Source organism: Muntiacus reevesi, chromosome 17, assembly GCF_963930625.1.
Source record: "Muntiacus reevesi chromosome 17, mMunRee1.1, whole genome shotgun sequence".
Taxonomy (NCBI): Eukaryota; Metazoa; Chordata; class Mammalia; order Artiodactyla; family Cervidae; genus Muntiacus; species Muntiacus reevesi.
In genome coordinates, this window is record NC_089265.1 from 23,723,001 (window position 1) to 23,795,089 (window position 72,089).

At 38.8% G+C, this 72,089-nt stretch overlaps 2 protein-coding genes and 1 non-coding gene across 3 annotated transcripts; 2 read left to right on the forward strand and 1 right to left on the reverse strand.

The window, feature by feature from the left end:
- Positions 1-1,902: 1,902 nt before the first annotated feature.
- On the forward strand, positions 1,903-44,067 carry HAUS6 (HAUS augmin like complex subunit 6). Its single transcript, XM_065908446.1, has 17 exons — positions 1,903-2,315; positions 5,860-5,955; positions 8,848-8,926; positions 9,610-9,742; positions 12,468-12,615; positions 13,603-13,668; positions 13,972-14,020; positions 16,722-16,892; positions 19,384-19,577; positions 20,303-20,429; positions 20,912-21,014; positions 27,799-27,880; positions 33,873-33,939; positions 34,463-34,648; positions 36,522-36,657; positions 38,221-39,261; positions 40,704-44,067. The coding sequence occupies exons 1-17, from the start codon at positions 2,188-2,190 to the stop codon at positions 40,763-40,765; spliced, it is 2,868 nt and encodes a 955-aa protein (XP_065764518.1). The 5' UTR covers positions 1,903-2,187; the 3' UTR covers positions 40,766-44,067.
- LOC136148797 (small Cajal body-specific RNA 8) lies at positions 33,661-33,794 on the forward strand. Its single transcript, XR_010659568.1, has one exon. It is a non-coding gene; the product is annotated as a small Cajal body-specific RNA 8 (non-coding RNA).
- A 2,730-nt stretch (positions 44,068-46,797) lies between the features above and the next one.
- RRAGA (Ras related GTP binding A) lies at positions 46,798-48,422 on the reverse strand. The gene has a single exon (XM_065908447.1). It carries the CDS (start codon positions 48,150-48,152, stop codon positions 47,211-47,213), a length of 942 nt encoding a protein of 313 aa, XP_065764519.1. The 5' UTR covers positions 48,153-48,422; the 3' UTR covers positions 46,798-47,210.
- Between the last annotated feature and the right edge of the window lie 23,667 nt (positions 48,423-72,089).

Genomic DNA, 72,089 nt, shown 5'->3' on the forward strand with positions numbered 1-72,089 from the left:
AAGAGACCCTAGAAAGACTCATTTTAAAAAAAAGGAAGACAAATTAAAAAAGCAAGACTGAATTATAGTGTCTAGGGAAGGATGAACAGTCAAACTACAAGAAAATGCTAGGAAGTTATTATTTTAAAAATGAGGATAGTGGTGACTTTTCAGGAAAGGAGAAGTTTCTGGAATAGATGGAAAACATTTATTTCTCACTTGATTTATGAGGATGTTCACCTATATAAACACATTAAACTATTTTTAAAAAGTAAATTGGACTTCCTGGGATATAAATCTTGATTGAAGTGACACATGGGCCTGCCATTTTCTGAGCATTATTAATATTTGATCTTTCCATTCTTCATATATGCCCTTCAATATCCCCCCAATAAAACCCCTTCAGAGTCATTTTTGCTGCCTGCAACAAAAGAACACTAATTGATTCAAGTGGCTTTTGTAAGTTACCACTAGCAGTGAGGTGTATATAGGTAACTTTTTGGAGAAGTTTCACTGTGATAAGAAATGGACTGGTAGCTTGAAAGCCACTGAGGTCAAAGGAAATTTTTTTTTTAAATGATGAAAGATATTAACAGCATGTTTATATACTGCGGGGAGAACTGATGATGAGGGAGAGAGTAGAGGACAAATACTGGAGCAAATTCCTTGAGTGTGAGAAAAGGAATACAGTATATTGAATGAGGAGAGGCTTGGTCTTAGGTAGCTACACCCTGAATCACCCAGATTAACGAGACAAGGAAGTCTATATGGGCATAGATATAGGCAGACTGGTAAATTGTTGACGGAGGTTCTTTTTGGGAAGCATCTATCAACTAAGAACAAAGTTCATCATTGAGAGTGAGGAGGAAGAAGGTTACTGGAAGATTAAGAGAGGGAAGAATATAGGTATAATTGTATGGAGAGTCAGATTTGGGAAAAATAGTAGGGTGGAGCAGGCAGGCCTAAGAGTCTACTTCAGTTGTCATGAATTTTAGATGACACCAGGCATCATGATTGCATTTAACTGCTAAACTTCAGTATGGAGTAGGCAGAAAACTGATTTAACAGCGATTTGTTTTCTGCCAGATAAACCTGGCAAAGAGAAGGGGGCGAGGGTGCTGAGAAGAGGTCAAGAAACTGAGAGGCCAGGGCATTGGAAAGGTCGCCTACATGGATACTGAAATCATCAAAAATTATACAGGAGTAACGTTGGAGAGACAGAATTAAATGCGAAATTTCAGAACAAGGTCAAGCAACCTGGAGATCTTGTACTTGGCCTTCACAAGGAAGAGTTGAAGGTGACAGCATACATTTCAAATAAGCTGGTGATTCTAGTGAGGCAATAATGCCTAAACTGGTGATGAGAAATAAGTAGGACCCATCCCATTTCCAGGTCCCGTTGTATTGATATATGGCATGTAGAGGAGAAAGCAATCAATTGACAGGGCTGCAGTGGAAAGGTATATGCGTAGGGGAGAGCCAGATTTCTTAAAGCAAGGAGCTGAAAGGAACATTCAGTCCTTTAGGGCATAGAAGATTTTGTTAATAATAGACCCGACGCTCAGAAATAAGGCGACATGCTCAGGGTTACACATATACTGAGAATAGCTGAGGAAGAAATCCAATGCTTTTTCTACTACACTGAATAACAGCCTGTGGTGTTTTTTTTTTTTTTTTTTTTTTTACGGCCTGTGGTTTTTATCTGACGTAGTAGGCATATACGAGCAAAAGGAACCACAGAGCTCAGACAAAAAGAGTCAGAAAGCGCGAAGCCAAAGAATGCCGTGCAAGCGCGAGAAAGTTCGCCAGCCCCGCAAAGCCTTGTGGGTCTTGTTGTTCTCCGTCGGTCTTGCGCGGAAAAGACCGAGGGGAGGGCGCATTGCATGGCGGGAGATACAATCCTCTCAGGAAGCCCGTCCTCCCCCGGCAGCCAGGCGGCGTCTTCCGGAAGCGCGGGACGCTCGGTTTGTGGTGTCTTCGCTCTGGCCGCTGTGCGGTACTACAGTTAGAGGTTCTATTTTCCCGAGACTTTAGGATTTCAGGCTACTTGAGGCCATTTGAGGCGAAATGGCTCCGAACGAGAGAGGATCAATGGCAATGGAGGGGCCGCCGCCACCTTAGGCTGCCCTTAGGGAAGAAGCCTGAAGGGCCCTCTCAGTCCCTGGAGCCTGTGCTTTCTTTCTTTGCCGGGCCCTGGCTACCGCGAAGATGAGCTCGGCCTGGGTCACTTCTTTCGAAAAGGCGCGTCTGTGGATGTACCTGCAGGCGCTCGGCTTCGAGCCTTGTCTGGAGACCATAGCCTGTGGAAATACTGTGTCACACGCGCACTTCGGAGTGTAAGGAGGACTGGGCTGGCGGCGGGGGAGTCTGAGACTGGTTCCGTTGGCGCAGCCCGCCCTGTTGCTACCGGCGGGTTGATAAGTAGTCGGTTACTGTGGTCCGGCACTGGCTAGAAAGCCTCTGCTTCCAGCGGCAGCTGACCTGGCGGCAGGGACTGTCCGTTATGGAGCCTTGCCGGGAGCACTTTGTAGGGAGTAGAGTCTGCTGCAGGGGCGAAACTGGAGGGGCGGCTTAGGCCTGGTTTGGTCGTGAAGCTGGTTGGTCTGTGTAGACGAGGGAGAGGTGGCGATTTGGTAACGGAGAGCCAACGCCTTCCATTGTATAGAAACGCCGTTAGGACTCAAGGCGGCCTTTTTAAATTAGTTGCTCTTTAGTTTATACATTTTACTTATTGGATTAGACTGAAGGACGCCACAGTTAGCAAAAAAACAGTGGAGGGTGGTACTAAGCTGAAAAGTAAATGCTCCTTCCTACTCTGCTACAAATGTTACAGTCTCATTATAAAAAGAAACTTTGTTTATATTTCTGTGTCTTAGCAACTTTACCCAGTATTATCTTTCCCACTGAAGGCCAACGAAAATTTGGGATACATAGACTATTTCCTATTCTCAATCTTCTTGACTTTTGTAATTACGTTATTTCCATCCTTCTTGTGTCATTATTTAAATAATGTGCATAGTCCTCTATTTCTTGATGTATAAATCTTAAAAATATCTCTTGATTTCCCGCTAAGTAATTTCACAATGGAGGTGGCTTTTTCTTTATACGAAAATTAGTTCATCTACACTTACCTACCCTCTTTTGCCTTCTCCCTTTTCTTGACTTTTTCAGCTGTATTAAAATTGTTTTACTGTCAAGGTTTAGGGACTCCTAACCTCTCTGTGCCTTAGTTTCCTCATCAGTAAAATGGGTGTAGGGCTTCCCTGGTGGCTCAGTGGTAAAGAGTCTGCCTGCCAATGTAAGAGACACTGGTTGGAACCCTGGGTGGGAAAGATCCCCTGGAGAAGGAAATGGCAACCCACTCCAACCTTCTTGCCTGGAGAGTCCCATGGATGGAGGAGCCCGACAGTGCTCCAGTTGGTGGGATACAAGTGAGCACCTGCTGTCAAGGTTTAGAGCTGTAATTATAATAGTTTTGCTGGGGAACTATTTGTTTAGAAGTTACTACTTTTTATATATAGAAATGCTTCCTCTAGCCTAAAAATTGACATCCAATGGGTAGCATTTATCAAGTTATGATTATGTATTAATAAATGTTCCATTTATCTCACATGACTTGATGCCCCAAAATATGGCAGAGGAGTTTAAATCTTCTTGAGGCCTCCACTGAGAATGATTCCCATTGTCAGTGTATCCTCTCTATTCTTTTGGCAATCTTAGTGTTTTCTCTGCCCTGGTTTATACAATTGCAGTCTGCTTTCTGCCTTTGAAAATTAACTAAAATCAGTCAAGTTTTGGTTCAGTGATGATCTTTTTTTTTTTTTTAAACATTGTCATAGATTTCCACCCCCCCCCCACCTCCCCCACCATGCCTTTAGAGTCCTCTCGGTTAGTGGGAGGAATCTACTCTTTTGAAACAGACATCCCCTTTAAAATTCTTTAAGCATGAATGTGGCATCAAATTTGCTTTAAAATTTAAAAAAATTTGATTCACTTATTTGATTCTCACACACACACACACGTCACTTCAGTTCAGTCCAGTCACTCAGTCGTGTTCAATTCTTTGTGACCCCATGGACTGTAGTGTGCCAGGCTTCCCTATCCATCACCAACTCCCGGAGCTTGCTCAAACTCATGTCCATTGAGTAGGTGATGCCATCTAGCCATCTCATCCTCTTGTCGTCCCCTTCTCCTCCTGCCTTCAGTCTTTCCTAGCATCAGGGTCAGGGGCAGATCTTCTCATCAGGTGACCAGAGTATTGGAGTTTCAGCTTTAGCATCAGTCCTTTCAATGAATATTCAGGACTGATTTCCTTTAGGATTGACTGGTTTGATCTCCATACCGTCCAAGGGACTCTCAAGAGCCTTCTCCCACACCACAGTTCAAAAACATCAATTCTTTGCCACTTAGCTTTCTTTATAGTCCAACTCTCACATTCATACATGACTACTGGAAAAAGCCATAGCTTTGACTAGATGGAACTTTGTTGGCAAAGTAATGTCTTTGCTTTTTAATATGCATGTGTGTGTGTGTGTGTGTGTGTGTGTGTGCGCGCACACACACACACACACACACACACACACAGAGGCTGTGCTGTGTGTATCATGCAGCATGCAGGGATCTTAGTTTCCTGGCCAGGAATCGAACTCACACCCTGTGCAGTGGGGTGTGGAGTCTTAATCACTGGACCATCAGGGAAGTCCCAGATTCACTTATATATGTTGGTGCAAAATTTTATGTGTTCCTAGTTTCTGTGAGCATGGAATTGCATAGTCACTTTGCTTGTAAAGTTAAATGTACACTTAACATATGATCAAGTAATTCCATTGCTAGATATTTGCCCCAGAGATTTGCATTTTGGAAAAATCACGCTGGTTGCATTACAGAGAATGGATTAGAGTGGCTTTGCAGTTAGGTAGACCTAAACTACGGAAGGCAGTGGGAATGGAAAGAAAAGGTGATTCATTCACTTGTTTACTCAACAGATATTAATTGAACACAGTATTGGACCTGGGTATACAGTGGTGAACAGAACAAACATAAACTTTTACCTTATAAAATTTTAGTCTGGTGGGTGAACAAACCTTTCTTTAAAGGTTATCTTTTTAAAAATTAGAAGTGTTGAAGAGAACAGGGTACTATGGAAAAAAAAATAACAGGTTTGAGAGAGGATAAGGAGGTAGGAACTTTATTTGTATTTTTTTGAGGAATAGAAACATTCCAAGGATAAGAGTTGTTTGACAAAATGTTAAGCGTGGGAATTTTAATGTTAATATTTTTTCAACTTAAAAAGTTTATTTCAGGAAAATAGCTTTTTGTGTTCACCGAGGTACTTAGATCTATTTGTTATGTCATCTGTATTATGAGGAAAATAAAACTACTTTCTAATGTTGTTGAGATTAAATAAAATACTTCATGTTAAAGCTGCAAGTACAGTTACTAACTTCATATGACTAGTGGAGATTAGCTGAGTTACTGCTTGTAAAAGGCTTAGTTAAAATAATACCTGACTAATAAAGTCAATAAATTTTGTCTTTTATTGTCAGAAAATGTTGGTTGGTATCACATCTTCACTTATCTTAGCCATGGTTTTCTCTTCGCCTGATTAGACTTTCCTTTTCTTTTTGTAGAATGTGTTCATTGAAATAAAGTTCTACCAGTTTTCTTCTATTTGATCATTATTTTCAGAACCAAAATATAAAAACTTGCATGTGTTTCTTAATTGGTTACAAATGTATACATGAAATAGAAAAATTAATTTGTTTTGACCTCTGAACAGAATGAAAACTAATTTGTGTCAGACTCTTACACAGCCTTTTGTGATACTTAGTTTTATTAACCTTTTCTTTTTTCCTGCCTTTATTTCCTTTTAAACAATAGGAACATGTTTGACAAGCTGAACCGTGATGCCTTTCACATAGTTTCTTATTTTTTGTTTCAAACACTTGACAAGTCTCTCACCAAAGAAGTTTTCAAGTGAGTAAAAGTTATTTCATTTTATTTTTGTAAGGGACTTAAAAAAGGGATTATCACTTGGTATGGTGAGAATTTCAACTTTGGCTTTCAACTATTTAATGTATGTTAAAAAAGTTAGGTTTGGGTCTTACAGATTTAGTACTTAACCTTTATTAATCTGAGTCCTTTTTTTCAGTACTTGAATTCATGGTAGATTTCATAAGTAACATGGATTTCATTTTATACATATATAATCCCTAACTTTTTCATAGTCTTAATTATTAGAATACTTAATTGATACTAATCTAGCCATGCACTTAATTATGTTTTAATTTTTGTTGTTTATTCCTTTTGTTTACTCCTTTACTCCTTTTTTTAATAGGCAGTATTGTTTGTTTTGTCTTGTTTTTATTTCCTAAAATCTCTGTAAATCGTTATTATTGTTATTGTATTATTGTATTATTGTAAATTGTTATTATTTGTCATGATATGAAGAAGTGTGAAGTGCTATAGACAAAGATCATTCCTATTAAGTTTAGCCTATTGTCCTATACTGTTGTATATTAAATAGTATAAGAAGAGATAAAAATGAATAATCACTAACCTTGATTCCAAGTTATTTTGTAGGTGGGTTTCATCTGTTGTAAAAAATGTTCAGATTTGTTTTAATATTTATGTTGCATCATCATTCTCTTAAATAGTAAGACCATTGTTTTTATTTATGATAATTTAATAGTCTTGCCTTCAGTTAAAGTTTTGAGTAACCAAGAGAACAAGTATATTTGAAACATATTTTGGAAATCCCTATCACTATGTTATGGGCTTCCCTGGTGGTTCAGCAGTAAAGAATCTGACTGCAATGCAGGAGATGGGGCTTCAATCCCTGGGTTGAGAAGATCCCCTGGAGGAGGGCATGACAACCCACTCTAGTATTCTTGCCTGGAGAATCCATGAACAGAGGAGCCTGGCAGGCTACAGTCCAGAGGGTTATAAAGAGTCAGACACAACTGAAGCAACTTAGCAGGCATTCAGGCATCACTAAGTTATAGGGCTTCCCCTGCTCAGATAAAAATAGATTTTTGGATTTTTTCCCCCTCATTATAAACAAAATAGAGCTTATTTAAAACAATTCAGCAAATACAGAAAAAGTTAAAGAAAAATCATTCTTAAACCCAACTAGAGAATATCACTGTTGTTATTTCAGTGTTTCACTGTTGTTATTTTAATCTTTTTTCTATGCATACTTAATTTTTTTCTGTGAATACACAAGGTATGTTATGCTATAGAAATATGAAAAATATGGGGCCCTCAGCAAATAATTATGCCTCAGAATAAAAATTTAGATAAAACTGATTATCAGTGCTAAGCAATAGGCAAATTTTAAAATCCATTATTTTCTACTAAAACTGAATTTTTAATAATTTTATATCTTGTTTGTTCACAAAACAGTAGCACCTGCTGACTGTGATATGGGTTATCCCTAGGGGTCATGCTCTCTTAGGCCATTCTTCTTGTGCTTTTCATGTGTAACCATTATGTTTCTCTCTTTTGCCCCAGGCTTAACATACTAATTTATTTACACTATTTTTATGTGTTAGCCTGCTAAATTCATTGAGCATATAGTCTTCTTTAACTAATTTTCAGTAATTTTAATAGTGATTCATTCCTGTATTCATCCCTATGTATTCATTGATTATTCACACTAAACGGAGTTTAACCCTGATGTTTATAAAGAAAAAGACCTCATTTCTTACAAGTTCGTCTCTCTTTAGTTGAAATTTATGAAATGTTAACCTTCAGTTCAGTTCAGTCACTCAGCGTGTCTGACTCTTATGACCCCATGGACTGCAGCATGCCAGGCTTCCCTGTCTATCACCAACTCCTGGAGCCTGCTCAAACTCATGTCCATCGAGTTGGTGATGCCATCCAACTGTCTCATTCTCTGTCGTCCCCTTCTCCTCCTGCCCCCAGTCCCTCCCAGCATCAGGGTTTTTTCCAGTGAGTTACTTCTTTGCCTCAGGTGGCCAAAGTATTGGAGTTTCAGCTTCAGTATCAGTCCTTCCAATGAATATTCAGTACTGATTTCCTTTAGGATTGACTGGTTGGATCTCCTTGCAGTCCAAGGGACTCTCAAGAGTCTTCTCTAACACCATAGTTCAAAAGCATCTATTCTTTGGCACTCAACTTTCTTTATTGTCCAACTCTTACATCTATACATGACTACTGGAAAAACCATAGCTGAGACTGGATGGCCCTTTGTTGGTAAAGTAATGTCTCTGCTTTTTAATATGCTGTCTAGGTTGGTCATAGCTTTTCTTCCAAGGAGCAGTGTCTTTTAATTTCATGGCTGTAGTAACTATCTGCAGTGATTTTGGAGCCCAAGAAAATAAAGTCTGTCACTGTTGCCGTTGTTTTCCTATCTATTTGCCATTAAGTTATGGGACTGGATGCCATGATCTTTTGTTTTCTGAATGTTGAGTTTTAAGCCAACAATGTTAACCTTGATTTAGCAATAATGTTTCTAGTGAGTGAGTGAGTGAGTGAAAGTCACTCCTTTGTGTCTGACTCTTTGTAACCCATAGACTGTAGTCCATGTAATTCTCTAGGCAAGAATACTGAAGTGGGTGGCCATTCCCTTCTCCAGGGGATCTTCCCAATCCAGGGATCAAACCCAGGTCTCCCACATTGCAGGTGGATTCTTTACCAGCTGAGCCACCAGGGAAGCCCAAGAATACTGGAGTCAGTAGCCTATCCCTTTTTCAGTGGATCTTCCTGACCCAGGACTTGAACCAGGATCTCCTGCATTGCAGGCAGATTCTTTATCAGCTGAGCTAGGAGATAAATTTGATATTTTAAAGTTTTGCTGAGTTTGTTTTTTTGTTCATAATTCTAATTTTTATTTTTGTTTTAAAGACATTGTTGGCCTCCATTTGATCAAAAACGTGATGTTGAATTCCGAAAACTTTTCTGTGAATGGCTAAAAAAGATTTCTGTAAGTATTTTCTTTCTAAAAGATGCAAACTTTTTTTTTTTTAAAGTTCTACCAGTTTATTGCTACCAACCCATCTCCCTCCACCCTCGTGCACACATGCTCAGTCATGTAACCCCATGGACTTCAGCCCTCCAGGCTCCTCTGTCCATGGACTTTTACAGGCAAGAATATTGGAGTGGGTTGCCATTTCCTTCTCCATAAAAGATGCAAACTTTTGAGCAGTTGAAAACTGCAGTTTTTGGTCTGGCTTTATTGAGGTACATTAATTTTTTTAAAGGTGAAATCTTAATGCTTTTATGCTAACAGTATAAATAAGAAATATCAGAATAATACTTTCTGGTGGTTTTGATTGGGACTCTGTTTCTGGGAAACCAGTTTTTTGACTAAGTGCCTTGGAAATAGGTTTTTGAGTTCTTAGGAATTTATATAACAGTTTTTATTTAAAGAAATAATTTTGACTGTAGATTATTTTAGCTTGTGTCCCCAAATAGTATCAATAATTGTGACTTTAATTACTTTTTGTGACTGAATCTACCAAGAGCTTAGAAAGATTCAAAAATTTAACTTGTGGTTCAAATGGAATAATTCTGATAAATCCTGTTGTGCTTCAAAAACAGTATGATGTAAATATAAAGGTTATCGTTGATAATGTCTTTAAATTGTCTTATTTCCTTTTATCATAGGCCGAATGTGGAAGTAGCTTTCCTCAAGTTGTTGGTTCACTATTTCTATTTCCCGTTGGTCCTAAGTTTATTCATATAATGTATCACTTTGCAAGATTTGTTGCAGTAAAATATATAAAAACCCATTCTAAAAGTAAGTTAAGCTTATGGTAAGATTTTTTTTTTCACTTTGATTCTTGGTTTTTATTATTTCTTATAATTTGTAAATCATCAAGAGAGTTTAATAAAATAAGGGAAGATAAAGATATTACTTTATCTCAAAAGGCAAATAGTTAATATTTTATTGGAACTGCAGTTTGAAATCCCGTCATAATGAACATAAGTAGCAATGTGGATTATTATGTTCTAATACAGGGTTGGGGAACATTTTCTATGTGAGATCTGACAGTGAATATTTTACACTTTGTGGACCACATAAGAGTCTCTGTCACATACACCTCTCTGAATTAAAAAAAAATTTTTTTGTAATACAACCCTTTAAAAATGTAGAAAGCAGGCCTAGTTTTCTGACCTCACAAAAATGGGCCACGTTAGGCCTACCGGTTATAGTTTGCCTATAATACATTGTATTAAATGCTGTATTGAATTTGTTAGAGATTTAGTTTGGCTACTGGCAATGTGTTGGAATATTTTGGTTTGAAATTGTGTTTTAAAGGGATTTTATCTATTTACTAAATCTTAGAAACAAAATACTGGATTTTTACGCTAAGACTTAATGCCATTTGTAGCTTATTAAATAAGGTGCTCTGTTTAATTGAGTTATGCTCTTAAAACATGGGAGGAAAAAGATGAAAACGTTGGTACAGTACAATCCCATCTTCCAGTTTCTAGAGATAACCACTGCTGACATTTTGATTTCTTTTAGGTGTTTGTTGTTGTTGTTTGTTTTTTTAGTGTCATATTGTACATTTTAATTATTTTGAGTAAGTAATACATTCTCATGATTCAAAATTCAGAAAGTGAAAAGTGTCTTGCACCTCTGACTGTCTAGTGATATCTGTAGAGGTGCTATCTATAATCTAGGTTATCTGGATACCCTTTTCAGAAGCAGCCATTGGAATCAGTAATTCTGGCAAATATGTATATATTCTTTTTAAACCCTAAATGGTGATGGTTTTCATTCTTATGTTTTTTATGTAACAGTGTATATTGGAGATCATCACATATCAGTTCATAGATCTTATTCTTTTTCTCTCTTTGGAACTGGGTATTTGTGTCATAGAGTATTTAATCACACATTTGTTTTGACAGAAATTTGGCTTTTTTTCCCCCCTAATATTTTGCTATAAAAACAACTGTACAATGACAAACTTTATACATATATCATTTGTGTGTGTTCAAAGTACATATTGTGTTTGTGCGTATATATATTTGTGTATATACATATATGTACAGTACATTTTTTCTAGTTTATCTTCCCTGCATGGTTTTTTAAAACATGTACATGTGATCTCATTTTATAAGTATTTGCATATTTTAAATTTAATGTGCATGAGCACTTTACCAGTTTTTCTATTAGATGATTCTTTTTAGTTACATGTAACCCAAACTATTTTATATGAATCATGTGTATTTGGATTTGGCAAGAGTTTATTGTACATAAAACTTTTAGGCATGGGTTATCTGATTTCTTTTTTAAAGCAGTTTCATTGATCATATTCAGTTTATGGATGACTTCTATATCCAATAAGCTCATCTCCTGTTAAATATTTAGAATTTTTGATTATTTTTTGTGGGTGATCTAGCACATGGATTTGTCATGTTAAGTATGGTGTGAGGCCATTGTTTTCCAGCATACTTATCTTTATTGTATTAACCATCTTAAAGTAGGATTTATTACATTTTATTGCATGTGAAAACCCTAACTCTAAAATGTTTGGATGAATTTTTCTCAGGGTCTGCTTTGATCATTAGTAACATAGCCAAGAATTACTTGAGAAATGGAGGTTGGTTTTATTTGGTTGTCTTGTCCTGTTGGTCTTACTAGGAAGAAAAGTAGGCTGATGGCAGCAATGAAGGTGATGTGATCTCATCTCATCCCTTCTAATTTTCTTCCTTTGTTGTTAAAAGGTGTGTTAAGAAGTTGCTTATGTGTAACAGCATATTTTTTCATGGATGTTTTGTGCTGTGATAATAAGAATTATTTTGGGCAGATGGATTCTAAAAATTTTTAGTTATGTAAAATAACTCAACTTCAGATAATCCTTTTTTGTATATGTTCAGTCATTTAGTTATGTCACACTCTTTGCGATCCCATGGATCATAGTCTGCCAGGCTCTTTCTGTCCATGGAATTTTTCAGGCAAAAATACTGGAGTGGGTTGCCATTTCCTACACCAGGTGATCTTCCTGACCCAGGGATCAAACTATTCTCTCTTATATCTTGTGCATTGGCAGGCAGATTCTTTACCCACTGTACCATCTGGGAAGTCCCCAATCCTTTTTTAGTTGCCTTCTTTAAAAAACAGGTCATCCTTGCTTTTATTGAAATGAGTTGTATCTTTGTGTGTATTGTCATACCAGCTGTTAAGGAGTTGTTAGTTAAGTGAGGTTGTTAATTTCTCAACAGTCTCACATTTTTTATATTTATTAGCTTGTAAGTCTAAGTTTGGGCTTTCCTTGTGGCTCAGATGGTAAAAAATCTGCCTGTAATGTTGGAGACTTGGGTTCGATCCCTGGGTTGGGGAGATCCCCTGGAGGAAGGCACGGCAGCCAACTTGAGTATTCTTGCATGGAGAATCGCCATGGACAGAGGAGCCTGGTGGGCTACAGTCCATGGGTTGCAGAGTCAGACATGGCTGAGCAACTAAGCACAGCACAGCACAAGTCTAAGTTTTCTGTATTTTATCTTCCATGTAGATTCTTCTATACGTTTTACAGAGACTTTTAATGTGAAACCACAAGATTTGCACGTATGCCTTGCCAGATGCCTTGTAGCACGTAATAGATTTTTACAAGTTTTGCAAAGAGAAGATTTTGTTACCCGAAAATATCAAGAAAATGCACAGTAAGTAATACTTTGATAGTTAGAAAATGAAAATTCCTTTCTTTTTGAACAAATGTCATCAGTATCCCTTCGGTGGCAGTAATTCATGAATACCTTAAAACCTCTTGGCAACTATCTTTTATCTTTCCATTTTAAAGCCTGATCACTTCTGAATAAAGTACTTTAGGCATGCTGTAAATGAAAGTTTAGAGAAAAGGACGGTATCATTTTTGTTCAAAAATTCAGTTTCTTCAGGTGTTTTTTTCTTTTAAACGTGGAAATAAAATTTTAAGCTGTAATTATAGTGCTCATTCTAATTTGTATCCTTTTTTCTCTTGATATTTTATTCTGTAAATTTTTCCATATTGCTTTAATGTATTACTTTTAATGTCTGCTTAGCATCTGTTGAGAAGGTATGCTGGTTTCTTTAGCCATTTTATATTGTCTTATATTTATTTATGTTCATTTATTCAGCACATTTTTTTTATTTGTACCTCTGTGTGCCAGATATTGGTTATACACTGGTTCTACAGCATTAAACAAAGAGGCAAGGTTCTTACTCCCAAGACACAGATTATGTCAGATTTTTAATAATTGTAAACAACTGTAGTAAGATAGCTTTTTAAATGCTGTCTTATCTATTATGAAAGCTAAAAAATCCTTTTAAATCTCCTTAAAACTGCAGTGTTGCCTGCCTTAAGTAACATTTAAATTTATCCCCTAAGAATATGATAAGAGAGCAGAGTAGTCTGACCTCCAGCATTTTTACCTGAAGTCAGAGTTTATAAACCAAGAAGTTCTGGTTTATCTCAATAGTCCTGCCTATATGTTAAATCACTCTTGTAATTCTTAAAGGGAGTCTAGAGCCCCTTTAAGACTAGTTACTAGTATATTTGGAAGAGTAGCCCTTAGAAGCCTTGAGTAAAGATATGAAATGGGGGGAAATATCAAAGTGGGCTACACTGTTGTAGTAGAATTGTAGCTGTCATTTTGATTGTTTTGTTGCAGATTGTCAGTTAAACAGGTACGAAATTTGAGATCGGAATGTATGGGACTGCAAAACCAAATAAACAAGTAAGTGACTTCTAGAACTGAAAGTTGCCTGAAGTATTAGTTTAACCTCCTGCATGTTATAGGTTAAAAAAAAAAATGAGATTAGTTAAAATAACATTTCAATACCTAGTTGATAATAAGACAAAAACATAGATTCCTAGTCCAGTTCTTCTAATAAATTATGGTAGCTTTGAGGTTGAGTTTTATTTTTGCTTTCAATAGGAATGGTGGTTAGTGGCTGGGTTTGCAGATTAATTAGCTCTTTGGATGGTAAGTTACCATTATTTTTTAATTGACTAATGAGATTATTTAATTTTTAACTAGAATGGAACCCTGTGATGACCAAAGTAATATACAAGAGAAAATTCAAAAGGTGAGACAACTTTTGAAGGGAGAAATTTAATCTTGCTTTTGTGATATGCAGTGTTTACTTACTTAATTGAACTCATGTATGTATCTTTTTGTAACATTGTTATACTTTTTTTTAACTCATAAGTTGTATGGACATAAAAGTATCAGGTGCCTTTCAGACACTTGAATATAATGGAAAAAATTAGCTTATAATCAATCAGACTAAATGTATAAACACAGTTTTAAATTTGGTTAATTTAAAATCTTCACTCTAGCAAGGAAGGTTCAGTTTGATTGTAACTTAATCAGTAATATTTATCTAAGCAAAAAATACTTGATTTGAAGGAGGATAGTGGTAAGTTTGGAAGAAAAATGAGAAGTCACATTGAGACTGGCATGAAGAATCTGGTAGATATAGATGATCTGAGACTTTCAGAGGTTGGCTTTAACAAATGTGCAGTAGGAGTGTTTTCTTAGATCTTTGTATTTGGATGAAATCTCTCCCAAGCTCTTTGTTATTCTGTGGTCACCAAGCTGCTTTGGAGTATTGATTTGACTTTTTAGGCAGTTTGTCATTGGAAAAGGTGAGTGCCCTCCTCGGGGTCATGAATCTGGCCCTATCACTTCATGGCAAATAGGAGGGGGAAAAGTGGAAGCAGTGTCAGATTTTATTTTCTTGGGCTCCAAAATCACTGCAGATGGTGACTGCAGCCATGAAATTAAAAGACACTTGCTCCTTGGAAGAAAAGCTATGATAAACCTAGACAGTATATTAAAAAGCAGAGACATTACTTTGCCAACACAGGTTTGGATAGTCAAAGCTGTGGTTTTTCCAGTAGTCTTGTATGGATGTGAGAGTTGGAGCATAAAGAAGGCTGAGCGCTGAAGAATTGATGCTTTTGAACTGTGATGTTGGAGAAGACTCTTGAGAGTCCCTTGGACTACAAGGAGATCAAGTTAGTCAATCCTAAGGGAAATCAACTCTGAATATTCACTGGAAGGACTGAAGCTGAAACTCCAGTAATTTGACCCCATAGTGCAAAGAGCTGACTCATTGGAAAAGACTCTGATGCTGGGAAAGATTGATGGCAAAGGAGACTGGGGTGGCATCTCTGACTCAATGGACATGAATCCGAGGAAACTCCAGGTGATAGTGAAGGACAGGGAAGCCTGGTGTGCTGCAGTCCATGGAATTGCAGAGTCAGACACAACTTAGTGACTAAACAACAACAGGAAATAATTATTCATTAATTCAGTGACTATTTATTGATCACTTGCTAGACATTCTTCTAGATATTATGGGCTAGAGCATTGAAGAAAACAGGCAGAGTCACTTCCTTTATGGAGCTTCTAGTTCATTGAATATGAATATTCCTGTTGTTGAACGTAGTATCTTTGATTGTAAGCTTAATAGGTTTGGTTGGTATGAAATCCATTAAGAGTTTTCATAGCAAAAAAATTTATATATTTATTTGTCTTAGTTGTGGAATGTAAAATCTTTAGTTGTGGCTTATGATATCTAGCTCCCTGACCAGGGATTGAACCTGGGGTCTTGTATTGGGAGTGCAGAGTCTTAAATTCACAGCTATCTCTCTTGAGTTTAGGTAATATTTAGTTTCCCTGAGTCAACTTTGAGCCATTGACAAGATAAAATTTCTAGACTTGAAAAATCTGAGACCCAGATCCTGGATCTTTGTACATTCACCAAGGAAATGCCATCCTGTGAGATCTCTAGTTGGCCAGCCAATGAGACTTCCTTTGTGGAACAACTTTTCTTTGTGCTGTGAGAAGACACAGACACTAACACAAATATAATTATTATATTTTCCCTCCTCCTCTCTACTTTTGTAAATTCTTTTGAGGCATAATAACATACATGCAAAAACGTGCAAAAATCGTTGTATGTAGCTTGACAAAATTTTGCAGAGCGAAACACATCCATGTAACCAGCATTTAACTTAAGGAATAGAATGTTACCATCATCCCAGGATCATTGAACCCTCTGGCTGTTTCCTTCCAAGAATAAACGGCTGTCCTCACTTCTTACACTAAAGATTAGTTTTGCCTGTTTGACCCATAAATGGGCGTGTATAAAATACATTCTTTTGTATTCAGCTTCTTTCACTTAATGCTGTTTTATCCATGCTGTTGTATGTGTTCATTCTTTTTGCTGTCTAATTTTCTATTTTATGAGTATAGCAAAATATTCTCTTTACTCGAGGTAATTCTTTGAATTTATTACAGTTTTTGACTACTACAAATGAGTGCTATGAACATTCTTATAATTAATTTAATAAGCATAGGTTAATACATAGTTTTTGACATTTTAACTCTTTGAAACTTGAATGACTCTTAAAAGTTGATATATAGTGTTTTCTTTTTTCTCCTGAAAATCTTTGATTCTTCTTGAAAAATCTCCTTTAGATTGATGGCATATCAGAATACAGGAAATGCTAATTGCATCTTGATAATGTAAGGTTTCTTAGGTATGTTTTCCAAATCATAATGGTCTAGATTCTCCTTAGAAATTCTTTAAAGTGACGTTGAAAGTAGTATCAGTGCTTTTGGACTGTTAAAATAGTTAATTTTGTTATCAGAAGCCATTCCAGAAATATTTCATTTGTTCCTGGGAAAAAACATATATTTGTGTTTTACATTTCTTTAATGTATGTATAGACTGATTATATGTAGACTTTAATATTTGTTTGTCTCTGTTTTCAAAGGTTCGGTCTTTGTGGACTACAGTGAATGAAACACTTAGGTTTTTGGAAAAAGAGAGAGAAATTGTTAGTTCAGTCCTTAGTCTTGATAACAATTATACTTTAGATGGAACTAACATTGCTATCAATATTCCAAGCCTCTTACTTGATAAAATTGAGAAACAAGTGTGTCAGGTAAGCATTTGATAATTAAGGAAGCTTTTGAGAAAACTCCTTTCACTTAATTATTTTATGTATTGTATATTGTTTTTCTTCCAGTCTTTTTCTGTCTTCAGAATTTACTTTTGTGCGTATATCTGGTGAATCTTTCATAACGAGGGGTACTGTTAAGGGTGTGTATATTTATATCTATCAACTTTTATTAATTGTCCATACCTTTTATGGTACTTGGAGAAGGAGATGGCAACCCACTCCATTATTCTTGCCTGGAGAATCCCATGGACGGAGGAGCCTGGTGGGCTAGAGTCCACGGGGTCGCAATGAGTCGGATACGACTGAGCGACTTCACTTTCACTTTATGGTACTACATTGTACAGTGTAGAGAGTAGGAGGTACTTAATAGGAAGATGATATGGTACCTAATTCTTTATAAATTCTCAAAGAGAGCAATAATGATCTCTGATAGCTAAATTTCTTTTTATTTATTTTGTTAAAAATTTCTTTTTTTTTTATTCACTAGTTTGTTAAAATTTTTTTTTTCATTATTAGTTGGAGGCTAATTATTTTACAATATTGTAGTGGTTTTTGTCATACATTGACATGAATCAGCCATGGATTTACATGTATTCCCCATCCCGATCCCCCCTCCCACCTCCCTCTCTACCCAATCCCTCTGGGTCTTCCCAGTGCACCAGGCCCAAGCACTTGTCTCATGCACCCAACCTGGGCTGGTGATCTGTTTCACCATAGATAATATACATGTTTCGATGCTATTATCTCGAAACATCCCACCCTCACCTTCTCCCACAGAGTCCAAAAGTCTGTTCTGTACATCTGTGTCTCTTTTTCTGTTTTGCATATAGGATTATCATTACCATCTTTCTAAATTCCATATATATGTAAAGACCATATGTAATGGTCTTTATCTTTCTGGCTTACTTCACTCTGTATAATGGGCTCCAGTTTCATCCATCTCATTAGAACTGATTCAAATGATTTCTTTAAAAATTTCTTTTTAAAAACTCTCCATTTTCTTATTTTCCTTTGATCTTGATTCTGTTATTTTAAAGTCTTTTCTTTAGTTTTTGTGACCTCATTGTCGGTGCCCTCCTGTGGTGTTTCAGACTACTGTTTCCATTTTTCCAGTGGTTTCTTTTTCTCTGACTTTTAAGTGAATGTGTTCCCTATTATTCCTTTAATGCTCTCATTTCTTCCTCATGTTATAAATTCATCTGTAAATTCTTACCCAGTTCCATGGTCTCATCAGCCTCCTGTACAATAATATTACCAAATGGTTATTTCCAGTCCTTCCCCTTCAATGCAAACTGTATCAAATTTTTCCACTTGCTTATAGGACATTTACATCTGAATCACTACTTTTTTTTTCTTAGTAAATTAAAATTTATTAAGCATTGACTTTATTGTCATGTAGGGGATGGGGATATAAGGGCTTCCCAGGTGACTCAGTGGTAAAGAACCCTCCTGCCAATGCAGACAACTTGGGTTCGATCCCTGAATTGGAAAGATCCCCTGGAAAAGGAAATGGCAACCCACTCCAATATTCTTGCCTGGGAAATCCCCTTGACAGAGGAGCCTGGCAGGCTACAGTCCATGGGGTTGCAAAGAGTCGGACATAACTTAGCGATTAAACAACACAACAAGGGGATATAAAGATAAAATATTGTGACCCTGAAGAACTTTAACGGGTAACATGTCAGGCACTTCAAATTCAGAGTACATAAAAAATTAGGATCTGTAAACACAGATTCCTATAGGGGCTAGGCAGGTAATATATAAATTAAGTACAAAATTATGTGTAACAATAGGGATAAAGTTAAAAATGTTGTTGTAGTTGCTAAGTCATGTCTGGCTCTTTTGCAACCCCATGGACTGTAACCCACCAGGCTACTCTGTCCATGGGGTTCTCCAGGCAATTATACCAGAGTGGGTTGCCATTTCCTTCTCCAGGGGATCTTCCCAACCCAGGGATCAAACCCGTGTCTCTTGCATTGGCAAGCGGATTCTTAACCACTGCGCCACCAGGGAAGCACCAAGAAATGATGAAGTCTTTTTTAGAAATATTGGTAACTAATTCAAATGATTTTAGAACTTTGAAACTGTGCAGGCCAAATAAAAATGTCCAAGTTTGGAATCAGTCTTTAGGGGCCCTTCAATTTTGCAACTTTTGTTAAAACATGAATTTATTATCTTTATCTAAGCCTTATCTTTCTCCTCAGTCTTTATTTTACTTTCCATTTCTTTGCATTTCTTTTATTCTAATTTTCAACTTTTTTTGCATGATATAAAAATGTAGCACAGTGTGTTAATTCTTCCACAGTAGTTTTCTTTGGATCAGAAGTATTTACATAATTTCATTTTTGTATAGCTTTTTTTTCACTCTTGTAGCTTTTTTATATATTAGTGAAAGACATAAATATGTTCTTATAGCATTTTATTATTTTAAGAATCTATAATTCACCACTTTTTTTCCTTTCTGAATCCTTAGTTGCACATAGGAAATATTTATGAGGCTGGAAAATTGAACATCTTAACAGTTTTTTGGTTATTAAATGAAGTCTTGAAAGTAATGAAATTTGAATGTTGTCAGACTGACCAAGCAAGACTGACAGTAGACCTTCACTTCCTTGAAAAAGAGACCAGATTTCAGAGAGAAAGACTGTCAGATCTGAAGCATATGAGGTACACTAAAAAGATCTGTTACTTCACTTGGGGAAGAGTAGGGTGGTTTTGATAGTTTCTCAGCACAACTCTAGTTAACACCTCTGTAGCTTTGGCAAACAAATGTGAAAATTTTACTGGTATTCAGAAACCATATCATCAACTCCTAGAGAGACACATGAAGTAGAAAGGAAAATTAATGTAGTTTTCTTTTGTCTGGTGTATGTTACTTGCCCTGAATGATAATTCTTAATGAAATAATTTAAGCTTTTCTCTAGCTTTGTTTTGTGGTGGTGGTGGTGTGGTACTTAGTCACTAAGTTGTGTCCGACTCTTTTGCCATCCCATGGACTGTAGCCCGCCAGGCTCCTCTGTCCTTGGGATTTCCCAGACAAGATTAGTGGAGCAGGTTGCCATTTTTTACTCCCCGGGATCATCCCAACCCAGGGATCGAACCTGTATCTCTTGCGCCTCTTGCATTATTAGGTGGATTCTTTATCACTGTGTCACCTGTAATGCCCCATTGTATTCTTTTTTATTTTTGTTCATTTTTTTTGATTTTTAAAATTGGCTCTTAAATTTTTTAAATTGAGGTTTTTAAAGAAGAATTTAAGGTTCACAGCAAAACTGAGGAGAAGTTACAGAGGTTTCCCAGATAAACCACAAATTCTTATTTCATTACTTTTTCGTAGTCCTTCTTTTTATATATTTATGTTTTGAATGAAGTTATTTTTTATTCCGTCATAGGTATAAAATAACAGAAGATCTCAAAACTATAAGACATTCTATTGTTGAAAAACAAGAAGAATGGCATAAAAAGTGGAAAGAGTTTCTTGGCCTGTCTCCTTTCAGTATAATTAAGAGTTCTACTCCAGTAAGTAATATTGACTTGCCTTTTGGAGAATAGTTTAATCTCTTGTAATCTCTTGATTTATCATGTAACAAGTGACTTTGAAATGCTGTATGTGTGTATGCTTGTCATCTCTGCATCTGAGCCTAAATTTCAAATATTTTGGTTTCTCTGATTTTTCTAAATACATATTAGAATGTTCATCAAGGTGTTGTTATGATATGGTTAATATTTTTAGATTCAATGGATTGTGTTAAAAAGAAAATGAGACATTTCTCTTTATGTTAGGTTCTGTTACATTTGAGGCATAGTTGGAGGACAAAGTAGTCTTCTTATTCCTAATATGGTATTCTTTAGTTTAAAACAGTTATAGTATAATTTGTATGTTTGGTAATTCTATCTTTATTATGGAAAAAAAATCATCCTTTCATAGGTTAATTTAGTACTGTTATTGTGGTACTGAGTAAAGTGTGTATATTTCAAAATAACAAATTCTTTGTTTTGAGGCTGTGGATCTTTTACCGCCTATGTCTCCACTTTCATTTGACCCTGCCTCAGAAGAAGCATATGCGAGGAGCATTCTTTTACAATATCCTGCTTCACTTCCAGGTTGGTTTTTTACTTTTTTTCTCTTTTAAACTTGCCTCTCATTAATATTTCTCACTATAATAATAGTTCTTACATATTCTTTCATGTTTTTTTCCCAGTTTTATTTTGTGATGAAATGCATATAGCATTTCGGTCATTGCAAAGTGTCCAACTCAGTGGCATTTAGTAAATTTGCAAAGGTGTGCAACCATTACCACTAGTAAATTCTGAGGATTTTTATTACCTCAAAAGAAAACTTGGTACCTATTGTGTGATCACTCCTCATTTTCCCCTCTCCCAGGCCCTGACAATGACTAAATACTTCCAGTCTCTGTGAATTTGCCTATTCTGGATATTTCATGTAAAGAACATCATATAATAGGAGGCTTATTGTGTCTCCTTTCTTTACTTGTACAGTTTTTACTTTGCACAATGTTTTCAAGGTTCATCCAAGTTGTAGCATTTATCTATACTTCATTACTGTGTGTGAATACATTCTTTTGTATGATTTAATTGTATTTTGTTTATCCATTTGTCTTTTGATGGACATTTGTATTGTTTCCACCATTTGGCTACTATGAGTAATGCTGCTATTAATAGTCGTTTATAAGTTTTTGTGTAGAAGCCCACAGTTTTTTAACATGAAAGAATAGTTCAGTAATTACTTGAATACCTAACCATTGCCTGTTTCTGCAGTTGAGATTTTTGCTTTAAATATGTATTTTTCTTTGCTAAACCATTTGAAATGTTAACACTTGACTCTTAAGTGTTTTAGCATGCACTCCCATGAAAATAAGGACTTTTTCCTGTTTAATTACCATTAATTTTGTACTTCAAATTAATAATAGTTCTATAATATATCATCCAGTTTCCTCAAATATCATACCATTGTCACACCTCAAAGTTAATTTCTCTGCAATATCTAATAGCCATTTCATACTTAGTCTCCCCGGTTGTCTGCTGCTTGTGTACAAGAAATTGTTACTGGGTTCAGTAAATGTAAGATAGATAGGTAGAGGAATAAGTGTATTAAAAAACGTTGAAATATGTAGCCAGTGAGGAGTAGGTCACAGGGGAGTTCTGGCAGCTATTCGATCATGGCAGCAATCAGCACAGGACTTAGGAAGAAAAGGATAACCACAACTAGCATAGGTGATTTGTTTGAGAGTCAGGTGTATGTGAGGAGGACACTAATTGGGAAATATCATAGACCAGAGAGCATGGGTCAAGGATAGGAGCCAGCAGAAGTGTAGACAGAAAAGACTTCATAGTTTGATGAATAAAGACTTTCAGATTCAGAGCATTATTCATGATGACAGAATTACTTTGATAGTTCTTGACATATTTGGTTGGCATTATGTTCTCACTTCAGCTTGGAAAGGGCCTTTTTACTCTCGGCATACTTAGTTTGAGTGAAAGTTGCACAGTTGTGTCCAACTTTTTGCAACCCCATGAACTACAGCATGCCAGGCTTCTGTATCCATCACCAACTCCCAGAGCCTGCTCAAATTCATGTCCATTGAGTCTGATGTCATCCAACCATCTCATCCTTCCTCGTCTCCTTTTCCTCCTGCCTTCAATCTTTCCCAGCATCAGGGTCTTTTACAGTGCGTCAGATGGCCAAAGTATTGGAGCTTCAGCTTCAGCATCAGTCCTTCCAATGAGTATTCAGGACTGATTTCCTTTAGGATTGATGGTTTAATCTCCTACAGTCCAAGGGACGCTCAAGAGTCCTCTCCAGCACCACAGTTCAAAATAATCAATTCTTCGGCACTCAGCTTTCTTTATGGTCCAGCTCTCACATCCATACTTGACTACTGGAAAAACCATAGCTTTGACTAGACAGACCTTTGTTGGCAAAGTAATGTCTCTGCTTTTTAATATGCTGTCTAGGAGGGTCATAGCTTTTCTTACAAGGAGCAAGCGTCTTTTAATTTCATGGCCGTAGTTACCATCTGCAGAGATTTTGGAACCCAAGAAAATAAAGTCAGCCACTGTTTCCATTGTTTCCCTACCTATTTGCCATGCAGTGATGGGACTGGATGCCGTGATCTTTGTTTTTTGAATGTTCAGTTTTCAACCAACTTTTTCACTCTCCTCTTTCATTTTCATCAAGAGGCTCTTTAGTTCGTCTTTGCTTTCTGCCATAAGGGTAGTGTCATCTGCCTATCTGAGGTTATTGATATTTCTCCTGGCAATCTTGATTCCAACTTGTGTTTCATCCACACCGACATTTTGCATGATGTACTCTGCGTATAAATTAAATAAGCAGGGTGACAATATACAGCCTTAATGTACTTCTTTCCCAGTTTTGTACCAGTCTGTTGTTTCATGTCCTGTTCTAGCTGTTGCTTCTCGACCTGCATACACATTTCTCAGGAGGCAGGTCAGGTGATCTGGTATTTCCATCTCTTTAAGAGTTTTCCACAGTTTGTTGTGATCCACACAGTCAAAGGATTTGGTGTCGTCAATAAAGCAGAAATAGATGTTTTTCTGGAACTCTCTTGCTTTTTCTGTGACCCAGCAGTTGTTGGCAATTTGATTTCTGGTTCCTCTGCCTTTTCTAAGTCCAGCTTGAACACCTGGAAGTTCACAGTTCACATATTGTTGAGGCCTGGCTTGGAGAATTTTGAGCGTTACTTTGCTAGTGTGTGAGATGAGTGCAATTGTGTAGTAGTTTGAGCATTCGTTGGCATTGCCCTTCTTTGGGATTGGAACGAAAACTGACCTTTTCCACTCCTGTGGCCACTGCTGAGTTTACCAACTTTGCTGTCGTATTGAATGCAGCACTTTAAAAGCATCATCTTTTAGGATTTGAAATAGCTCAGTTGGAATTCCACCACCTCCACTAGCTTTGTTTGTAGTGTTGCTTCCTAAGGCCCACTTGACTTCGCATTCTAGGATGTCTGGCTCTAGGTGAATGATCACACCATCATGGTTATCTGGGTCATGAAGATCTTTTTTGTACAATTCTTCTGTGTATTCTTGGCACCTCTTCATATCTTCTGCTTCTGTTAGGACCATACCATTTCTGTCCTTTATTGAGCCCATCTTTGCATGAAATGTTCCCTTGGTATCTCTAATTTTTTTGAAGAGATCTCTAGTCTTTACCATTCTGTTGTTTTTCCTCTATTTCATTGCATTGATTGCTGAGGAAGACTTTCTTATCTCCTTGCTATTCTTTGGAACTCTGCATTCAGATGGGTATATCTTTACTTTTCTCCTTTTCCTTTGGGTTCTCTTCTTTTCTCAGCTATTTGTAAGGCTTCCCCAGACAACCATTTTGCCTTTTTGCATTTCTCTTTCTTGGGAGTGGTCTTGATCACTGCCTCCTGTACAATGTCACGAACCTCCATCCTTAGTTCTTCAGATACTCTATCAGATCTAATCCCTTGATCCATTTGTCATTTCCACTGTATAATCGTAAGGGATTTGATTTAGGTCATACCTGAATGGTCTAGTGGTTTTCCCTTTGTTCAATTTCAGTCTGAATTTGGCAATAAGGAGTTCATGATATGAGCCACAGTCAGCTCCCAGTCTTGTTTTTGCTGACTGTATAGAGTTTTTCCATCTTCGGCTGCAAAGAATATAATGAATCTGATTTCAGTATTGAGCGTCTGGTGATGTCCATGTGTAGAGTTGTCTCTTGTGTTGTTGGAAGAGGGTGTTTGCTGTGACCAGTGCATTCTCTTGGCAAAACTCTGTTAGCCTTTGCCCTGCTTCATGTTGTACTTTAAGGCCAAATTTGCCTGTTACATCAGGTATCTCTTGACTTACTAATTTGCATTCCAGTCCCTATAATGAAAAGGACATCTGTTTTGGTTGTTAGTTCTAGAAGGTGTTGTAGGTCTTCATAGAACTGTTTAATTTCAGCTTCTTCAGCATTACTGGTTGGGGCATAGACTTGGATTAATGTGACATTTAAGGTTTGCCTTGGAAATGAACAGAGATCATTCTGTGGTTTTTGAGAGTGCTCCCAAGGACTGCATTTTGGACTCTTTTATTGACTGTGATGGCTACTCCATTTCTTCTAAGGGATTCTTGGCCACAGTAGTAGATACAATGGTCATCTAAGTTAAATTCGCCCATTCCAGTCCATTTTAGTTCTCTGATTTCTAAAATGATGTTTACTCTTGCCATCTTCTGTTTGACCACTTCCAATTTACCTTGATTGATGGACCTAACATTCCAGGTTCCTATGCAATATTATTTTTTACAGCATTGGACTTTTCTTCCATCACCAGTCACATCCACAACTGGGTGTTGTTTTTGCTTTGTCTCTGTCTCTTCATTCTTTCTGGTGTTATTCTCCACTCTTCTGTGGGCGTTTACTGACCTGGAGAGTTCATCCTTCAGTGTTGTATCTTTTTGCCTTTTCATACTGTTCATGGGGTTCTCAAGGCAAGAATACTGAAGTGATTTGCATTCCCTTCCAGTGGTATGGCCCCACACGGCATGGCTCATAGTTCCATTGAGTTAGACGAAATTTCCATTACTTTTTAGAAATCACATATAAGTGATAGTATATAGTGTTTGTCTTTCTCTGACTAATTTTACTAAACCTAATATTCTTTAGGTCCATCCATGTTGTGGAAATGGCAATGTTTTACTCTTTTATGGCTGAGAAATATTCATATAAATATCCATTATGTCTGCGTGTGTGCTGTGTTGCTTCAGTTGTGCCCGACTCTGCAACACGATGGACTGTAGCTTGCCAGGGTCCTCTGTCCATGGGATTCTCCAGGCAAGAATACTGCAGTGGGTTGCCATGCCCTCCTCCAGGGGATCTTCCCCACCCAGGATATGAACCTGAGTCTCCTGCGGCTCTTGCGTTGCAGGCGGATTCTTTACTGCTGAGCCACCGGGGAAGCCCAAAATATCCACTATACATGTATATATACATATATATACATACACACATATATACATATATATGCACATTTATACCACTTCTTAAGCCAGTAATCTGTTGATGGACACTTGGTTTGCTTCCGTGTCTTAATTATTATAAATAGTGCTGCTATGAACATTGAAGTGCATGTGTTTTTCAAATTAGAGTTTTTGTTTTTTCTGCATATATATCCAGGAGTGGAGTTGCTGGATCAAATGGTAGTTTTGCTTTTAGATTTGTAAGGAATCTCCATATGTTTTCTGTAGTCGCTGTACCAGTTTACATTCCCCTGTGTAGGAGGGTTCCCTTGTGTACACATCCTCTCCAGGATTTATTATTTGTAGATTTTTTTATGGTAGCCATTCTAACCAGTGTGAGGTTGATATTGTGGTTTTGATTTGCATTTCTCTAATAATTAGCAATGTTGAGCATCTTTTCATGTGTCTATTGACTATCTTTATGTCTTCTTTGGAGAAATGTCTTTACTTATTCAGGAATGATAGATCGGTTATAGGATTCAAGATCAAGGACTTATTTTTCCTTGAGACTTTGATAATATGCCATCATTACTTAATGCCTTCTGTTCGAAACATTTGCTGTCAGTCTAACCTACATTCATTTGTAGGTAATTTTTGATCTCTGGTTGCTTTTAAGACTTTCATTTATTTATTTTTTAAAAGAGTTTTCTATCTGTCTGTTTATTTATTTATGGCTGCATTTGGTCTTTGTTGCTGTGTTGGCTTTCTCCAGTTAGAGTGAACAGGGGCTACTGTTTGTTGTGGAGCACAGGCCATAGGGCATGTGGGTTTCAGTGGTTGCAGCACATTATCTCAGCAGTTGTTGCTCATGGGCTCTAGAGGGTAGGTTTAGTAGTTGTGGCACACAGGCTTAGTTACCTCACAACATGTAGGATCTTCCTGGACCAGGGATCTTCCTAGACCAGGGCTCAAACCAATGTCCCCTGCATTGTAAGGCAGATTCTTAACTGCTGAACCACCAGGGAAACCCTGGGATGTTTTATAAATAACAGAAACTACATCATCATTAGTAAGTTCAAAAGCTTAGGATATTGAAAATGTTAAAAGGTGGCATTATGATGAATTAAAAGAAAACTTTACAATACACATTGGTTTCTTATACAATAACACTTTGGACATGTATAATCTTTCAGAATCAAACATGTTGAAAGAAGAGGAGCTTCTGGAATATCTAATCCTCTGAAATATAGCCATGACTTCCTTCAATTTTATTTCCTGTCATGCTTCTCCACTAGATATATGCTATGCTCTGGTACACCAAACGTGCACCTTATTCTCCTGATACTTTCGTGGCTTCTTCACATTCCATACTCTGGACCAGGTGCCTTTCTGCCTTCTTGCATTCTGTGCATACTTGTATTATAATACTGTAACAGTATGTCATAATGCTTTTCTTATCAATAGTCTCTCCTGTACTGATTTCTTGAAGGCAGGTCTCCATTAAAAAAATTTTTTTCCCCATTGTTAGTACTGCAGTGAGATAGTTATTAAATGGTATGTTGTAGAATAAATACATAGCAGTTGATGTTGTAGGTGCTGGGCTAAAATGTGCTAAGTACTATAACTTTTTGACTGGTTTATTTGATAAGTGCATTGTTCGTGTACTTAAACATGAAACATGGCTATATATAATACTAAAGAGTTGAGGATTGTCCCTTTTGGGGATACTTTGAGCTATCTTTTTAGGAGAGCCTATTGTACATATTCTCTATCATTGTCATGTGTATTACTTTATAGTTAATAATTGAATAATTATCTTTTCCTATTAACATTTATATTATTTTTTTATTTTCTTCTGTTTAGAACTTTAAGAGAGGTGTAAATATTAGAATGTACAAGCGTAATTAAAGAGTAATTAATTTTTCTATTCCTTTAGTTACACCTAAGCAACATATCCAGGAAAATAATTGCAGAAGAGCAAGTGATACCCTGGAAACTAAATCTGATCCAGCCAACAGGTAAAACAGATTTGATTTTCGTATTGATTTTTTTTCATCTTCATTAGTTTTAGTTCCATCTTCAGCCAGTTTTCAAGCTTCACTAGTGTGGGATAGCTTATAACTTTCTTCTCTTAATCAGACAGTGTTTTCCCACTGTGGATCCCCTTTTTCTGGAAAGATTCAACATTTCTGATGCATGGGCATTTTTTTCCTTTTCTATTCTTATCTAAATGTTGAGACTCATGGGGGTTACCTAATTTTTGAAGAGAAAGATGTGTATGAAAATTATCTAATACAAGTTTGGGAATTTTTGCATTTTTGTGTCTGTGAACTTTGAAATCACTTGTGACTGTTGACTAAATCCAAGTGTTTAGGGACTTCTGAAATTACCTGGTTGGTGGTTTTCAGTCTGTGTTCTGCAGCGCCCTCTGATGCTAAGGATGAGTCAGACTTAGTCTGTGGTTTTTCCATCCTTTGCCACTTCAACCTGAGCAGCTTATCTGTATTGTATATTGGGGTTTTATATGCCATTTGATAAAAAGAGTTCTATGCTTAAAAAATTTTTTTGGGGGGGAAGACTTCTGATTTAATCTAATCCCCAAGTTTAGCATGATTAAGCTGAACCTAGTTAGTTTATTGTAACTAACTAGTAGTAGTCTTATTTTATTTATTGCCTTTTTTTTCTGTATTATTCTATTTTGGCCCTTAAATAAACTGACGTCAGATTATAAAAGCAAAAATCTCTAAATGTGTATATGTTTCTCCTTTAATAAACATTATTAACTAGTAGTCAAACACAGACATGCTAGACAGATTCCTTTTTTATTGTTTTTCTGATTACCATTTGATTTAAATAGGTGTCTTTTAGTTCACTTTCCCCATATTAATGAGGCACAGGTACGGAAACAAAATACTTAGAATAATTCTAAAAATAAGATTCTAAATTTTAAGTGACTTCAGGCCTCCTGCATTTTGTATGTTCTTAGTAAGTTATAATAAATTAAAACACCATCAGTTCAGTTGTGCAGTCGTGTCTGACTGTGACCCCATGGACTGCAGCAGGCCAGGTTTCCCTGTCCATTACCAACTCCCGGAACTTGCTCAAACTCGTGTCCATCAAGTCGGTGAGGCCCTCCAGCCATCTCATCCTCTGTCGTCCCCTTCTCCTTCTGCCTTCAGTCTTTCCCAGCATCAGGGTCTTTTCAGTTCTTTGCATCAGGTGGCCAAAGTACTGGAGTTTCAGCTTCAGCATCAGTCCTTTCAGTGAATATTCAGGGCTGATTTCCTTTAGGATTGACTGGTTTGCTCTCCTTGCCATCCAAGGGACTCTCAAGAGTCTTTTCCAATACCACAGTTCAAAAACACCATCTGTTCAGTTCAGTTACTCAGTCGTGTCCAACTCTTTGCGACCCCATGAATCGCAGCACGCCAGGCCTCCCTGTCCATCCCCAACTCCCGGAGTTTACTCAAACTCATGTCCATTGAGTCCGTGATGCCATCCAGCCATCTCATCCTCTGTCGTCCCCTTCTCCTCCTGCCCCCAATCCCTCCCAGCATCAGGGTCTTTTCCAATGAGGTCTTTGCATGAGGTGGCCAAAGGATTGGAGTTTCAGCTTCAGCATCAGTCCTTCCAATGAACACCCAGCACTGATCTCCTTTAGGATGGACTGGTTGGATCTCCTTGCAGTCCAAGGGACTCTCAAGAGTCTTCTCCAACACCACAATTCAAAAGCATCAATTTTTCGGCACTCAGCTTTCTTTACCGTCCAACTCTCACATCCATACATGACCACTGGAAAAACCATAGCCTTGACTAGATGGACCTTTGTTGGCAAAGTAATGTCTCTGCTTTTTAATATGCTATCTAGGTTGGTCATAACTTTCCTTCCAAGGAGTAAGCGTCTTTTAATTTCATGGCTGCAATCACCATCTGCAGTGATTTTGGAGCCCCCCAAAATAGTCAGCCACTGTTTTCACTGTTTCCCCATCTATTTTCCATGAAATGATGGGACCAAATGCCATGATCTTAGTTTTCTGAATTTTGAGCTTTAAGCCAGCATTTTCACTCTCCTCTTTCACTTTCATTAAGAGGCTCTTCAGTTCCTCTTCACTTTCTGCCATAAGGGTGGTGTCATCTGCATATCTGAGGTTATTGATATTTCTCCTGGCAATCTTGATTCCAGCTTGTGCTTCTTCCAGCCCAGCGTTTCTCATGATGCACTCTGCATATAAGTTAAATAAGCAGGGTGACAGTATACAGCTTTGACGTACTCCTTTTCTTATTTGGAACCAGTCTGTTGTTCCATGTCCAATTCTAACTGTTGCTTCCTGACCTGCATACACAGGTTTCTTAAGAGGCAGGTCAGGTGGTCTGGTATTCCCATCTCCTTCAAAGTTTTCCACAGTTTATTGTGATCCACACAGTCAAAGAAAACACCATAACCAGAGTCAAAACTTAAATGTGAAATTATGCTATTGGCAGTTTCCTCTGCAGTAATTTTCTGTTCATAGAAGGTCAGGACTACTTGTGAAAGAATTTTATTTTTGTTTTTACATATGGATGTGATGTTGATTTTCTAAGTACCTAATGAAATATAATGAAATATTCAGTGAAGACCTGGTATTGAAGAAACTGAAGTTATTGGGCTTGCTAATTTTACCCTCTTATCACAATTGTTCTAAAGCATGCCTCTTAGAGGGAAATAATTGGTGCTCCCAGTCTGTTATTTTTTTCATGTCTTTTCTTGAGAGAGCAAATTAATTTTGATTAACGTCTCTTGCTGGACTAAAGATTAATGGAGTTAGTAGATTAATTCACAAATCTGATTTTATTTTTGAACAATATGAACCTTAAGATTCTTTCTTGAGGTAGAATTTTGTACTAAGATGTACTATCAGAATTCTACAGGAGCCAGACACTTAGCCCTTAAAAATTTAATTCAAATAGAATTCTCTTAAAATAGGAAAAAGTTGTTTTAAATAATTTTCAGTTCCTCATTTATCCTCTTTCAAGCTACTGGAGCTTTTAACTGTCTTGTGATACTTAATTTTACTTATAGGTTGGGATATTAAAAGAAGGTACAGGAAGGCTTTTGGTGATGAAGGATAAATGCTTAATGGGAAATGAAAGTTTATTACTGCTTAACAGAGGAACAGAAGAGAGGTGAAGAGTTGAGTTACTGAGATGTAGAAGTAAAATTTCTTCTCAGAAGATTGTTTATTATAAAAGGTATTTTGTAATAAAATGTTTCTTGTGTAATGAGGGTAGATTACACTTAAGGAAATACCCCTTTTGGACATAGAGAACAGCTGTTACACTAAATATTTATAGAGGCATCATCTTACATCAATGTCAGTGTAGTTAATTGGGAAATTCATATGTGAAAATGGTTAAGCTATTCACTTAAAAAACATGAAATGAATGTAATTTTTAGAGTAAGTGTGTTGTTTGACTTTTCACAAGTACTAAAATATAAGGAGTCTCCATAAATCTCCAGGCTTGGTTTTGATCAGAGTGATGGAGGCTTCACTATACCTACAATCAGAATTCAATAATTGGTGATGCCTTTGCTGCACACTGTGGGTAGTACCTTTCTTTGCAATGGTTTCTGGAAAGGAGGTTTCCATGATATTTCTAGTGGTGGTGATGCAGTTCTTCTAGACCTTTAACCTCTAGAGTTTCTCCTTTATTGCATTTCAAAGATAGGGCAGTGTGATATTGCATGCATTTCAAATAAACATCCTTAGAGTTAGAAATTGAATTCTAACCTCATTTTATTGTTTCCTTCTTTAGTTATTTCTCTGTTAATTGTAGACATATTGGGATAATAACAACAAATGAAAATTTTAAAAAACTAGCTAAAATTTCTAACAAATCACTTTTCAGATTCTTTCCCAAGTTCTTTTTAGACTTTACTTATAATTTTAGTTCTAATCAAAGCGTGAATATAGTCTTGTATTCTAAAATACAAAATTTTCTCAATATTATCATTAGCATAAATGCATTTTTTAAAGTTTGTATATGTGTTTAACATTATATAACCACTTAAAATAGCTTTGTAATATTTTATTTATTTTTAGACTTTAGGTTTTCCTTAAAAAAGTGTGTCTTTTTTCTTTTGGAAGTGCTTTTAGGGTAAATTTCCACAACGGCGTCAGTATGCTTTTTATCTGATTTCTTGGGCCTCAGTTTTGGCATTGCAAGTGGGTAGAGAGTAAGGACTGAGCCAGGGCTCAATTCAATTTAAAGTTGAATTGAGGTATTAGCAAGACTAACAGCATGTTGCCACTTCAGAAATCAGAGAGAGGAGGTATAGAATGTGGTTCCATTTTTCTCTATTATGAGACTCTGCAAGAATGATTCAAGTAGAAAAATTTGGTGGCACCTATAGAACCTCATCTTCAAGTGGCATTTATTCATTGATCAATCCATCCATTAATCAGTTACAAGTATGTGTGGTACTACCAAGTGCCAGGCACTATGTTAGGACTTGGGAATAGCCTTTGGTAAGACATAGTCGTTGTCCTCAAGGAGCTCACCAGTCTTTTGGTGGCATCTTAGTGGTGTTTGTCCATAACTTGCTGGCCATGCTTTAAAGGGCTTTCTGATCATTTTCATGTCAAGTTTGGTGAAGAATTTGGATGAAGTCACACTAGATAGTAATTACTCATCTTTTGCTTTAGATATCTAGATTATATCCTATCAAGACAAAGTTGAAGCTTGAGCAATTTCAGTGATTTTTAAATTATGTATGGAAGGTAGATTTCAAGAAGGGCACATTTGAAAAAGTTTGAAAGGTATATTTGCTATTATGTAAAATATTTGCAAAGCTGTTAGTTTTGTCCTTTTCTATGAACAGAAAGGAAAAAATCAGCATGCTTGATATTGAAAGTGGTAATCCTACCTTTCATTTTACCTGTAAAGCTTTTGGTCAGTGAGCAGACCCAATCCATGATTGAATTTGAAAGCACTTTCAAGATGAAGATAAATGATTAAAGTTATCATTACTTTGAAGGCTTAAAAAATATTTAATACCCTCTTTTGTAATTATAGTGAAAAGATATGTAAGGTTTTCATGTTTACCAAAAGGAGCAAGAGAATCTAAGAGATTAAGGAACACTATGTGTAGAATGAGTGGTTGCATGCTTAGTCGCTTCAGCTGTGTCCAACTCTCTGCAACCCTATGGGCCATGACCTGTCAGGTTTCTCTGTCCATGGGATTCTCCAGGCAAGAATACAGGAGTGGGTTGCCATTTCCTTCTCCAAATCTGACCTGAGACAAGTGAAAACGTGTAGAATAGGACTTCCCAAGTGGCTCAGTGGTAAAGAACTCACCTGCCAATGCTGGTTTGATCCCTGGGTTGGTAAGATCCCTCTGGAGGAGGGCATGGCAACCCACTCCAGTATTCTTGCCTGGAGAATCCCGTGGACAGAGGAGCCTGACGGGCTACAGTCCACGGGGTCACAAAGAGTTGGATCCAACTGAAGCAACTTAGCATGCACACAAGTGTAGAATGTCACAAATTAAGGTTTTATGACTTTACTCTAATACATTTGCCATAGAAAATTCAACATAAGAGAAATTGCTTTTGGACCTGAAATATCCAAAGAAGCTTACAGTCTCTGCTACAATGCTTCTGTTATCTGAAGCCTGAGGACATGGTAATAATGTGATTCTAGTTAACTGAATTTGTTTTTACCCTGTACTCAAGTTTCTGAGTGTTCATCAAGTCATCTAACCTGTGTAAAAAATGCTATTGACTTAAAATACATAATGGGTAAGGAAAAGGTTCAAATGTGGGAGGCTGATACACAAATTGGGCTGAAGTACTGCTCTAATTGTCACTATACCTCCCTAGAATAACACACTGCCTTTTGATGACCGGGACGAATTGAGAGAAATCGTAACGGACAGATACGGGGCAGACAGTTTCTTTAGAATATTCAGATATATCAAGTGAATGGAATTCTTTCTTATTTATAACTTGTTAATAATATTTTTCCTTTTAGCCCTGCTTCTTTTCTGTTACAGCCGGTTTCACCATTAGGTGGAGACATTGTTACATTACTTGAAAAGGTATGTTTTAAAACAATTTAAAATTAATTCTGACCATAATTATTTACGATAAAATATTATTTACTTTTGTTGATATGTCAAATTAAATTTCTGTTTTCACACTTCCCTGTTTGTGAACATTATGTACCATTCCTATTTATATATTTTTTATTACTTCTAAATGGGAATATTGGAATTTTTAAATTGCATTAGTGCAATTTTTATGGAATTAAATTTAATTTGATATGTCAAATTAAATTTCTGTTTTCACAGAAATTCCATAAAATTAAATTTTATGGAATTAAATTTAATTTGATATGTCAAATTAAATTTCTGTTTTCACACTTCCCTGTTTGTGAACATTATGTACCATTCCTATTTATATCTTTTTTATTACTTTTAAATGGGAATATGAAATTTTTAAATTGCATAGTTTTTATAGTAACGTTAACAACTTTTTATAGGTTCATGATAACTCTAGAACCTCTAATCAAGATCAGGTACCATTATTAAGTTTTTAACATTACACATCTATCTTTTTCAGGACACGAAGTTGATAACTCTTAGAGAGAAAAATGAAACAGTTCCTAAGAAAACACCAGAATTTAAAGTGGAATACTCTTCATCATCAAATATTGCAAAGAATACAGATAGTAGTGCATGTGGAAGGTCTCTGCCAGCTAAAAAAAGCAGTCCATTCCAGAAAGAGCAAGATCATCTGGTAGAAGAGGTTAGAAAAAGATTGTAATAAGTATACTGAAATATGTTATTTTCTTGATGGTGTTGGAATTATAAGTGAAGTATAGTTTATTATTGATTTATTGGGGGTATTTTTGGAAAGGAGGTCACAGATAATAAAAAAAGCAAAGTTTGTCCTCTCCTAAAGTAGGAAAGATATAATGAAGTAAACTTACTTAGTTAAGATTACATTCATGGTATAGAATGTTCCATTCTATATTCAAAAGTATAAAAATAATACATGTATAATATTTTTTGAATTAATCGTTATGTAAATTATTGGATAGATAACCCGTGATGATTATACTTTATTAAAATACTCTGTTATCTATTTCTTAGCTGAGCTTCATCTGTTTTTGAATTTTAGAACAAAGGCTATACAGTATATATTATCACTAAGCAAAGGTTTTGTTCTGCTTTTCAAATATTTCAGAAGTGAATAAATACATGATTGTTTATGATCTCAGTTTTCTTAACTAGCTCTGTTCCTTAATACTTTTCTACTTTTCACTGGTAAGTGACCATATAATACTACTAATGCTGAGTATTAGAACTCAGTTTACATAAATTAAATGGCTAGGCTATTCTTTAATGTTATTTTTGTTACATATTTCCCATTATTTGAGTTTGGATAAACAGACAAAGTATATCAGCTATTTTATATTCCTGAGCAACTGAAAGAAAATTTTGGTTTAGTGCATATTGATTCATTCATTGCTTCATGGTCTCTAAATATTTTTAAATCTCTAAAATTCTGTTGTTTCTCTGTATTAGATGATTTACTCTGTACTAAAGAAAAGATGGTTAGTCATTCTTGTTTTCTTTCCTAATGTGGGAGGAAAGGCACGTTTTTTGGCTAAAGGAATTGATAGTAGCAGTGGTATGAGAAGGGATGGAAGAGGAGAGTCCTAACATCTCATAAAGCTCTTAAAAGTGAAATTACTTCTAATAGTGTTTATGACAGGGCTTCCCTGGTGTCTCAGTGGTAAAGAATCTGCCTGCCGATGCAGGAGACGCGGGTTCAATCTCTGGATTGGGAAGATCGGAGAAGAAAATGACAACCCACTCTAGTATTCTTGCTCGGGAAATCGCACGGATAGAGGAGCCTGGTGGGCTACAGTCCAGGGGGTTGCAGAAGAGTCAGACACAACTTAGTGACTAAACAACAACCATTGTGGTATTTAAGACAAGGAATATTTAGTGTTAGAATTTTAAGAAGCCATCTGTTTTCAGGGAGGGGGGTGAACTGGAGTCAGTTTGATTATGGTTGTAGGCAGTTTCTTTTTTAGGGATCTCAGGGCGCAGAGATTTTATTTTGCTTATTTTTGTTTTCTGGTTTTATTAAAATGTAGTATAGAGTGCTATTTTCATACTGTACTTTTCTTTATTTTAAAAATATATTCCTATGTTTTGTTCACTAATTTATGTCTGATGATGAGGTTACTGGGAAAGAAGTATGTTGTCACCATAATGTACTGTTAATAGAGATACTACTGTTCAGTGGACTTTAAGAAGAACCTGTATGCTTTAGAACTAGTCATTTTAGCAGATATGGAATTGTGAAGCTCATAAGTGTGGCATATAGCTCAGATCACTGCAGTCAGAACTATCTCTGTCTAAATCTTTCTAGGTATAAAGATTTATCTTTTTCTCAGTGTAACAGGATATTCATTTAAGATAAGAAAGGAGGAAATGGGTTTGGGGTTTGATTTCACCTTGTAGGATTGTGCCTATATAGTCTTTATGAAGTGTCTGGGAGCTACATTGTTGAGCTTATTTTTGTGCATGTTGCTGTTATTATGGCTTTTGTTGTAGTCTACCAGTGGGCTTTATATTTTTGCTTTACTTTTTCTTTTCTATTTTAGGTTACAAGGGCAGTTTTATCTAATTCACCACAGCTCTCTGAAGGAAAAGAAGTAAAATTAGAGGAACTAGTTGACTCTCTAATATCTAACCCATTCATAACAAGGAGTCAAATTCCTCGAACTCCAGAAAACTTGAGTAAGTTAATAATGCTTTTGGTTATTTTTCTTTCTTAGATATACTACTGCTAGAACCATGGTCTGACAGATCTGATGAAATTCACTTTAAACTTGTTTTCTGTATCTTTCAGTTTAGTGGCATTGGCTTTGTTTATTTTGATGTGGGGGACTTTTATTGAAATACTGTGAGCACTGTCACTTATATGGCGGTCCTTCAGCAGTATTATTTTGCCCTGATAACTATACAGTTTGTTTTTGTTGTTTTACTTGGCTTTTTCCTGGAAAATATTTTAGTTGATTACTTAAAAAAAAATTCTCTGCCTCCACATCTGATTTGTGATCAACATTTATAGAGTTGTTTAGTTGCTAAATGGTGTCTGACTCTTTTGTGTGACCTCTGGACTGTTGCCTGCTAGGCTCCTCTGTCCATGGGATCTCCCAGGCAAGGATATTGGAGTAGGTTGCCATTTCCTTCTCCAGGGGATCTCCTTGACCCGGGATCAAACCCGTGTCTCCTGCATTGGCAGGTTCTTTACCACTGAGTCACTTGGGAAGCCCACTTAGAGAGTATGGAGGCTATATTCTTCTAGTCAACAAACAGCAGCATCAGCCAAAAACTGTGTGTACAGAGATCCTATCTACTGCTCCCGAGCTAGGCAGACTCTCCAGTAGTCTCTTCTTACAACCTGTGTTGTGTGGGTAAAGTTCTGATATTCCTGTCCTCATGTAGGCACATCATCCTGGGTGAGTAAGTGTAATTTCCATTATACTACTAGAAATGACATATTGAAAGTTAAATGGATTCAGTTCAGGTTGAACCTAGCCACTGTATAGGTTGGTGTTTGGCAAACTACATCTTGCAAACCACATTGGCCCACTGTATGTTTTTATAAATAAAGTTGTTTTGAACACAACCTTGTTCATTTGTTGGACTTCCCGGGTGGCTCAGAGGTTAAAGCGTCTGCCTGCAGTGTGGGAGACCTGGGTTCGATCCCTGGGTTGGGAAGATCCTCTGGAGAAGGAAATGGCAACCCACTCCAGTGTTCTTGCCTGGAGAATACCATGGACGGAGAAGCCTGGTGGGCTACAGTCCATGGGGTCGCAAAGAGTCGGATACGATTGAGTGGCTTCACTTTCTTTGTTTCTTTGTTCATTTGTCAGCATATCTTTTATGGCTGCTTTCGCACACACAACAGTGACAGAACTGAAGAGTTGCCACTGACAAGATGGTGTGCAAAACCTGATGTATTACTATTTGGCCCTTTATAGAAAAAGTTTGCTGAACCCTGGCCTAGATGGACAAGAAAATATCTTTTTAACACATGTAATTTGTGTGTGCTGTGTGAAAGTATATACATATTTCAGGAACAGCTTTTGTTTTTTGTGTGATCATTTGGAGATGGGGTTCTTTGATGATGTTGGGCTTTGGTATATTATGGAGTCTTGTCATTCAGCTGGCGTACCTATGAACATATACTGAGTCAGCAGCTTTATCGTGAGCACTAGAAATGAAATGTTTAATTGCATGTTCTGTTTGGGAATTTATTAGCAACTTGTGTTATTTCCCTCTTCATTTATTTAGTAAGTGAAATTCGGAGTTCATGGAGAAAAGCTGTTGAAACAGAAGATAACAGAAGTACAGAACCAATTCAAGTGGATACTGAACATAGAGAAGAATTGCCAGAATCCTTACCTGTGGTGCATAATCAAAAAGAGTTTAGCATGGCCAGTTTCTTGTCAGCAGCCACTGTATCCGATTCTAGTCATTCTCATTTGCCTGAAGAGAAAGTTGTTTCAGATTGTCTCGAGTGTGTGCCTCAGAAACCTGTGGTGACTGCTTGCATAGGTGAACAAACAACACAAGAGCCATCAGATTTGTTAAATAAGGATATAATTTGTATACAAGATTTGGACTGTACAACTTTACAGAACAAACTTTTAGAAACTAGACAAATAGAAACATTTTCCCCTGCTGTAGGCAATAGAAGAAATGTGTTAGGTAGCAGTGAAGAAGATAATATTAAAATATTAGACCAATCGAAAGCTTACGAAGACTTTTCCATGCATAACAGTATGTTATGGAACTGTTTTCAGGTACCAAGTGGAATTAGTTCCAGTTTTAAAGATGGTGATTTTGGCATATTACATGAAACTCTTCCAGAAGTTGGTCACATAAGTCTTATTAGCCCCAGTAGTACAGAGGCCACTTTTGAACTGGAACCAAATAGTCCTATTCACAGTGACATTTTCACAGAAGATGTTGTGGGAGAAAGACAGACTACTCCAGAATCAGACTTCAATTTACAGGCTACTTGCAGTGGCTATGAGGCTCTGAAGAATTCTCCGTCCAAGCGAAGGGAGGAAATTTACCTCTCTAATCCTGAAATACTTGAAAGACACAAACCAGAATTGAACCTTACTCCCCAAAACATGCAGACTGATGATATGCTTAGTTTTTTGGGCATTCATGATTTGCACATTGACTATACAAAACCATCTTCACGCATGTCCCGTGGTGAAAGAAAACGGTCTCTTTCACCACTAATTAAGTTTTCTCCAGGGGAACAAAGATTGAAGACCACAATACCATGTAACCTTGGAGAACTTCTACCTAATTTAACAGGTAAGATTTAACTAGATGTGGGCATATTGACCTGCTGAAAGTTTTCTCTCAATTTCTTGTAAAAATAGTATTCTATGAATGTGACACGATCTTGTTAATGTGACAGAATATATTCCTTATTCCTTCAGTCAGGATGAGAAAAGTGAACCCATCATTTTTATGGGTACTTTCAGAATCTCTTGTGATGAGATGATGTATATAGCTTACAACTGGTATGGGACAGGGGTGGAAAACAAAACCAAAAACCTGGAACCTGTTGCTTTCAAACTACTGAAAATAGATCTTGTCAAAATCTTTGCTAATGGAAGATGGTTCGAAAAATGTTGAGAAATATCTCAAAACTTACAGTATCTATGATTTGCTTTGAAGTAATTTGATAGGGGTGTGGTGACAAGATGGGTCAGTGTACTACTTTCCTAGGACTGCTATAACAAAGTACCACAAACTTGGTGGCTTAAGACAACAGAAATTTTTTGTCTCTGGAGGAAACAAGTTTTGGAGGGTGGTATTCAGGCTCGTGGTGTTGGCATGACCATGTTCCCTCTGAGATCACAGAGGATGATCCTTGACTTTTCTAGCTTCTGATACTCCCAGGTGTTCTTTAGCTTGTGGCAGCATAGTTCATCTCTGCCTCCATCTGTACATGACATTCTCCCCTTGTGTTCTATGTACCTTCCTATAAGGATACTCGTCGTATAGACTAACAGCCCATTGTGCTCCCATCCTACTCTTAACTGAATATATCTGCAGTGACCCGATTTCCAAATAAAGCCATATTCTGAGGTACAGGGGTTAGAACTTCAACATCAGGTACAGAACTTGTACCTCAACATGAGGTACAGAAGTTAGAACTTCTTTTGGAAAGGACACAGTTCAACTTGTAACAATTAGTATTAATAATTATTTAAGCTGGATGGCAGAGAAGTTTGGCTCATCATAAAAAGTTAAAAACAATTGTTCTTGGAACTGTATTCAATATCTTATAATAACCTATAATGGAAAATAATCAAAAAATATGTACTATAGTACAAAATATGTATAATGTATATGTTATAAAAATAGAAAATATAATATAGGTAGTAAGAAATATATAAATCACTTTGTCCACCTACATCTAATACAATATTGTAAATCACCTGTACTTCAACAAAACAAAAACTGCTCTTAAAGCATGCTGGAACACATATAGATCTGGTAAGACAGATTATAAATCATTCTGATTTGCCCATGATAATTAAACACTAGTGTGTTTAAAAGTATTCTAGGAGAGATGTACCTCTGGCAAAGAGGTACCTCAGTGAGAATAATGGTAATTTTATCACAGTTACATATTTGCCTGTGAACTTTTTCTGAAGACTGAAGTTTGCTATTACATGGAATTTAACATACTTTTTCTTTATAATGTTTATCCTTTTTTTCTCTTTTTAAAATCAATTTTGCAGAAGAAGAAATCTTGAATAAGAGCCTTGATGCAAAAGTATCTCCATCTGACTCGACAAGATGAAGCAGTAGTCCAGTCAGTTTAACTATGATGCACAAATTGAAGCAATGTCACAAAATAAAAACTAATTTGCAGTTTAAATACACATGGGAAGTGTAACTGTTTTTCAAGGTCTAAAAAGTCTTAAATAACACTTGTTAGCCTTTTCTACTGTTTTTAGGTAAGGAGAGTGTGTTTGGATTTTCTTTCTTTGTATGGATAGGGGGTTGAAATGTGAAGTATTGGAAAGCAAATATCAAGTTATGTGAAGCCATTTTGGTTTCTTGATTAATCTTGAGATTCTTTATCATTTGAGCTACCCAGGAAGCCCGAGTAATATTGTAAGCATGAAGTAAATGACAAGGTAGTAGGCTAATTTATTATGTCCTAATTCAGTTAATTAACATAAAGATGAGTAGTTTTTGATGTAATTTTATCAAGTGGTTAACTTAATAGCTATTAGATATACTGATCTTTCTTTTTAGGGAAATAACTTTTTATTAAGTGAGGAGAGTAATGTATAGTCAAAATGACAAAGTTTAAGTTTGGGAAAGCTCTAAAGAGGCTTAATGATTATTTAAGTAGCTTGATCCTGAAAATGATGTTTGATGGAATAAAGTGCATGTGATGATAGTGAAAACTGGGGTAGAATGAATTTAGGAAAAAAGAGAAAGGTGGAAGATGACTAGATATTTTTGAGGGACAATAACTATAAATCCATTCAGTGGGTTGTATAGCTGTTTTATGTTTAGTCTAATTTAGACTTTAAGAATTTAACTCTAGTTTTTTATTTTAACAGAAAAAATTAAAAAATTAGTTTGTGTTTATTTTTTTGGAGGGACACCATTTTTTGGGGAGCTAATTTGTATTGTTACTTTCCTCCTCAAAAACCATCAGTTCCCCAACTGCCTATAGAACAGCTTCAAATTAACTTGAAAAAACTGAATTTGGGGTTAAATAACTTGTTCAGTGTTATACAGCTAAGTCAGTAATGAAGCTAGGGTTTGACCCTATTTTCCTTCCTTAATAAACCAACAAGACCTCTCAGAACTAAAAGGCCAAGGTGTAGGATATGACTGCAGGAGTGGGCCTTCTGGACTCTAAATGGGAGTCAGATGTGAGGTCTCTTGTACAGTGTCCTGCCTGATTTAGTCAGGCCTCGCAGCCAAGAGAAAGACTTGTTTTTAGCATTCAGGTGAATACATGCCATTACCCTCTGTGAACCAGGAGGTTAAGTACATGCTGGAAGGGTTATAGCACCTACAGCACCCCTGTGTCTAACGCCAGCTCTTAACCATCACAGCTTTCTCCATTTGCCAAGAAATTGGCCACAGGAGGAGAAAAGTTGAAGGAGAGAGTTCTGGAAGTAGATGGGCTTAATTTCATCTTTCATTACTCATCTTGGCTTATTTTCTTTTGTGTTGCTTGTTTGATCCAAGTTTGAAGGCCAGTCATGTGTGTGTGTGAGAGAGAAAAGACAGAAGAAAAGTACCTACAATTACTTTATTAGCAGTGGAAAAGAAAGTGGAAGAGAAAAGCTTCTCCTGAGGTGCCATATTCTTTTATTAGTTAATAGAACAAATAGAGACTCTGCAGGTCTACTAGGAAACAGTTGTTCCGTTTACAGTTGTTCTCTAGTCTTAAGAAACCCAGTACTGGTAAGTTCAAAATTAACATGTTAAGGAGAAGGTGCAGCTATCATACTAGCATCTACAAATTGCCAGGGCCATTCCTAGATGCTTAATATGTGTGCATGTTAAGTTGCTTCAGTCATATCAGACTCCTGGTGACCCTATGGACTGTAGCCCATCAGGCTTCTCTGTCTGTGGGATTCTCCAGGCAAGAATACTGGAGTGGATTGCCATTCCCTCCAGGCGATCTTCCGCACCCAGGGATTGAACCTGAGTCTCTCATGTCCTCTGCATTGGCAGGTGGGTTCTTTACCACTAGCATCACCTGGGAAGCCCAGATACTTAATAATATGTATTAGATACTTAATAATAATACAAATTATATCATTTAATTCTTAAACCTGTGTAAGATAGTGATATTGTACTTATTTTATAGATAATGATACCAAAGCTAGGGACCTTCTTTAAATGACTTGTCTAAGATGGACTCAAGAAATTACCTAGGATACATCTTAAAAAATGTGGATTCTGTAGGTCTAAAATGAGGATTAGAAATTTCCACTTTTAAATATGCTTCCCTGGTAATTGTTAGGCTCAATAAGAAGCTTGAGAGTCAGTGCCAGGGGATATAGATTCACCTTTAATCCTGGGGTATTTTAAAGAAACTAGATACACTATTCACACCATATTGCTTTATAGATCTTAGCTGTTTGATAAGGAAGCTGTTTGGCAGAAAGTGAAGAACTAAAGAGCCTCTTGATGAAAGTGAAAGAGGAGAGTGAAAAAGTTGGCTTAAAACTCAACATTCAGAAAACTAGGATCATGGCATCTGGTCCCATCACTTCATGGCAAATAGATGGGGAAACAATGGAAACAGTGACCGACTTTATTTTTTGGGGCTCCAAAATCATTGTAGATGGTGACTGCAGCCATGAAATTAAAAGATGCTTGCTCCTTGGAAGAAAAACTATGACCAACCTAGACAGCATATTAAAAAGCAGAGACATTACTTCACCAACAAAGGTCTGTTTAGTCAAGGCTATGGTTTTTCCAGTAGTCCTGTATGGATATGAGAGTTGGACTATCAAGAAGCTGAGTGCCGAAGAATTGATGCTTTTGACCTGTGGTGTTGGAGAAGACTCTTGAGAGTCTCTTGGACAGCAAGGAGATCCAACCAGTCCATCCTATAAGATCAGTCCTGAATATGCATTGGAAGGACTGATGCTAAAGCTGAAACTCCAATACTTTGGCCACCTGATGTTAGGAGCTGACTCATTGGAACAGATCCTGATGCTGGGAAAGATTGAAGGTTGGAGGAGAAGGGGATGGCAGAGGATGAGGTGATTGGATGGCATCACCGACTCAATGAACATAAGTTTGAGGAGGCTCCAGGAGCTGGTGATGGACAGGGAAGCCTAGCGTGGTGCATGCAGTCTGTGAGGTTGCAAAGGGTCAGACACAACTGCGTGACTGAACTGAACTGAACTGAAAGGAAGCTGAAGTTTAACAGTAAGTGTAGGCCCTAAATTGCTGAGAATCCGAAGATAAAATATCTCTAGATATTAATGGATTTACAAAAACCACATTGTTAAACAAGTCATACCTGGGATAGGCTGAGAGTTTTTGGCATTCTTCCCTGTCCTTTGTATGCTAGTTGTATAAACAAAAGTATATTAAATGTCACTTTCTCGTAAACCATTTTGATTATGATTTATTGCTTTCAGTCTCTTCCTTGTCCCTTATTGCCTGCATACATGCCTTTTGTCCTTAAGGGACTGCTTTGATCATGCCATTTTGTTTTAATTCCAGAATCGAGTTCAAATTTAAAGGCATACAAGGTTCCCTCCATAGATTCCTCTGTTCCCCCTTCCACTATAGTCTCCCCTCTATTTTCTGTTTTTTTACTGAAGTGCTTTGGTCAGCATGTGTCTTTAAAAGTCTTAATTCACAATTTTGAAGCTGAAATATCCTAGTTTCATCTCCCCGCTTATCACAATTATATTTGTCCTTTAGAAAGTGAAAGTCGCTCAGTCTTGTCTGACTCTTTGGGACCCCATGGACTATATAGCCCATGGAATTCTCCAGGTCAGAATACCGAAGTCGGTAGCTGTTTCCTTCTTCAGGGGATCTTCCCAACCCAGGGATTGAACCCAGGTCTCCCTCATTGCAGGAGGATTCTTTACCAGCTGAGCCACCAGGGAAGCCCTTTGTCCTTTAAGGTTCAGAACAAATCTCACATTCACCTTGAAGTCACCTCTCTTTCCTTATCCATGGTCCTGTCCCTCTAAAATTCCCTATAGCTTATGCTAATTTTTGTTCACTTAGTATTTTTCATTTATTGCTTTTATCATATTTTTTCATGGTTGTGATTTCTCCAGTTGTATTGATTAAATACACATATACCTATGTAGATGTGTGTGTGGGGTGTGTCCATACATACCTTCTTTCTTAGATGATACTGAAGTGTTGGAATTGCTTCCTTTGCCTTCTGTATGATGGAATTAAAGTAACGGTAAAGAGGGAGGGCTACTTTATTAATGTAAGAGTACTTGTTCTCATTATATTTACAACAGAATGTACTTTTATTCACTATTCGTAAGATGAAGATGTATAAACTGACTTCCGTATTAGTATGAAACTTAAGGTAATGCCTACATGTCCTAATTATTTTAAATGCTTAAAGAGGACAAGCATATAATATTGCTCAACATGAAAACTGTTATCAAGTGGAATAAAGACTATATCATATTAAAGAAAATCAATTTGGGGGAATTTAATTGAAAACAAAAATACAAGTATTTTGAAACCATTCTTTACCATGTATTTCTTAACCATGATCTTTGGAGTAAATTTTACTTAATCCTTGAGAACTATGTAGAAGGAATCACTATTTTTTTCCCCTAAGTATACTAAAATGAAATATGTTTTAAGGACATTTTCCTTAATGTAAAAGTATTTGCTAAAGTAGAATTCTCTTTCACATTGTTGCCAATGTATAGTTGATATACCTTTCTCCTTATGCACTGTCAATGTCAAAGCCACATCCTAAATTTAAAATATCTGTGAGTCCTCCATGGGACTATTTGTAAATGTTTTACATACTGCAGTCTTGAATAAACATTATTATTACCACCTAGCTCTAGATTATTAAATGTGGAATTTAAAATGACTTAAAAGTACATCTGTACTATTAGTTTAATAATGTGCCTGAATAGCTTCTTGCTCTTCATAGGTAGGGACCTTGTTATCCAGTTACTGCTATAAAGGATTTAATAAATGTTAAATAACTTTATAAAGGTTTGGAAATTCCCTATCACTTATATTTCATGTCTGTATATATAATGCCTCATTTGTAAAATGAGAGGTGAGGTGTTTTGTCTCTAAGATATTTAGATTTCATTTAAAACAATATATGAGGCAGCTGAAACAGGGCATTTTAGGTCTTTTTTATTTCACTATATCACATTGCCAACTCAAAACAGGAACCTTAGAATTCTTCCCTGAAAGTATGTAATCTAAGAATCGGATTGAAAATTATTCAATTTCCAGATAAATACAGATGGGAAAATGATCTTGCCCAAGGTGAAACACTATTCTTTAAGAGAAGTCACTTAACTTACTAGGCTTCAGTTTACACAATCTATGAATATTTTGGAAATTATATGAAGGAATAATGTATAGCTAAAAAGCTAGGATTTTTATGATTTAACTTTTCTGTCAATGGAGGAAGTAGTGACATGTAAGGGGGGAGGATCTGCAATTTCACTGCCTAAGTTGCAGCTGTGTGACCTTAATAAGGTCATGGCAGTTTTCTCATCTGTTAACAGAGATAAAAGTAATCTGCCTTATCAATTATGGTTAGATAAGAAAATGCACATTAAGTATTTAAGAATACCTGGGATTTAGTAGGTAGCTCATATTTTGGTAGGGTTCACATCCAGTAATTTGGCAGTGGGGGGGAAGAATGGCTCAGTAGGTAGTATTGACAGCTGACACATTAGTATGTGCCAGGCCCTATTCTAAATGCTTTCCATATTGTTTTAATCCAATGAAGTAGTGCTGTTCTTTTTTTTTTTTTTTTTTTTTAGTAGTGCTATTCTTAACCCCATTTTACAAATAAGGGAACAAACACAGTAAAATTAAGTACTTTGCTCAGTTCATGGAGATAGTAAGTGAAGGCCCTAGAATACTAGTGCCAGAATACTAACTCAGAATACTAATACTAGAATACTAACTCAGCTCAGGTGATCCAGCTCCAGAGACCATTCTCTTAACCACACTGCTGCAGTTGCTAAGTAACATCCTTAAGGCGATGGGGGAGCCAAGATCACACAATCAAATTTACCAGTTAAGCAATACCTGTGGGCAGTCAGAATCTACAGCTTTAATATTCACCACCTTCAAATTATTTCAAATAAGACCATATTTTAAACTGCTAACAGCAAATGTTTATTCACGATTGAAGCCAGGAAGAATTTATAAATGCATTTTAATACCTTGCTGATAAAATAACATTCCATCTTTGCAACCTTGTAAGGAATACAGAAGATATTGTAAAGGCTTTCATGTGTATATCTACTATAATCAGGTAATCAGAACACACATACACCACCACCTACTTTAGTGTTACCCCATACCAACTTTTCAGAAAGGCCATCTTAAAGCTCTACTGGATAACTGAGTAAATAGCGTCCAAAAGACTGGGGAGAAGGGAAGAAATATGAAAATGATAAGCAGCACACATTTCAAAGCCCACTTATAAGCACACAACATTATGAATATTAAAAAAAAAAAAGAAAGGCAGTTGAGCATTTTCAGAGAGCGCATTTTGGCAATATTCAACGCATAAGGAGGCTGTGCTTGGGACCATCCACTCTCTCCAGCTTCTCAAAGTGTTTCCTGGCATTGCGAATGTTGATCAGAGTAGCCGCAGAAGGGATCGACGGATCCGACATAACCACCATCACGTACGTGTTTGATGTGAAGATGTCGATGAAAGCAGCGAAGTTAGAATTCCTAACTTCCATGCTCTGGAAAGAAGCGGCCAATTTACTGCAGCTCAGCTTGAACTGCTTAATAATGTTGCTGATCTTCTCGAATCGGTGGACATCACGCTGCTCTTTGCACTGGTAATGGGAGATGACCAAGAACGTGGCTCTCTCGAACAGCAGAACTTCATCGGCCTCAATAATCTGGGCAAAATTCCTGAGATTCATCTCCAGCTGCTGGACATTGGGAATCAGCTGATAGACAATACTGGACCAGGCTTTGTAGAGCGTTTCATCCCAGATGGATGTTCGAAAACAAGCACACTCCAGCGGGCGAGACAAACGCCTCAGGTCTTCCTCTCGCTCTTTAAAAATCAGGTCACGCTGATCTTCCTGAACCAGATCCATCTTGTGCACCAGGCAGAAGATTTTGGCATCAGGAGAGTTCTGGAGGATGGCCTCCAGACACGACTGGTAATAATGCATGTCCTTTTCCAGTTCGCGGCTCTCCACGTCGAACACATAAATCAGAACCTCAACATTACGGAAGATGTTGTCTCGCTGGCTGGTGAAGTAATTTTCCATGAAGGTGTCCTGACCGCCACAGTCCCACAGATTCAGCACTAGGTTGCCCAGGAATCGGACGTGGGAGTGCTCCACATCAATGGTGGCACCCAGGCGCCGGGTGTCGCGAGCGATGTAATTGGCAAAGATAATCGATCTCATGCTGGTCTTCCCCGACCCGCTCTTCCCCATTAACAGCACCTTTTTCTTCATGGCTGTATTTGGCATCACACGCCGGAGCTGCCGCGGACTGGGCCTCTGGGCGCGGCCTAACTGCAGCGCAGACGGAGGGAGGGAGGAGCCGGGGATTTCGGCGGCTCTGTCGGCTGGGCCGCGCCTTTGTACAGCTGGGGAAGCCGAAGGGGCGAGCTCGGCGCTGGGAAGGGCCGCGTCTGGTGAGCTCTTTCTCCGGGTAGAGCGCCACGGGGCGGACCGCTGCAGCAGCTCCGAAGAAACGAACGGCTTCCGGGGAGACGAGTCTCTGAGCCTCCGCAGCCACCCACTTCCGGCGGCGATCTCGCGAGAACCCGCGCTCTCGATCGTCGCTGCCGGAAGAGCTTTGAAAAACCGCTTTATTAATGAGACCCAGTACAGCCCACCCGAAGGAGAAATTGGAAGGGGAACACAGGACTCGGGTGTTCTGTTCTCCTATTTAAACTGAGCTTACGGTAGCAAAATTGTACGTGCGTGGGCAGTTGGGAGAGTTGCTGCCACCTCGTGGCCGAAAAAACAGCACACCACTATGCGCGGTGTGCTTTTGGGTGGTTTTAACCTCCCCTGAAGTGACTTAGCAACCTCCCCTGGAGTAGGAAATGGCAACCCACTCCAGTGTTCTTGCCTGGAAAGTCCCATGGACAGAGGAGCCTGGAGGGCTACACAGTCCTTGGGGTCGCAAAAGAGTCGGACGCGACTGATGGACTAAAAAAAACCCAATGTGGTGAGAGTACCTTAAATCTACTCTCTTAGTAAATTCCAGCATTCAATACAGTGCTGTTAGTCATCGTGTTGTAGGTTAGATCTCTAGACTTATTCTGAGTTTCCTGCGTAACTGCGGCTTTGTATCCTTTGACTAGTATCTCCCCATCACCCTCGTTTCCCCTTCCTGGTAATAACTATTCTCCTTTCTGCTACTATGTGTTTGACATTTTTAGATTTTTAAAGATAAGTGAGATTATGCAAAGTTGTTTTCTTTTTATGTCTGGCTTATTTCACTCAAGGCTGATGCCCTCCAGTTTCATCCCTGGTGTTGCAAATGACAGGATCTCCGTTTTAAAGACTGAGTAGTATTCCCGCTGTATATATGTAAATCACCATTTCTGCTTTTTTTTTTTTTTTTTTTTTCTTTTTTTTTTTTATTAGCTGGAGCTTGCAGGAGAGCAGTCTGAAGAACCTTAAAAGCCTTTTGAGTATCTGGAGACCAAACCAGTTTGTCGGTTTGGGCCTGCTGAGTTTCAGCTATAAGTTTATATAAAGGCCGGGCAAGTTCTCCATAACCCGGAATCCAAATGCGACAGTAGCCTGTGATTCCCAAAAATCCTCTCAATTGCCTTAAAGTCATAGGTAGGGGATGATTTAGTATAGGTTTAATTCTCTCGGGGCCTATGGCCCTAGTCCCTTCTGATATGATTAGGCCCAGATATCTAACAGATTGTTGACAAAGCTGAGCCTTTTCTCTTGATGCCTTGTAATCGCAACTTGCCAAAAAGTTTAAGAAATCTTCTGAGGCTCGTGAACAAGCTTCCTCTGTCTCAGCACAGAGCAAAATATCATCTACATATTGTAACACTACCGCCTCAGAGCTATTAAAGTTTTGTAGATCCCGTGACAAACTTTGTCCAAATAAGTGGGGACTGTCACGAAATCCCTGGGGCAAAACTGTCCAGGTTAACTGAGAAGCTGGCTGAGTAGGGTCTTCAAAGGCAAATAGAAATTGACTTTCCTCTGCCAACGGCACTGAATAGAAGGCATCTTTTAAATCAATTACTGAAAAATATTTGGCTCGTTCAGGAATTTCAGACAATAGCGTATAAGGATTAGGCACCACGGGGTGTAAAGGAACCACAGCCTCATTTATTATTCGTAAATCTTGAACTAATCTCCACTTATCATTTGATTTCTTTATACCCAAAATAGGAGTGTTGCATGGACTGTTACAGGGAACTAATAGTCCCTGCTCCTTTAAATTCTCAATGATGGGTTTTAACCCTTCCTTAACCTCAGGTTTTAGTGGATACTGCTTCTTATGTGGGAATAAGTGGGGGTCTTTGAGCTTGACAACTACAGGAATAGCATTTTGTGCTCGACCCACAGATTTTCCATCAGCCCATACTCTAGGATTCACATTTTGTTCAACTAAAGGGAGAGAAAGGGAGGGCTCCATATTCATGAAAACAGAGGCATGGACCTTGCTCAGTATATCTCTCCCCAAAAGGGGTGAGGGTGATTCTGGCACGATAAGAAACTCGTGTGAAAATAGCACAGAATCCCAGTTGCACGATAGAGAATAACTGAAGTAATACCTTTTGGCTCGTCCAGACAGTCCCATTACGGAAGCGGATCGGGAAGAAAGTGGGCCAGGGGCTTCAGTAAGCACGGAGTAAGTTGCCCCAGTATCTAAAAGGAAATTGACGGATTGGCCTCCCACCGTTATCAATACCCGGGGTTCCTCAGGTGTAATTAGGACGGGAGCTTGTGTGGGGACCCCCGGGCACCCTCAGTCCTGATTGTCTTGAGAGTCAGACCCCTGAGACCTACGCCTCTGGGGGCAGTCTCTCCTCCAGTGTGGTCCCTTGCAGACCGGACATGGAGCCGGGGGCGGCTTAGATGCCTGAGGGCAATCCCGCTTGAGATGCCCCTCCTTTCCACAGCCATAGCAAGCCCATCCCTTTTCACCTGGGTCCCTCTGGGCATTTTTCTCAGGCTGTTTAAGAACGGTTTTCATAGCCATTGCGAGGGCTTCCGCCTTTTCCTTCGTCTTTCTCTGCCTTTCTTTCTTTTCCTCATATTCCCTACCATAATAGACTGTCTGAGCCAGTTGTAACAGATTATCTAAAGACTGATTTGGTCCATACGCCCGTTTTGATAACTTACTGCGAATATCTGGAGCCGACTGAGTGAGAAATCTATCCTTCAAGATCACTTTCCCCTCTTCACTTTCGGGATCAATCTCAGTGAATCTGCGAAGGGCTTCTCTCAGTCTGTCTAGGAATTTACCAGGAGCTTCCTTCTCTTCTTGTTCTATGTCTGCCAGTTTGCCATAGTTTAAAGGCTTAGAACGCGCCTGCCTGAGTCCTTCAAGAATACATCTGACAAAATGACTCTGATCCCATCTTCCTTTAGCAGTGTTATAGTCCCAGTCTGGTTCTGTAGCTGGGACCGCCTGACTCCCAGTGGGGAGGGCAGTTATCTCGTCCTCCCTCTTTCCCACTGATTCATTACCAAGCCATTCATCTCCATAAGCAACCGCTTTACCCAAAACTCGAGCTTTTGAGTCAGGAGTCAACGTTTGTCCCAAGATATACATCACATCCTTCCAAGTAAGGTCATAATGCAGAGTAACACCTTTAAAAGCTCTAATATATTTTTCTGGGTCCTCTAAATAGTCTCCCAGATCCTCTTTAATTCTTTGTATCTCTTGATAAGAAAAAGGCTTATTACCAATCCAAGTAACCTTTAACCTCAGAGATGCTCTGGGAGTTAGAGCTCCATCTAGCTTCCAAACTTTCCATGCCTAGCGAGGCTAGGCGCTTCCTGACTACCAATCCAAGTTTGAGACCTAGACCACAGTAGAGTAGCAACATAGGTTACAAGTCTCTTGAAAGCCTAAGATCCGATAGATAAGGTTAGTACTTCTAATTCCCAAGGAGTTATGAAATGGTCAAAGAGACCGAAAAGTTTGACCGAGAAAAAAGAGTTCGGTCCACATGCTTTGCCCATTTCTGGTCGGTTCCCAAAGGGGACATTGGTTGCCTCTTGGCATTGGCAGGTCGGTATAAACCCCTGACAAGTTTTTGCCATAAGCCTTATGAGGTCGCCGAGGAACCGCAGAGCAGGGCCTTTCATTCATTCACACAAGCACACCGTAGAGTTAGTAAAGTACAGCGGAAAACGTGTTCGCTAGGAGAACAAAGAACTAGAGCTCCAAGCATCCTTACCTTGTCCTGAAGGATCCCGGACGAGCCCCCAAGATGAAAGGTTGTTGCTGAACGATAAGACGCGGGATTCTTGGCCTCCGGAGGAGACGAATTCAATCCGGGGCCAGAGACGAGGCTGGATCGCTCAGAGCTTTTGTGTAATAAAGTTTTATTAAAGTATAAAGGAGATAGAGAAAGCTTCTGACATAGGCATCAGAAGGGGGCAAAAGAGAACCCCCCATTTCTGCTTTTTTATTTTTCAACGTAAACATTTTTCTTTTGTTTTTATGTTTAAAACAACATATCTTCATTTTCTGAACCAACAAGAGTATTTTCTAACACCATATTCTACAAGTGGATATTGACATATATTTTAGTTAAAATATATCAACAAAAGAATTCCTGCTGGAAGTTGGACATTTTGGGGTTTTCAGTTCAGTCGCTCAGTCATGTCCAACTCTTTGCGACCCTATGAACTGCAGCATGCCAGGCCTCCCTGTCCATCACCAACTCCCAAAGTTCACCCAAACCTATGTCCATTGAGTCGGTGATGCCATCCAATCATCTCATTCTCTGTTGTCCCCTTCTCCTCCTGCCCTCAATCTTTCCCAGTATCAGAGTCTTCCCAAGTGAGTCAGCTCTTCACATCAGGTGGCCAAAGTATTGGAGTTTCAGCTTCACCATCAGTCCCACCAATGAACACCCAGGACTGATCTCCCTTAGGATGGACTGGTTGGATCTCCTTGCAGTCCAAGGGACTCTCAAGAGTCTTCTCCAACACCACAGTTCAAAAGCATCAATTCTTCGGCACTCAATTTTCTTTATAGTCCAACTCTCACATCCATACATGACTACTGGAAAAACCATAGCTTTGATTAGATGGACCTTTGTTGGCAAAGTAATGTCTCTGCTTTTTAATATGCTGTCTAGGTTGGTCATAACTTTCGTTCCAAGGAGTAAGCGTCTTTTTATTTCATGGCTGCAATCACCATCTGCAGTGATTTTGGAGCCCACAAAAATAAAGTCTGACACTGCTTCCACTGTTTCCCCATCTATTTTCCATGAAGTGATGGGACCAGATGCCATGATCTTAGTTTTCTGAATGTTGAGCTTTAAGCCAACTTTTTCACTCTCCTCTTTTACTTCCATCAAGAGGCTCTTTAGTTCTTCACTTTCTGCCATAAGGGTGGTGTCATCTGCATATCTGAGGTTTTAGTATTCAGTTTATTTAAGTTCTTCTAGTACTTATATTGGATTATGGTGACTCCCCTTGCCCCCTTTCCACAGTGTTATTGAGATATGACATTGTATTGATATTCATTTTAGTTATACAAACTAATAATTTGATATATATATATCTTACCACTGATTACCACAGTAAGTTTAGTTAACACCCATCCCCTCACATAGTTACATTTTTTTTCTTGTGATAATAGCTTTTAAGATCTGTTCCTTTTAGCAAATTTCAAATATACAATACAATATTGTTAATTATAGTCACCATGATTGACTATAACTATTTAGTTAACAATGCGTTACATGCCCAGACTTACTTATGTATGACTGGGAGTTTGTACCTTTAGACCACTTTCACCCATTTTTCCCACCTCCTAAAACCCCACCTCTGGCAACAACCAATATGTGTCTATGAGTTTGGATTTTTAGATTCCACATATAGATGAGATGATGTGTCTGACTTATTTAACTTAATATAAAGCCTTTAAGGTCTATCCTTGTTATTGCAAAAGGCAGGATTTTTTTCATCTTTGTGGCTGAATTTCCTCTCCTTGATATTTATTGGTATATTAATGTCAACCATATTTTCTTTATCCATTCATCCATCAATGGACACTTGGGTTGATTCCACCTCTTTTTCCTTTTTTGACAAGTTGCATGGCATGAGGGATCTTAGTGCCCTGATCAGGGACTGAACCTATGTCCCTGCATTGGGAGTGCAGAGTCTTAACCACTGGACTGCCAGAAAGTCCCTGATTCTCACTTCTTGGCTATTGTAAATAATCTTGCAGTGGACATGAGGGTGCAGATACCTTTTTGAGATAGTGATTTTCTATCCTTTTACTATATACCTAGAAGCAGAATTTCTGAATCATACGACAATTCTATTTTCAATTTTTTGAAGAAACTCGATAGTGTTTTCCACGGTGGCTGCACTGATATACATTTCCATCAACAGTACAAGGGTTCCTTTTCTCTGCATCCTCACCAACATTTGATATTTGTGGTTTTTCTAGTGATAGTCATTGTAAGGTGATATCTCATTGTAGTTTTACTATGTATTTCTCTGATGATTAATGATGTTGTCTTCTTTGGGAACATATCTATTTAGGTCTTCTGCCCCATTTTAAAAATTAGGTTTTTTTTTTTTTTATGTTAAGTTGTATGAGCTTAACATAAGGGGTTATTATTTTGGGTATTAACCCCTTATCAATCATATCATTTGCAAATGGTTGCCTTTTTGTTTTATTGATGGTTTCCTTTGCTCAACTGCTAAAGAATCTGCCTGCAATGCCAGAGACCTGGGTTTCATCCCTGGGTTGGGAAGATCTGCTGGAGATGGGAAAGGCTACCTACTCCAGAATTCTGACCTGGAGAATTCCATGGACTGTATAGGCCGTGGGTCCCAAAGAGTCAGACAAGCGACTAAGCCATTTTCACTTTCACTTTGCTGTACAAAAGCTTTTGAGTTTTTTTGTTTAGTTTTGCTTTTATTTCCTTTGCTTTTAGGAATTAGATCCAAAAAAAATATTGCTACTATTTATGCTACTATTTATGTCCAAGGTGTTGGTTCTACCTTTATTTTCTTCTAGGAGTTTTATGGTTTCCAGTCAGTCTTACATTTAGGTCTTTAATTCAGTCTGAGTTTATTTTTGTATATGGTGTTAGTTTCATATAAAATGTTAATTTCATTCTTTTACAAATAGCTGTTCAGATTCCCCAGCACCCACTTATTGAGGAGGCTGATTTTTCTCCTTTTTTTTATTCTTGCCTCCTTTGTCTTAGTGCATGGATTTATTTCTGGGCTCTCTTTTCTGTTCCGTTGATCTGCGTGTCTGCTTTTGGAAGCACAACTGCTTCTTATACATGAATTTTGCATCCTGCAACTTTACTGAATTTGTTTAATAGTCCTAAGATATGTGTGTGTGTGCGTGTGCGTGTTTAGGGTTTTCGATGTATAAGGTCATGTCACTGTACAGTGAGAATTTTACTTCCTCCTTTCTGATTTGGATGCCTTTTATCCCCTTTTATTGTCTGATTGATATTTACAGTATTTCTAGTACTGTGTTAAATAGAAGTGGCAAGAGTGAGCATTCCTGCCTTGTATCAAATCTTAGAAAAAAAGTTTTCTGTTTTCTCCCCATTGTTTATGATGTTGGCTGTGACTTTTCATAAATGGCCTTATTATGTTGAGGAAATTTCCTTTTGCATCTACTTTGTTGAAAATTTTTATTATGAATGGAAGTTGAACATTGTCAAATGCTTCTTCTGCACCTGTTGAGATAAACATGTGATTTTGATGTTTCATTTTAATGTGGTGTATCACACTAATTTTCATATGTTAAAAGAGCCTTGCATCTCAGTGGGGCAACTAAGCTATCTGCCTTACTGCTAAGCATGATGTGAGTTGTAACTTTTTTGCAGATGTCCTTTATCAGGTTGAGGAGTTGCCCTTCTTTTAAAAAGAAATGAATTCACTTATTTTTGGCTGTTCTGGGTCTTCATTGCTGTGCGTGGGCTTTTCTTTGGTTGTGGTGAGTGGGGGCTACTTTCTAGTGGTGAGCTGTGGGCTTCTCATTCTGTTAGCTTCTCTTCTTGTGGAGCACGCACTCTAGGCACACCGCCTTCAGCAGTTGTGGCGTGAGGGCTCAGTAGCTGTGGCTCGTGGGCCTGAGAGCGTGGGCTCAGTAGTGGTACATGGGCTTAATTGCGCATTGGCAGGTAGAATCTTCCTGGACCAGGGATTGAACCGGGGTCCCTTGCATTGGCAGGTGGATTCTTAACCACTGGACCACCAGGGAAATCCTCCAAAGAACCCCCCTTCTTTTCCTAATTTCCTGAGGATTTTGTAAAAAAAACAAAATCAAGAATTGGTATTGTATTTTGTTAATGCCTTTTCTGAATCACTGAGAGATGAAGTATTTTTGTTTTTTATTCTGCTGATGTGGTATATTACATTAATTGATTTTTCCAGTATTAAAACAGCCTTGTATTTCTGGGATAAACTCCTCTTGGTCATGGAATATAATCCTTTGTATATATTGCTGGTTCAGTTTGCTGATATTTTAAAAGGATTTTTACATTTAGATTTACAAGAGATAGTGGTCTGTAGTTCTTGTGTGACACTTCTGCGTGACTTTAGAATACTGGCCTTATAGAATTAATTGGGAAGTGTTTCTTTATTTTCTTTTTTAAATTTTAAAGTGATTTATTTTAATGGAGGCTAATTACTTTATAATATTGTGGTGTTTTTTGCTATACATCGACATGAATCAGCCACAGGTGTACGTGTGTCCCCCATCCTGAACCCCCACCCACGCCCCTCCCCACCCCACCCCCTGGGTTGTCCCAGAGCACTAGTGCCCTGCTTCATGCATCAAACTTGCACTGGTCATCTATTTTACATATTGTAATATACATGTTTCAATGGTATTCTCTCATATCGTCCCACCCTCACTTTCTCCAACAGAGTCCAAAAGTCTGATCTTTATATTTGTGTCTCTTTTGCTGCCCTGCATATACGGTCATCATCACCACCTTTCTAAATTCCATATATATGTGTTAATATACTGTATTGGTATTTCTCTTTCTGACTTAACTTCACTCTGTATAATAGGTTCCAGTTTCATTTACCTCATTAGAACTGACTCAAATGCATTCTTTCCTCCATTGTGTATATGTCCCACAACTTCCCTATCCATCTGTCTGCCGATGGGCATCTGGATTGCTCCCACGTCCTAGCTATTGTAAACAGTGCTGCAGTGAACATTGGGGTACATGTATCTCTTTCAATTTTGGTTATTTGGTGTCTGTGTCCAGCAGTGGGATTTCTGGGCAGTCCTTTCTCCAGTTTTTTAAAGGAATCTCCACACTGTTTCTTTATTTTCTAGAAGATCATGTGTAGGATTTGTATTATTTCTTTCTCAAATATTTGATAGGATTCACTCGGTCACCCTATTTATCCTTCTTGATACATAACACAGTCCATAATGATGCTCTCGGGTAATATTTTGGTCACCGGCTTCTCCTGTGTTAAATTCCGTGAGACCTCTGTCCCTTGTCTCTGGCATTCATTGGGGTGTCTGGCTCGTCATAGAGATCAGTAAGTATCTGTGGAATGAATGAGTGGTAGCTGCCCAATTTACATGTCATAATGGTCTAGTCTTCTATTGGTGCCAGTGAAGTTAAGCAATTCCAAACGGTTAGAGATACTAAAAAAAGACCATCTTGCTAAAGTACTTAGTACTCAGAGGAGTTTAACTACAAATTTTTAACAATGTTCCACAAAGAGTAGACTTTCAGATGGTATATACAGCCGTACATATGAATGGGTTATAAGGCCAGAAAAAAATTGTATAGCTTCTTTGAATGTCAATTTTACAAAAAGATTTTGGGGATATATTAAAGATGGCCATATTGTTCCTGAAAGAGTGTGTGTGGGTCTGACTGCTTGCCGCCTCAAAGCCAGTAAACAGGCCAGGTTGGTGGAAAGGAAAATTTGCTTTAATTCAGTTGCTGGCAACTGTGGGGGAAGGGTGGCAGACATCTGTTCAAAGGCTGACTTGGGGACCACCCTCTCCCCGCCCCATCCTACCAGCATCCAGTGGGGCAAGAGATTTCACAGGCAGAAGGAGGGGACCACACGCAGAAACTGCACATGGCTCTGACAGTCATCTTCAAATCGGTCATCTGGGTAGTTTTAGGTCCAGTTAACCTTCAGTTCCAAGGTCAGTTTGTTCCCACTTCCTTGAGGCCAATTCTTGGAACTGTGGCAGCTCATGTCCTGGGTACAGTCTGGTCCTTATGTAGTTAACGTCTCCACCTGGTGTTTTAGTATCTGTAAGACAGCTCACAGGATATGGCTCAGAATATCATCTGTAGTGCGTGAGAAGGAACCAAAGGTCCTCAACTATGCTTAGTGACTACATTATTATTATTTAGTCTCTTCTGACTGTTTCCCTTTGTTTCTGCATTTCTCACTTCTCTGATTAAACTTATTCTTTGACTAAAGTTTTCCACAGACAAAAGGCAGGCAGAGGACATGGTGTGGGGGAGTTGGGGGGGACAGCAGCGGGCAAGGACCATAGATTCCTCTCTGCTTCAATATTAAGAAGTAAATACAAAATTTTAAAATAAAATACCATTTGCAGTGGTCCTTAAGGTCTCCAGGTTACCCATTCATTCTTTTTCCTGGGTGTAAAAGTATGAAAAGGATTCGAGGGCTTGAATCTCAACCCTAGTACTCGCTAGCTGTGCTATCTTGGGTGAGTTTACCGCCGAGCTTCAGTTTCCTTAATTGTAACATGGGTATGATAGATTTATGTCAGTTTTAAAGACAGACAAGAGAACTTAAGGGAAAGAACACAAAGGTGATAATGCATTGCAAGTGACTGTAAATTCTTCATAGGAAAGGACATTTGGGAACATGGTTAGAGAGGTGTTTATACAAGTTAGGGCTGCCTTGGCTGGAACCGATGAAACATGAGCAGTAATGTCACAAGGAGGGGGAGGAAAGGTGGTCTTGTAACAGCACCAACTCTCCAGAAGTACTGGTGCTGAGGCCATTTTTATCCTTACCATCTTCATCTTTCAAGATCTCTACCCTCTGTTGAGAGCAGGGATGGGGGAAGTTGGGAGGGCCATGGGTTATTGACAGAGTTGCTACCTGTAAGGGTGGCCTGAATGGGGTTTGGGGGCATGAGTATGCCATTCTTCTTCTGGAAGATTCATAGATAATCTTTAAGCACCAAGGGAAGGCTGGTGTTCATTACTGTAGTTCCTCTGTAAGGCCCACGTGATGTTCTCTGTTAATGACAGTGGATGGCATGCAGGCTTTCCCTGGCTTCCAATATCTCCCACACTTCCATCTTGTCCCCTCAGGTTTCCACCCTCCCCTTTCAGGCCCTGACCTCCTACTGAGAAGGCAAGGAGCAACTTCCACTTCCCTGTTTAAGAGTGATGGGTAAGCTTTAATGGCAACCCACTCCAGCGTTCTTGCCTGGAGAACCCCAGGGACGGCGGAGCCTGGTGGGCTGCCGTCTATGGGGTCGCACAGAGTCGGACACGACTGAAGCGACTTAGCAGCAGCAGCAGCTGCAGCAATGTGCCTGAATGCCGAGAGAAGGTTACACAGCTGGGAGAAGGGTTTGGTTACAGGTTAGCAATAAAATATACAAAATCAATGTCCCCACAGCCCCCTGCAGAAAAGACAAATTTGAAATGCACGAAAATACATTTTATACAGAAAGTCATCACAGTACACAACGTGATAAAGCTGTGACTAGCACTTACAGTCATAATACCAAACAATGAATACTGATGCAACCAAATTGAAAGAATATTGGGAGGATGGAGAGACGGAAGTGTGTGCAGAGGAGAGGGAGGTGAAAGAAAGCCCTCCCATGATGGAAATTCAAAAGAAAATACCTAAAACTGAAACACTATTAAGGAGCATGTGATTTGGAGACAAATACAAAGTAAATCAGCTAAAAAAAAAAAAGAAAAGAACGGTGGGTAAGCTTTGCTCCCCTCTGGATCTCCCGCTTTGACTTTTTAGAACTGGGGTCAGCAAATTTTCTCTGTAAGAAGTCTTACAGTAAATATTTTAGCCTTCATGGGCCAAGAGGCAAAAGTCAGGAATATTTCCACAAATTTTTGGACAAAATTCAAAACTTAATTTATAGATGCTGAAACTCAATTTTATAGTTTAGTGGGTCATGTTAGTTTCATGGATCATGTAATATTCTTTCAATTTTTCTCAACCATTAAAAAATGGAGGGACTTCCCTGGTGATCCAGTGGCTAAGACTCTGCGCTCCCAATGCAGGGGACCCAGCTCTGACCCCTGGTCAGGGAATTAGATCCCACATGCCACAAGTAAGAGTTCATATGCTGCAACTAAGACCCAACACAGCAAAATGAGTAAGAAAATATGTAACTATTTTAATATATATATATATATATAAAACATTCTTTGTTTGCTGGCCATACAAAGACATGTGGCTGCCTGAATTTGGCCTGTTGGCAATAGTTTGCTGATCTCTATTCTGGAGCTTTACATGAAAGAAAAAAATCCACAAAAACTCTGAAGTCTTCTGCAGTCTAAAATGCCTCTGACTTACTAATGCAATCTTTCACAAAAACTAATGAGGGTGACTTCCATGGTGGTCCAGTGGCTAAGACTGCACTCCCAATGCAGGGGGCCCAGGTTCGACCCCTGGTCAGGGTATTAGATCCCATATGCTGCAACTAAGTGTTCATAGGCTGCAACTAAAAAATTGCACATGCTGCAATTGAAGATCTTACATGCTGAAATGAAGACAGAAGATCCCATGTGCTACAACTAACACCCAGTGAATAAATAAATACATAACTATTATAAAAAAAGGTAAAAAAATTTTCTTGATTTGCTGGTCATACAAAGACAGGTGGCGGGCTGAATTTGGCCTGTTGGAAATAGTTTGCTGACCTCTATTCTGGAGTTTTGGGGCTTTCCAGGTAGTGCTAGTGGTAAAGAACCTGTCTGCCAATGCAAGAGACATAAGAGACATGGGTTTGATCCCTGGGTTGGGAAAATCCCCTGGAGGAGGGCAAAGCAACCCACTCCAGTATTCTTGCCTGAAGAATCCCATGGACAGAGGAGCCTGGTGGGCTATAGTCCACAGGGTTGCAAAGCATTGGACATGACTGAAGCGACTTAGCACACACATTCTAGACCCATACATGAAAGAAAAAAATCCAAAAAGACTCTGAAGTCTTCTGCAGTCTAAAATGCCTCTGACTTACTGAAGCAGTCTTTCATAAAAACTAATGGTGGTGGTGGGACCTCCGTGGTGGTCCAATGACTAAGACTGTGCTCCTAATGTAGGGGGCCTGAGTTCCATCCCTGGTCAGGGACTAGATCCAACATGCCACAGCTAAGAGTTCTCACGCTACAATGACATCAAAGATGCCTAGTGCTCCCAACCAAGACCCAGTGCAGCCAAACAAATAAACAAACAAAAAACCCAAACAACTAATGCAAGAGTTAGGAAGTGTGGGGAAGAAAAGCATGGGATTGTCAATACTTCAAGCTCTCATGTCTCCTAACTGGAAAAGCATGCTTCTTTCCACACCAGCTGCTAGAGCAGTGCCTCTGCAGCTTGCTTCTGATCCAAATCACCAGGCTTCTTGTTGAAACTAGGGTCCCAGATTAGAAAGTCTGATACCAGTGGCTTCTGGGCAGGATCTGTAGTGGTTCTCAGGGTGAGGATAGCTGAAGAAACACCATACCAGGGGCTGATTAGTTATAGAGAGGACAAAATAATCTCCCAAACTGTGCTTCACACAAAAAGTGTGGTCCCTGGCCTAGCAGCATCTGTGTGGCTCAGATCTTGTTAGGCTCACCCCAGACCTACTGCTGGGAGAAATATCAATAACCTCAGCTACTCAGATGACACCACCCTTATGGCAGAAAGCAAAGAAGAACTAAAGGGCCTCTTGATGAAAGTGAGAGAGTGAAAAAGTTGGCTTAAAACTCAACATTCAGAAAACTAAGATCATGGCATCTGGTCCCATCACTTCATGGCAAATAGATGGGGAAAGTGACAGACTTAATTTTGGGGGGCTCCAAAATCACTGCAAATGGTGCCTGCAGCCATGAAAGTAAAAGATGCTTGCTCCTGAAGAAAAGTTATGACCAACCTAGACAGCATATTAAAAAGCAGAGACATTTCTTTGCCAACAAAGGTCCATCTAGTCAACACTATGGTTTTTCCAGTAGTCATGTATGAATGTGAGAGTTGGACTGTAAAGAAAATTGAACGCCGAAGAATTGATGCTTTTGAACTGTGGTGTTGGAGAAGATTCTTGAGAGTCCCTTGGACTGCAAGGAGATCCAACCAGTTCATCCTAAAGGAGATCAGTCCTGAATATGCATTGGAATGACTGGATGCTAAAGCTGAAACTCTAATACTTTGGGCACCTAATGCGAAGAACTGACTCATTAGAAAAGACCCCAATGCTGGGAAAGATTAAAGGTGGGAGGAGAAGGTGATGACAGAGGATGAGATAGTTAGATGGCATCACTGACTCAATGGACATGAGTTTGAGTAAACTCCAAGAGTTGGTGATGGACAGAGAGGCCTGGCATGCTGCAGGTTGTAAAGAGTCAGACATGACTGAGCGACTGAACTGAACTGAGACCTACTGAATCAGAAACTTGGGGGTGGGTTGTGCAATCTGGCTTTCATCAAGCCAGGTGATTCTGATGCAGGCTCAAACTTGAGGACCACGGCCCAGCATCATTACTAGCACCTGGGGGAGTGACTGAGCACCCAGTGAGCAGTTAAGCTCCAGGTGCCCTGTAACTGCTTTGTTCTCAGAGAGCAAGGTCTATGGGGGGAGCTGCAGGCATGATTTCCACAAGAAATATCTGGAAATGGTATTTTCGTCCAGCCTTCTGGAAATCAGTGGGTGCCTTTCTATACCCAGGGGCACCATAGGTTCTATAGATAAAAAATGCCACCTAGTGTGATGACAGTGGGGTTTTCAGCCTTTTTTTAAATTTTTGTCCAAGTGAGCAGGCTGCTTGAGGACTTGCACACCCAGAAAATTTTCCAAGTCCTCTAAGATCCTTCGCTTTTCCTGAGATTTCAACAAGTCCCGGTGGGGGACCTTGGTCCTGGGCCCCCAGATAAGCCGCTGGAAGCTTCCTGACCTCACAGGCGCGGGTGCTTGTGTCATCACTGCCACCCACCGGTGTCCCTCCCGAGCCGGCTGATGTCACAGAGGCCCCGCGGCCGGGATGCTCGGCCTGTGCGTGGGTGGGGCGGGCGGAGGCCCGGGCTGCGGGAGGTCGCTCGCCCGCGCGGTCCACGCCCGGTGCTGCTCCCGTGCGAGGCCCGCTCAGGGAAGGAAACCCAAGACCGGACTTGGCAAAAGGGCCGCTTACGTGGTCTTTGGGGTCAGTATTCAGAGTATTTGCCAAGGCCCTCGAAACTTGGCGCGCTCCCTGCGAGGCAGTCGGGGTGTCGGCGGCGGCGGCGGATGCTCGGCGTGGACTCCCAGGCCTCAGGATGGCCCCCACGAAGGGGAAATGCGTCTGCGAACTGTGCTCCTGCGGGTAAGGCTGCCGCGCGCCCAGGGCCCGCGAGCCTGGGTTTTCGGACTCGGAAAGTCGAGTGAGACCTGACCCTGGGCTCCGGTCGCACCATGGTGGAGGCGTCCTCTTGTTGCTGTAGACTGTCGTGTTGCCAACTAGCACTTACCGCGGTCGCGATGAGTGAGTCCCGGTGAAGGTGGCTGGTCCTCGGGGCGTCTCTGTGGTCCTGCCACGCAGAACTGCATGGCGGCCGAAAGTGGGCACAGATCCGGAGGGTTTGTGCGCACCCCGCTGCAGCCCAGGGCATGTTGGGCGAGGTCAGAAAACCCCTGGCCAGGTCGGGTCAAGTCTTGCATCTTTTCTTGGTTTCCTTTTGGAAGAGTCTATGATGGGGAAGAGGAATCCTTTCATGTAACTGGAGTTTCTCACTCAGAGACATTGTCGCTACTTAGAAGTGTAAGGTATTTCTAAAACTCGTGTCCACAGTGGTGTAGAGTTGAACAAGAATAAGGAAAAGAAGCTATTTTTTCACTGTTCTCTCCTGGCCTTTGCCTTTAAGATCCATACTTGGGTGAAGCTCATGGTCTTGGAGAGATTGTGGGTTTTAGTCAGAGTTGTTGATTTCTTTCCTATATCTCACAATGCCTATGGTGGCTCCTTTCACCAGCTTCCCAAGGACATCTTAGAAGTTGCCGGGCTTGAGAACAACAGAGGAGCAACAGCAAAGAGGGGCGGCCCTGGGGTCAGCCCTCCTGGATGGTTGCTAACTGTGGGGTCTTGGGCAGGGAACCCATCTTCTCCAGGATTCTCTAAGGTTTCAATGAGAAAGTGTGTGTGAGACTTCTGTTAATGGATTGTGCTAGAAATGTGTTATCATGTTGGAAGCTGCAATAGGTGTTTGCCAGCTATGTTACTTGAATATTAAAAATGGCATCAGGAGTGGGGAGATTTAAAAGGGACTCTAGAAACTGGGTTAGCAGCCTTACACATCTCGGGCGTCAGTGGGTGGTTCTCAACCTCGGCTGCTCACAAGAGTCACCTGGGGAGCTTAAAACAATCCTGGTTGCCCAGGCTGTTAAATCACCAGCAGTCTTTTGGCGATTTTCCCATTTGCCAGGATTGGGAACCGCTGAGCTAGATCAAGTAGAAGCATGGGTCTTGTTTTTAAGCTTTGTTAGGCAGATCCAGAGCAGTGATGTAATCTGGGGCTAATTTTCCACACTAGTGAGGGAAAACCTCTACGACACCCTCTCCCAGGGCCCTTTACATACCTTCTCATCTTCTCTCAAGATACTGAGTTATTCAGGTAGGACTGGGGCTTAATTTGTTCTCTTGTGGCTGTTGGGATTGAAATATCTGATACAATCTCCGTCTTTGCACAGTATCCATTCCAGTTAGGAAGGCAGGAATGTTCATTTAAGAGGTGCAGAGGATACGCAGAGAGAAGTCTCTGTCCTAATTCTGCCGTAGGGGATATTACTTCTCTGTTTCTCTTCTGTCCCTGAAAATAGCTTATTTCCCATCAGATGCAGAGTCTGTCTGTGGGCCTCTCCTTTCCTTCCTCCTGCTTCTGTACCTACCCTTCCACTCGGATTTCAGTCAGGGGGCTCTGGTTTGACTCTCACATCCATCAGCCTTTCTCTTCTTTTAGTCTCATTTCAGTTCTCAGAGTGCTTGTTGGTCCATCTCTTTATTTAATCAACCTCAGCTTTAAACAGTCGGCATGATCTCCCTCTCCCAGTATCTGCCCCATTAATGTTACCATAGATGGTCCATTTACACTGGTTTTATTTTTTTAATTTACTTTTTACTGGCGTATAGTTGATTTACAGTATTGTTTCTGTTGTACAGCAGAGTTAATCAGTTATACATATATCCACTCTTTTTAGATCCTTTTCCCATATAGGGCATTATAGAGTATTAAGTAGAATTCCCTGTGATACATACAGTAGATTTTTATTATTTACTTTATGTGTAGTAGTGTGTCTTGTCAAACCCAATCTCCTCTTTTCTCCCTTGGGAACCGTAAGTTTGTTTTCTATGTTGGTGACGCTATTCCCATTTTGTAAATACATTCATTTGTACCACTTTTTAAAGATTCCGCATATAAGCAATATCATGATATTTGTCTTTGCTTGGCTGACTTCACTCAGTATGACAATCTCTAGATCCATTCATGTTGCTGCAAATGTCCTTTTTTTTAATGACTGAGTAGTGTTCTGTCGTATATATATGTACCACGTCTTCTTTATCCATTCCTCTGTAGATGGACATTTAGGGTGCCTCCATGTCTGGCTATTGTAGGCAGTGCTGCAGTGGTCACTGAGGTACACATATCTCTCTGAATTACGGTTTTCTTCAGATATATGCCCAGGAGTGGGGTTGCTGGATTATATGGTAGCCCTATTTTTAGTTTTTTAAGGCACCTCCTTACTGTTCTCCATAGCAACCACACCAACGTACATTCTCATCAACAGCGTAGGAGGTTTCCCCTTTTTCCGCACCCTCTCCAGCATTTATTGTTTTTAGATTTTTTTGATGTTGGCTGTTCTGACTGGTATGAGATAATTCCTCATTGTAGTTTTGATTTGTATTTCCCTAATAATTAGTGATGTCAAGCATCTTTTCATGTGCTTTTTGGCCACCTGTGTGTCTTCTTTAGAGAAATGTCTATTTAGATCTTCCTGTTTTTTGATTGGGTGTTTGTTTTTTTATATTGAACTGCATAAGCTATTTGTAATTTTGGAGATTAATCCCTTGTTGGTCTCTTCATTTGCAATTATTTTCTCCCATTTTGTGGGTTGTCTTTTTTTGTTTATGGTTTCCTTTGCTCTGCAAAAAGTTTTTGAGTTTAATTAAGTTCCACTTGTTTATTATTTATTTATTTTAATTTTCATTACTCTAAGAGGTGGATCAAAAAAGATCTTGATATGACTTATGTCAGTGTTCTGCCTATGTTTTCTTCTAGGGGTCTTACGGTTTCCAGTCTTGCATTTAGGTCTTTAATCCATTTTGAGGTATGTGTGTGTGTGTATAGTGTGAGTGTTCTGATTTCATTCTTCTACATGTAACTGTCCAGTTTTCCTAGCATCACTTATTGAAGAAACTCTCTTTTCTCCATTGTATGTTCTTGTCTCCTTCATCATAGATTAGGGACCATAGGTGTGTGGGTTTATCGCTGGACTTTCTATCCGATTCCATTGAGCTATAGTTCTGTTTTTTGTGCTGGTACCATACTGTTTTGAGGCACCTTTATAGTACAGTCTGAAATCAGGGAGCCTGATTCCTCCAGCTCCAGTTTTCTTTCTTAAGTTTGCTTTGGCTATTTGGGGTCTTTTGTACTTTCATACATATTGTAAAAGTTTTGATCTAATTCTGTAGAAAATGCTATCATTAATTTGATAGGGATTGCATTGCATCTGTGCATTACTTCGGGTGGTATTGTCATTTTGACAATATTGATTCTTTTAGTCGAAGAGCATGGTATCTCTCTCTCTGTGTCATCTTTGATTTCTTTCATTTTATAGTTTTCTGAGTACATGTCTTTTGCCTCCTTAGATAGGTTTATTCCTTGATATTTTATTCTTTCTGATGTCATGGTAAATGGGATTTCCTTAATTCCTCTTTCTGATCTTTCATTGTTAGTGCATAGGGCTACAAGAGATCTCTGTGTATTGATTTTGTATTCTGCAACATTACCAAATTCATTGATGAGCTCTAGCAATTTTCTGGTAACATCTTCAGTATTTCTATGTCTAGTGTCATGTCATCTGCAAATGGTGACCGTTTTACTTCTTCTCCAACTTGGATTCCTTTTGTTTTTGTTTGTCTCTGATTGCCATGACTAGCACTTTCAAAACCATGTTGAATAAAACTGATAAGAGTGGGCATTCTTGTCTTGTTATCTCGGGTTTAAAAATTTGAATCATCTCTTCTACCATCCCTAGCATCTAACCATCTCTAAAGTTTTGAGCCGTCCTCCTTTGCAGGCTATATTGGTCCCTTCCTTTTAAATCTCATTGTTCTCCCCTTGGGTCTCTAATGCTTATGTTTGGAAACGGGTCCTCAGGTACCTTTCTAGCTCTGTCTATGATCCCCTCCCATGAAACCACTCCTTACACTGGGTTGGGCTTCCTGTCCTCCCCTAAGCAACCCTGTGGCCTCCTATCTCTGTTCCCTTACCTTTGCTGCCCCCTTTTTAAAGTGTCTGTGTCTCTTCTCTGCTTCACGACCTTCTAAGGCCTGTGTCAGTTGCATGTCTTGCTAACCCAACCCTGTAGCTCCCCATCAGAGGGGGACCCCATTTTATGTTAATGGTTCTAGTTACCTGTCTTCATGCTTTCTCTCCCCATTTTGTATATTCTTGAAAAGCAGGGCCCATGTTTTCTGTTTGTGTGTGTGCTGTATAATGCTAACACACTATTCTCTGTTGCGCAGTCAAAATGTATCTTTTTGAATAAATAGATGGATTTTGTTTGTCAAGGTGATGTGCTGGGATGGATTAGGGAGGTGAGCTCTGGTGCTGTCTCCTAGGTTAGCTACTAGTCACGTGTGGCAACTTCATCTAAAGTATTTAAAGTTAAATCAAGTGAAAATGTCAATTTTTCAGTCATGTACTCAGTTCTCATTCGAAACACTCAATAGCTACATGTGTGAAGTTGTATTACACAGTACAGCTAGGGAACATTTCCATTATTGCAGAGTTACGTTGGGTGTCACTGACCTAGAGTCTTATTATTTGGAAAGCTTCCTCCTAACTCCCAATTAAGTCTGCTCAGAAATGGGTAGGGAAGGAATGCGAGGAATTTCATAGGTGTTTTCTAAGCTATAGAAATCAAACATTTTTTACTTTACCAGCCTGAGGTTATGGGAAAAAGTGATGAGAGATCTAGAGGAAAAGCGTGCGTGAAGACGAACCCTATGGTCAGATGAGACAGCATTTCAGTGGGAGAGGGCGGCCTTGATTCTGAGTGAGTCAGCTGCCCTCCCGTGGCTTCAGTTCCCCCATGTTCTTGAAATCAGGAGGCTTGTGGAGGCCCGTGGGCCTGCCAGCCAGGGAGGGAAGCCCCTATCTCTTCTTTCCTCTTCTGCTTTTCCTCCTAAGGCTTTGTTTGAGCAAATTGTTCTTTAATGTCCTTTCAACTTTGATTTTTGAACACTTTGTTATTATTGGGTAGGCTCAGGATGTACGTGGAGCCCTGGATGGGTAGGCTTCCTCCCTGGACAGGTAGACTTCCATGGGAGGCGCTGCCGCAGGCTGGAGGAGTGTAACTCTTGGAGACAGTTCTTACTTTTGGCCACAAGATGGCAGCGTTCTCCTGACCAACTCTGCCAGATCAGCGTAAAAGGACAACAATACCTTGTTCTGGGTTTTTCTTTTCTTTTTTAAAAAATAGATTTACCTTACGTTTTCTAAAATGAGAAGTTAGAGTTTAGGATCCAGCAGAGCTCAGGAAGTGGTATACCTTGAGGGCTAGATCACAGGTGACAAGGAGAAGGTGTTCAGTTCAGTTGCTCATTCATGTCAGACTCTTTGCGACCCCGTGGACTGCAGCACACCAGGCTTCCCTGTCCATCACCAACTCCCGGAGCCTGCTCAAACTCATGTCCATAGAGTCAGTGATGCTCTCCAACCATCTCATCCTCTGTCATCCCCTTCTCCTCCCACCTTCAATCTTTCCCAGCATCAGAATCTTTTCCAGTGAGTCAGTCCTCATCAGGTGCCCAAAGTATGGAGTTTCAGCTTCAACATCAGTCCTTCCAATGAATATTCAGGACTGATTTCCTTTAGAATGGACTGATCGGATCTCCTTGCAGTCCAAGGGACTCTCAAGAGTCTTCTCCAACATCACAGTTCAAAAGCATTAGTTCTTTGGCACTCAGCTTTCTTTATAGTCCAGCTCTTACATCCATACATGACTATTGGAAAAACCATCGCTTTGACTAGATGGACCTTTGTTGGTAAAGTAACGTCTCTGCTTTTTAATATGCTGCCTAGGCCAGTCGTAACTTTCCTTCCAAGGAGCAAGCATCTTTTAATTTTGTGGCTTCAGTCACCATCTGCAGTGATTTTGGAGTCCAGAAAATAGTCTCTCAGTGTTGCCATTGTTTTCCCATCTATTTGCCATGAAGTGAAGGGACCAGACGCCATGACCTCAGTTTTCTGAATGTTGACTTTTAAGCCAACTTTTTCACTCTCATACTTTCATCAAGAGGCCCTTTAGTTCTTCTTTGCCTTCTGCCATAACGGTGGTGTCATCTGCATATCTGAGGTTATTGATATTTCTCCCAGCAATCTTGATTCCAGCTTGTACCTCATCCAGTCCAGCATTTCTCATGATGTACTCTGCATATAAGTTAAATAAGCAGGGTGACAATATACAGCCTTATATTCCTTTCCCGATTTGGAACCAATCTGTTGTTCCATGTCCAGTTCTAACTGTTGCTTCTTGACCTGCATACAGGTTTCTCAGAAGGTAGGTCAGGTGGTCTGGTATTCCCATCACTTGAAGAATTTTCCATAGTTTGTTGTGATCCACATAGTCAAAGGCTATGGCGTAGTCAATGAAGCAGAAGTAGATGTTTTTCTGGAACTCTCTTGCTTTCTCAATGATCCAGGAGGTGTTGCAAGTATCTAAATCTGGAGACTCCAACCCCTCATAAAACTTTTTAATGAGCTTTGGTGGTTTTAAAAAACCAGACACTTTTCCTGAATTAAGCCCAAGGTTTTCTGTCCACAACAGTACCCCAAAATCTGGCAACAAAAAATCTGGCAATTGGTTTCCTACCATAAAGTGTTATAATTTATTTTTCAATACAGTCAATGCCAGATAACCAGACATATTCATGCAATGTGGAAATATACAGTAAGGTAAGCATTTAAAAATTGTTTCTAACCATCTCATCACTTTTCTTGAGACAACAGCCACATTGAAATGTCTGAGTGTTCGAGTGTAGAGACCCTACTTTTGTACACACTAAGATGGCCTGAATGTCCTCAGCACTTCCTGTTCCTGAAAAAATGCCAAACTTCCACAGTCTTCAGTATTAGGCCACCTTACATTTCTGGAGTGTTTTGAAAATTCAAAATTTTAAAACCATTTTCTCATACATTATTACCTTTGTCTCTCAACAAAGGGAGCGTTGCTTAGTTTGGAAATTCAATTCCTTGATCTTAGCCTTCATTTTCCCTGGGGGTGTTTTCTGTTTACAGAGATGTTCTTGCCCCAGATGACTAAATTTGCAGTTGGGGGTGGGGATGAACGGATTCTATGGCAAGGGGTGGGGGAAGGCTGAGGATAAAATAAATTGTTAATCAGCTTTTTAAAGCTAGAAGGGATCTTAATGGTTCCTAGCTTTTATTTTACCGACAAGGAATTTGAAGCATTAATTTTAATATCCGAGAACATATTTTATTAAGATTAAAGGACAATTAGGTCAACAATTAAATTTTATTCATCTTTTACTGTGTATCAGACTGCTGGATGTTACAATTCAGTCTGCCATCTGCGTTCAAGTCACACTGGATCATTTTTGACTGTAGATGATAATGGGAAGGCTCCTGACCAGTTGAGTAATATTACCTGATGTTAAAAGAGTATAATTCTAAAAGCCTTTTAGTAAAGTAATATAAATAGCAAATCTCTCCCCTGAGATTAAGTTGTAGTAACACTATTTTTTCTGAAATTCTTGTTAAAAAAAATTGTGGTTAATCAAGGGATTGATCCAGCTTACTTTTATATCTGATTATTTTATGACTTGCAGTGCACTGTTTTAAAGACTTCATGCAATCTTGCAGGAAATTCCAGGCCTGGGTAATGTATCATGAAATATTTATGTAGCATTGGTAGTATGTGCAGCATTTCATAAAAAAGGTAGTCCCATAGAGGACTTGCAAATTGCTGAAAAGGATGTGGATTTGGCCCTTGCAAGGGGCTGGGGAGGAAGGTGATCTCAGGGGCAGCCATGTATCTGCAACTTAAATCAGTTATGTTAACCAGGGAGGAACTTGTTATTTTAATTTTGGAAAATATTTTCTTCACATCGATGGAAATTTCCTTAACCTTAGATTTTATTTTCTTAGAGTCTCTGTTACAAATTAAGAGGAAGGGGGAAAAAAAAATCGAGGAGTTGGTTTGATATTACATGTTTCAAGAAGAATTCTTGTTTTTAATTTAAATAAAATTGACTTCATAAATTCTTATTAAGAAAAGAAGACAAAGAGCAGCTTTTAATAGACGCTTGCTGGTGGCTTTTTATCTTTAACAGAATCCAGATAGAGAAGCCAAGAGTTGGGGGGGGGGGTGGAACCTTTAACGTTGAATTATTTTTGTTGTAGACCTTATGCATTCGAATGTTATATCCTGTTTAAAAATAATGGTATCTTTGTCATATTGGAATTAGTGTTTGTTCATAAATACCTTTAATCTTATAAGTCAATATGTATTATTAGTCAAATTTCAGATATTAGGAAATTGCAGAGTACAACTTCGTGGTAATTCAAATTACAGTAGTTAAAATGATCTACTCAGTCTTAAGAGTTTCTAAGTGGATGAGTTTAGAGAAACTGTGCTTTAATTCCATCCTGCCCTCCATAGTTTCAAGCACTGTTTCCTTCATCAGTAACAAATATTTCAGACTGGCCTTCAGATGATAAAGTTCATTTGAGGAAACGAAGTATCTCTTGGGGGGAGGGGTGGGAGTAGCTAAGCCACAA

Excerpts from the sequence above, each read along its gene's own strand:
- HAUS6 (XM_065908446.1), top strand. The coding sequence starts at position 2,188 with ATGAGCTCGGCCTGGGTCACTTCTTTCGAAAAGGCGCGTCTGTGGATG. Across the intron at positions 9,743-12,467 it reads TATAAAAACCCATTCTAAAA|ATTCTTCTATACGTTTTACA; the intron begins GTAAGTTAAGCT and ends TCTTCCATGTAG. Across the intron at positions 13,669-13,971 it reads CTGCAAAACCAAATAAACAA|AATGGAACCCTGTGATGACC; the intron begins GTAAGTGACTTC and ends ATTTTTAACTAG.
- RRAGA (XM_065908447.1), bottom strand. The coding sequence starts at position 48,152 with ATGCCAAATACAGCCATGAAGAAAAAGGTGCTGTTAATGGGGAAGAGC.